Source organism: Arachis hypogaea, chromosome 2 (assembly GCF_003086295.3).
Source record: "Arachis hypogaea cultivar Tifrunner chromosome 2, arahy.Tifrunner.gnm2.J5K5, whole genome shotgun sequence".
In the NCBI taxonomy this organism is placed as follows: domain Eukaryota; kingdom Viridiplantae; phylum Streptophyta; class Magnoliopsida; order Fabales; family Fabaceae; genus Arachis; species Arachis hypogaea.
The window spans coordinates 11687999-11760087 of record NC_092037.1 but is presented as its reverse complement, the minus strand read 5'-3'; the positions used below and the strand labels follow the sequence as shown (position 1 = coordinate 11760087).

Sequence of the window (72089 nt, the reverse complement as noted above, 5' to 3'; positions counted from 1 at the left end):
ATCCTCTTCTATTCTTGGTAAGTTTTTATGTAGAACACCATAATATATATGTAAAAACTAATTTTCTCATAAACTTAAATTTTGTGTGAACATATTGATGGTCTTATATTACCCAAAGACAACAGACGATAAAAGGAGGGAGGGAGGGGGAGAGAACTATTAATATGAGTTGTGATAAAGTGGATCAATTATGACTTTCTTAAGAATTTGAAGGAACTTTGAGATTTTGTCCTTCAATTGTGGGACATAGATACATGTCACAATTGATTATGGAAAAATTAATTTCAAAAAGTTTGTCTAACTTATACTTACTTCCATTCTAGTTTATTTTTCAAACATGAAATAAGGTTATGCTATTTAAATTTGTTGAATAACTATATTATTATTATTATTATTATTATTATTATTACTATTATTTTTATTATTAAAAATTTAAAGAGGAGCTGGGCCAGAGTAATTTACTCATTGAATGTTATTGTTGGGCTTTTAGCCTTTAGGTGATGTTAGTTGATAAATTAACCTTAGCTTTTTCCTTAAATTCCTTTAAGACTACTCAATTTTTGTATATATTTTTTAGCGTTGCCTACAGTGTCAAAGTTGGGAGGAAGAATAAGGTGCTCAATGGAAGGAAAGCCTTCTATTGAGGAAGAAAGTAAGTCAAAGATGGGAATGGGAGCCTCATCATCCATGTTAGGTGTCGCCATTGCTACAACCATGTCAAGCCCAGCAGCCATTGCTTTGGTTGATGAGAGAATGAGCACTGAGGGAACTGGGCTTCCATTTGGGCTTAGCAACAATATTCTTGGGTGGATCCTTTTTGGTGTATTTGCTCTTATTTGGTCTCTCTACCATTTTAAATTAACGTTACACATTCTAGTACTGGCCCAAATTTTATAAATCACGCAAGAATTTTAGGAGAAGACCTATTTCAATATATATATATATATATATATATATATATATATATATATATATATATATTGAGTAAGAGATATGTTCTACATAAAATTCGATTCGTACATTTGGAATATGTACAATAATACGAATATGTTTTACCAAGGAATTTATTCTAGATGTAATCTCTCACCTGCTTTAGTAAATCAAATTGATCAAATTTAATTTAGTTAGATACGTTACTTTGTTGATAAATCAAATTGGATTAATTCGATTTACTTGTATTTATTTAAATCGGGTATGTTTGACTTAATTTATGTAGATTTTGATGTGTAAAAAACGGTCTAACACAAAATTTATTTTCAAGTATAGCGGGTCGCATCAAGTAATAATAACTCACATGAGTGAGGTCGATTCCACAGGAATTGAAGGATTGAGCAATTTTAGTTAGGTGGTTGATTTAGTCAAGTAAACAAGTGTTGATTTGAGTAATTTGTATCCAACAGAAGCTAAATTGCATGAAATTAAAAAGGAGAGGGGTAATTGACAAGAATTTAAAGTGCAGAAAAATTAAAGAGCCGAATCTTAAAGAACAAGTAAAATAAATGACAGTGACTTAGATCGCAAAAAATGTAAAAAGCTGAAACTTAGAGTGCAAGAAATGTAAATGGCTGAAACTTAAAGTGCAAGAAATGTAAAATTGCAGGAAGAGTAAAAGGAATTGGAGGTGGGGATTTCAAATTAAACAAGAGAACTCAAAGTGTAATCAATCAGAGAACTAGAATGTGAATCAGAACATCAAGAAGATGAAATTGCAAAATCTAAAAGAACAAGTGAGGATCTCAGGGGATCAATGAGACTAGAAAACAAGTCTAGATCTCAATTCCTTCCTTGATCCAATAGAAAATGAACTTGCAGAAGAAGTGTAAATGAAAGCAGTAAAGGAGATTTAGATCCAAATCACAATTCCTTGAAAATCATGCAGAAAATAAACAAAAGAGATTTCAGATCAAGAATGAAACAGAATTCCTTCAATTCTCAATCCAAGATTCAAAACAAACCATAAGAGTGCAGAAGTAAGAACAAAGAAAAAGAAAACCCAGATCTACTCCCAATTCCCCAAATTCAAAAATGAAAACTAAAAAGAACTAAAAATAAAACAAAAAAATGAAAAAGTCGTACCTCCTAAATCAAACTAACTCCTATTTATACCCTTTCTATTTTTGATCTTCAAGCCTTGAATTGGTCTTTTGGCCTTGATGGAATTGGGTTGAAGATGGCTCCAATTGATTGCTCTTGGTCTTGAGAAGAGATCTGTGTGAGAATTGGATGTTGGTGCTTCAAGTTTGAGTCAACGTTTGAGGGTCAACGTTGACTCAAACGCCTCCTTGAATCAGATTAGCAAAAATCAGAAAGGCTTGTTGTCATTGGCATTTGACTCAACGTTGGAGGGCCAACGTCATCGAATCCACGCGTACGCGTGCTTTGCGCGTTCGCGTATTTTGCTAAAAAATGCTTATCCACGCGTTCGCGTGGATAAAAAAAAATCCTTTTTCCCGCTTTAAGGACGTTGGCCTCAGCGTTGGACCCTAAACGTTCCCTCTAACATTGGCGTTTTCATGCATACGCGTGCTTCACGCGTTCGCGTGCTTTGCTTTTTTTCCCATCCACGCGGACGCGTCACCGACGCGTTTGCGTCGATGCATGTTTTTCAAATCTCAATTCTGGGCCGAGCATCGCGGACGTTGGAGGCTACGTTTGAGCTAACGTTGGACCCCAACGTCAAAATTTAGTGACGCGTATGCGTGACCCACGCGTACGCGTGGATATCCAATGCTTCCTCAAACGAGAACATCAGCAAATTTATGTTCTATTTCTCTTCTCCAAGTCTCTTTTCTTCAACCTTCCTCCATGCTTTTCTTCACCTATCATCAACCAATAAATGCATCAAAGCCTTGCTAAATTTCTGAGACTTCTTATCACTCTTAGCATACAGGAAATTTTAGCATAATTCTCATGAAATTGCACCAAATTACTCATGGTTGAATGAATATAGGCATACATGAAATTCTACCCAAATGGCTTACTTATGACTCAAGAAAGTGCATAAAACCTATTGAAACAAGTGAAAAATGCTTGAAAAGCTAGCATAAGATGACTCGTCATCACAACACCAAACTTAAACTTTGCTTGTCCCCAAGCAAGCACTAAACATAAGAGAAAATGAAATGAAACAGAGAAGTATGCATGTCCTTATTTAGCAGATAATTGAACTTGGTTCATGGGATTTTATGCAGATCAATGGTAGCTCTTTTATTCGTTGCTGATAAAAAAATGTTTCTTCAAAGGTTCATTAGACTTGCTACTATACTACCTTACTTTTGCTTGATCCCTTGCTAGCTTTTCCTTCTTTATTTTGCTTTGAAAGCTTATTTATTAATGAAAGCTTGGTGGCAAATGTTGCAGCAGCCTTTGACTCAATTTTGCTCAACATTTCTTCACCATAGACACATGACTCACATTTTCTTTCTAGGAGCATTGATGCCCAGCATCTCTTTGGATCACTAAGTGTTTTGTAGCTAGGTTGCTCTTGATAGTGGACTTTCAGTTGGCAATCCCAGATCAGTTGATCCAAGTGGCCAAGTTTTGAAATACTCCTCAGAACTCTTGTCCAAGCATACCCTAGTACAAAAACACCACAGGCATATGTCCTAGGGTCCAAGCTATTGGTGTCTAGCCTTATTGTTTGTTTCTTTGCCAATTCTTGGCTTTTCTTTTTCTCCTTTATTTCCTTTTTTTTTTCTTTTTGTTTTGCTTCATTCTCAAAGGAATTTCATTAATTAATAGACTTTATAGCAGCAAACTAATTTACACTTCCAAGAATATGTTATTATGCAGCACTTATTATTTGAACAAACCATTGAATCAAACAAATACCACAACTGAATTTCATTCTAACTTCTACAACATTGAACATTCACTTTCTATTTCAAACATTTTTCTTTTATTCATGCAGCAAGGGAAACAAAACAAAATTCAAGCTAATGAGGAATGACAAACATAATGCAGGCTAGCACTTTTCGCAAACATCTCCACTTACACCTAATTGAATACTTTAGCAAGATATATAGAGATTCCCAATTTAAAACACTTCACAGCAACAAGGATTAAGTGTCAATACAACCTGTTGGGACTGTCTCTTCATCTTTTCCTTCTGTCATCATTATTTATCTCTGTTGTTCCTTCTTTGGATGATGATGCAGATCCCCTTTATAGATTGGATGTTTTCCTGCATAATCCTTAGAAGTTGCTTGTCTCTCAATCCCTTAGGCAACTGGTTAGTATGCAAAAATTGTTTGTGGGCTTTTGAACTTACTTTGGTGTGTAAACACCAAACTTAGTTCCTTGCCACTATTTCTTATGCACACACACACACACACACACACACACATGAAACCTTTTGCTTTTGCTGAAGGTCATAAAGCTAAAAAAACTAGAAAACAGACAATGGTTAAATGGTTTATCTGATTGCTTGGAGCTAGCAACCCTTTATGCAGAAGGTGAGAATGTGTTTTTAAATGAGATTTTGGTGGAATACCAAACTTAGCATCCTTCATTCTTCCTTAAATTGTTTTGGTGTGCAACACCAAACTTAGCTCCTTGCAATACAGATAAAACTACTCAACCTTTTTATTGAAATAGCTATGAAAAGAAAACTACCTCAAGTTGGGTTGCTTCCCAACAAGCGCTTCTTTATTGTCACTAGCTTGACATCAATTTCTTTGATCATGGAGGCTGAAAATCATAGTGCCTCAGCTTTTCTCCTCTTACTGTGAACATCCTTCCGGTCTCCTCTTTGATGATCTCTAGGTGTTCAAGTGAAAGGACCCGGTTCACAGTGTAGTATTTAGATAATTGTGGAAACACCTTCATTGATTGGGTGTTTAACACCACTTTATCCCCTGGTGAAAAGCCTTCAGTAGGGATCTTCTTGTTTCTCCATTCTCTTGGCCTCTTCTTCTTTTCTTTCTCAGAAGATAATCCATGCCTTGGTGGTTCTTTATTTGGGGTGTTGAGTTTTTCATCTGGGGGTTTTGGATCTAGTTCCTCCTTGATTTCTTTAGTCTGTTGCACCATCTCTATTCCTTTCAAGCATGATTTTAGAAGTCTAGGAGTTAACTCATTGAATGCCTCCTTCAAGCTCTGATCTCTGGCCTTATCCTTCATAGAGTCTTCTTCTTGAGTGGGCTCATGCAGGGTTTTAGAATGCTAGATGCTCTTCATGCACTCTCAGCAACAATTCCCCTTTTTCAACATCTATCAATGCTCTGCCTGTAGCTAGGAAAAGCCTCCCCAGGATGATGGGATTGTTAAGGTCCTCTTCTATATCTGAGATAACAAAGTCAGCAAGGAGAAAGAATTTTCCCACTTTTACCAACACATTCTCCACCACTCCTAGTGGTTGCTTAATGGATTTCTCAGCCATTTGGAGAACTATTTGTGTAGACTTTAGCTCAGAAATTTGAAGTTTCCTTATTAGAGACAAAGGCATCAAGTTTATGCTTACACCCAGGTCACATAATGACTTCTCAATTGTTATGTTTCCTATGGTGCAAGGTATGTAAAAACGCCCAGGATCATCTTTCTTCTCTGGCAACTCTCTTTGGAGGATAGCACTACATTCCTTTGTCATCTCAACAATCTGTCCTTCCTTCAGGGATATTTTCTTTGTTAGCACTTCTTTCATAAATTTGGCATACAATGACATCTGTTCAAGTGCTTCTAAGAAAGAAATATTGATGCTGAGTGTCTTGAATATGTCCAGGAATTTCAAGTATTGCTTATCCTCGTTTTCTTTTTTGAACCTCTGAGGGTATGGAAGGTTGGGGAGATATGGCCTCACCCCTTCCTTCTTCTCTTGTAGATGTGGTTCAAGGATGTTCTTGTCTCCCTTTGAGATTTGTGCCTTCTTGGTTGTCTGATCCTTTTCACTTTTCCCCTCTATCTCTTCTTGTGGAACTTCTCTGTTGTATTTTTCCTGATTGATGGCTTCCTTCTTCATAGTCTTCTCACTTCTCACTGTGATTGCCTTTCACTCCTCCCACTTTGTAGCTTTTCCTTTGTCCCTTGGGTGTTCTTCAGTGACATTGGGGAAGGTATTTGCTCTCTTCTCACCCATTTCTAAAATTTGCTTAGCCATTTGCCCCATGTGTCTCTCAAGGTTTCTGATTGAGGCCTCTTGGTTTTTGAATGCTAGGGTCTGATCTTTTCTTGCAGCTTCCTGATCTTGTCTTGCCATCTCTTAATTTTTCATGAGTTTCTCCATCATTATTTCTAGACTTGAGATCCTTTGAGAGCTCATGAATGGCAGAAGGAGATTTAATGGAATCTCTATGGTCTCTATATGAGCCTCAGATTCTTTTGGATCCTTATTAGGAAACTCCTTCTTGCTTGAGAGACGTCCCAGGAGGTCTTCCTCACTAGGATTTTCGTCCTCCTCCTCCCTTGTGCATTCGGCCACATTGATCACATCAATGGCCTTGCACTCTCCTTTTGGATTCTCTTCTGTATTGCTTGGGAGAATACTGGGAGGAGTTTCAATGACTTTCTTACTCAGCTGGCCCACTTGTGCCTCCAGATTTCTAATGGAGGACCTTGTTTCACTCATGAAACTGAAAGTGGCCTTTGACAGATTAGAGACTAGATTGGCTAAATTAGAAGTGTTTTGTTCAGAATTCTCTGTCTGTTGCTGAGAAGATGATGGAAAAGGCTTGCTATTGCTCAGCCTATTACGTCCACCATTGTTAAAGCCTTGTTGAGGCTTATGTTGATCCTTCCATGAGAAATTTGGATGATTTCTCCATGATGAGTTATAGGTGTTTCCATAAGGTTCACCCATGTAATTAACCTCTGCCATGGCAGGGTTCTCAGGATCATAAGCTTCTTCAGAAGTTGCCTCTTTAGTACTGTTGGATGCATGTTGCCATCCATTCAGATTTTGAGAGATCATGTTGACCTGTTGAGTCAACACTTTGTTCTGAGCCAATATGGCATTCAGAGCATCAATTTCAAGAACTCCTTTCTTCTGAGGTATCTCATTATTCACGAAATTCCTCTCAGAAGTGTACATGAATTGGTTGTTTGCAACCATGTTAATGAGTTCTTGAGCCTCTTCAGGCGTTTTCTTTAGGTGAATAGATCCACCTGCAGAATGGTCCAATGACATTTTCGAAAATTCAGACAGGCCATAATATAATATATCTAATATGGTCCATTCTGAAAACATGTCAGATGGACATCTTTTGGTCAGCTGCTTGTATCTTTCCCAAGCTTCATAGAGGGATTCACCATCTTTTTGTTTGAAGGTTTGAACATCCACTCTCAGCTTGCTCAGCTTTTGAGGAGGAAAGAATTTATCCAAGAAGGCCGTGACCAGCTTATCCCAGGAGTCCAGGCTATCATTGGGTTGTGAATCTAACCATATTCTAGCTCTGTCTCTTACAGCAAAAGGGAAAAGCATGAGTCTGTAGACTTCAGGATCAACTCCATTCGTCTTTACAGTCTCACAGATCTGCAAGAACTCAGTTAAAAACTGATAAGGATCTTCAGATGGAAGTCCATAAAACTTGCAGTTTTGTTGCATTAAGGCAACTAGCTGAGGTTTCAGCTCAAAGTTGTTGGCTCCAATGGCAGGAATGGAGATGCTTCTTCCATCAAATTTGGATGTTGGCTTTGTGAAGTCACCAAGCATTCTCCTTGCATTATTATTATTTTCGGCTGCCATCTCCTTCTCTTGTTCTAATGTTTCTGAAATGTTACCTTTAGATTGTTGTAACTTAGCTTCTCTTAATTTTCTCTTTAGAGTCTTTTCAGGTTCTGGATCAATTTCAACAAGAGTGCCTTTATCCTTGTTCCTGCTCATATGAAAGAGAAGAAAACAAGAAAAGAAAGAGGAATCCTCTATGTCACAGTATAGAGATTCCTTTATGTTAGTAGAAGAAGAAAGAGTGAAGAATCCAAACACAAGGGATAGATTATGTTCGGATTTTTAGATGAAAAGAGGTGAAGAGAAGTGTTAGTAAATAAATAATTAAATAGAATAAGAGAGAAGAGATAGAGAATTCGAAAATAATTTAAAAAAAGGGTTAGTAATTTTCGAAAATTAGAGATAAGATAAGATTAAAATTAAAATTTAAAACAAAAGAATTTTTGAAAAAGAGATGAGATATTTTCGAAAATTAGAGAGGGAAAAGTAGTTAGGTAGTTTTGAAAAAGATAAGAAAAAAACAAAAAGTCAAAGGGTTAGTTGGAAAAGATATTAAAATCAAATTTGAAAAGATAAGAAGATAAGAGGTTAGATAAGATATTTTGAAATTAACTTTTGAAAAAGATAAAATTTTTGAAAAAGATAAGATAAAAGATAAAAAGATTTAATTCAAAAATTTTAAAATTACTTACTTCACTAACAAGAAACTACAAGATAAGATTCTAGAACTTAAAGATTGAACCTTTCTTAACAAGCAAGTAACAAACTTCAAATTTTTGAATCAATCACATTAATTGTTAGCTAATTTTCGAAAATTTGATATAAAGATGAGAAAAAGATTTTGAAAATAATTTAAAAAAGATTTTTGAAAATTTTCGAAAAACAAAGATAAAATTGAAAAGATATGATTTTTGAAAAAGATTTTAAAAAGATAAGATTTTTTTTAAATTGAAAATTTGACTTGACTTATGAGAAACAACTAATTTTAAAAAAATTTTTGACCAAGTCAACCCAAAATTTCGAAAATTTGGAGGGAAATAAGGAAAAGATATTTTTTTTATTTTTGAATTTTTAATGATGAGAGAGAAAAATACAAAAATGACCCAAAACATGAAAATTTTGGATCAAAACACAAGATGCATGCAAGAACACTATGAATGTCAAGATGAACACCAAGAACACTTTGAAGATCATGATGAACATCAAGAACATATTTTTAAAAAATTTTTGATACAAAGAAAACATGCAAGACACCAAACTTAGAAATATTTAATGCATGGATTCTAACAAACGAAAAATGCATATGAAAAACAACAAACAACACAAAACAAGAAATCATCAAGATCAAACAAGAAGACTTGTCAAGAACAACTTGAAGATCATGAAGAACACTATGAATGCATGGAATTTTCGAAAAATGCAAGAATTTTTTTTTTTAAAACATGCAATTGACACCAAACTTAAAAATTGACTCAAGACTCAAACAAGAAACACAAAATATTTTTTATTTTTATGATTTTATTAATTTTTTTTATTTTTATTAATTTTTTTCGAAAATATTTTTGGAAAAAACGAAAAAGAAAAGAAAAATTTTGAAAAAGATTTTTGAAAAGTTAATTACCTAATCTGAGCAACAAGATGAACCGTCAGTTGTTCAAACTCAACAATCCCCGGCAACGGCGCCAAAAACTTGGTGGACGAAATTGTGATTCCTTTGTTATTGTATTTTGTAAAATTCATTGCTTTTTCAACTATGTGTGGACACAACTCCGTTCAACTTAACCAGCAAGTGTACTGGGTCATCCAAGTAATACCTTACGTGAGTAAGGGTCGATCCCACAGAGATTTTTGGTATGAAGCAAGCTATGGTCACCTTGTAAATCTCAGTTAAGTGGATTCATAGGGTCAAATGTAATTGGATTAGATAATTAAAAGATAAATAAAATAAAAAAGGATAGAAATACTTATGTAGATCAATAGTGGGAATTTCAGATAGGCGTGTGGAGATGCTAGAATCCTCTCGAATCTCTACTTTCCTATTGCTTTCATCCAATCCTTCTTACTCCTTTCCATGGCAAGCTGTATGTAGGGCATCACCATCATCAATGGCTACTTTTAATCCTCTCGGGAAAATGGTCTTATGCGTTGTCACTGCACGGCTAATCGTCTGGAGGCATCACCCTTGTTGATAGCTACATCCCATCCTCTCAGTGAAAATGGTCCAAATGCTCTGTCACAGCACGGCTAATCATCTGTCGGTTCTCAATCAGGTTGGAGTAGAATCCCTTGATTCTTTTGCGTTTGTCATCACGCCCAGCCTTCAGGAGTTTGAAGCTCGTCACAGTCATTCAATACCGGAATCCTACTCGGAATACCACAGACAAGGTTAGAATTTCCAGATTCCCAGGATCCTACTCGGAATACCACAGACAAGGTTAGACTTTCCGGATCCCCATGAATGCCGCCATCTATCTAGCTTATACCACGAAGATTCTGTTGGGGAATCTAAGAGATATGCGCCGGGCCTAAAGTAGAACGGAAGTGGTTGTCAGTCACGCGCGTTCATAGGTGAGAATGATGATGAGTGTCACGGATCATCACATTCATCGAAGTGTTGTGCAACGTATATCTTGGAATAAGAATAAAAGAGAATTGAATAAAAAGTAATAGTAATTGTATTGAAACTTGAGGTACAGCAGAGCTCCACACCCTTAATCTATGGTGTGCAGAGACTCCACTGTTGAAAATACATAAGTGAAAGGTTCAGGCATGGCCGAATGGCCAGCCCCCTGAATGATCAAAAGACCGAATGATCAAAGACTAAAACAGTCAAAGATTAAACTGTCAAAAGATTAAACTGTCAATAGATGTCTAATACAATAGTAACTTATCCTACTTATACTAGACTAGCTACTAGGGTTTACATGAGTAAGTAATTGATGCATAAATCCACTTCTGGGGCCCACTTGGTGTATGTTTGGGTTGAGCTTGATCTATCCACGAGCTGAGGCTTTTATTGGAGTTGAACTCCACGTTATAGCGTGTTTTGGGCGTTCAACTCCGGATCATGACGTGTTTCTGGCGTTTAACTCTAGACAGCAGCATGTACTTGGCGTTCAACGCCAAGTTACGTCGTCAATTTCCGAATAAAGTATGAACTATTATATATTGCTGGAAAGCTCTGGATGTCTACTTTCCAACGCCGTTGAGATCGCGCCAATTGGAGTTCTGTAGCTCCAGAAAATTCATTTCGAGTGTAGGGAGATCAGATTCCAACAGCATCAGCAGTCCTTTTGTCATCCTTTTTCAGAGTTTTGCTCAAGTCCCTCAATTTCAGCCAGAAATTACTGGAAATAACAAAAAAACACACAAACTCATAGTAAAGTCCAGAAATGTGAATTTAACATAAAAACTAATGAAAACATCCCTAAAAGTAGCTTGAACTTACTAAAAACTACCTAAATACAATGCCAAAAAGCGTATAAATTATCCGCTCATCAGTTATTCATGCATTGCACCTGCTCAGGGCTTTGTTGCTCATAATTGAATGACCCAAAACTTTCTTCAGATTGATTCCACCCATGTGAGGTTTGAGATTGGCGTTGTGTGTTTATTGCAGCACCTTGCAGTCCATCAATTTTCTTGGCCATCATTTCTATTTGTTGCTGAAGCTGTTGATGCATCTGTTTGTTTTGTGCCAAGAGAACGTCAACACCTTCAAGCTCCAGCACACCCCTTCTCTGGGCTGGTTGGCGTTGTCTTTGATGAGCAAAGAAGTATTGATTATTTGCCACCATCTCTATGAGGTTTTGGGCTTCCTTTGCTGTCTTCATTAGCTATAATGAGCCTCCTGCTGAATGATCTAATGCTTCCTGAGCTTTCTGGGTCAACCCTTCATAGAAGTTTTGGAGTCTATCCCACTCACTAAACATTTCTGGGGGACACTTCCTGATTAAGGCCTTGTATCTCTCCCAGGCATCATACAGAGACTCTTCATCCATTTGAATGAATGTTTGCACCTCTATTTTCAGCTTGATGACGCTCTGAGGTGGGTAGAACTTAGCTAGGAATTTGCTCACCAATTCATCCCAATTGTTGATGCTCTCTTTGGGAAAGGTTTCCAGCCATTGAGTAGCATTGTCCCTCAAAGAAAATGGGAACAGAAGTAATTTGTAAATGTCAGGATGAAACCCATTTGTCTTGACCGTTTCACAAATCCTTAAGAAAACAGACAAATGTTGGTTGGGGTCTTTAAGAGGGCCACCTCCATAAGCACAATTATTCTGCACCAAGGTGATTAGTTGAGGCTTCAACTCAAAGTTGTTTGCCTGAACATTTGGGGTGAGGATGCTGCTCTCATAATGTCTGGGATTGGGGATAGTGTAAGAGGCCAACACCCTTCTTGCAGGCTGGGTATTGTTGTCCACTCTCTCTTCACGCACCTCAGCCTCCATGACTTGCAAAAATCACAAACAAACCAAATGAAACATGGACATTTTAATGCTAGAATGTGGTTAGAGGGTTAGGTGACACAATGTGTCAAACAGTTAATGTGCTTAGTAAGAATAAAGAAAAACAAAGAAAAAGTGCTTACTCTAGACCACCACCTTACTTAATCATTGTCAATCTAATCAATCCCCGACAACGGCGCCAAAAACTTGATGTGTGGAAAACGGTCCAACACAAAGCTCAACGGCAAGTGTACCGGGTCGCATCAAGTAATAATAACTCACATGAGTGAGGTCGATCCCACAGGGATTGAAGGATTGAGCAATTTTAGTTAGGTGGTTGATTTAGTCAAGCAAACAAGTGTTGATTTGAGTGATTTGTATCCAACAGAAGCTAAATTGCATGAAATTAAAAAGGAGAGGGGTAATTGACAAGAATTTAAAGTGCAGAAAAATTAAAGAGGCGAATCTTAAAGAACAAGTAAAGTAAATGACAGTGACTTAGATCGCAAAAAATGTAAATAACTGAAACTTAGAGTGCAAGAAATGTAAATGGCTGAAGCTTAAAGTGCAAGGAATGTAAAATTGCAGGAAGAGTAAAAGGAATTGGAGGAGGGGATTTCAAATTAAACAAGAGAACTCAAACTGTAATCAATCAGAGAACTAGAATGTGAATCAGAACATCAAGAAGATGAATTGCAAAATCTAAAAGAACAAGTGAGGATCTCAGGGGATCAATGAGACTAGAAAATAAGTCTAGATCTCAATTCCTTCCTTGATCCAATAGAAAATGAACTTGCAGAAGAAGTGTAAATGAAAGCAGTAAAGGAGATTTTGGATCCAAATCACAATTCTTTGAAAATCATGCAGAAAGTAAACAAAGAGATCTCAGATCAAGAATGAAACAGAATTCCTTCAATTCTCAATCCAAGATTCAAAACAAACTGTAAGAGTGCAGAAGTAAGAATAAAGAAAAAGAAAACCCAGATCTACTCCCAATTCCCCAAATTCAAAAATAAAAACTAAAAAGAACTAAAAATAAAACAAACAAAAAAAGAAAAAGTCGTACCTCCTAAATCAAACTAACTCCTATTTATACACTTTCTATTTTTGATCTTCAAGCCTTGAATTGGGCTTTTGGCCTTGATGGAATTGGGCTAAAGATGGCTCCAATTGATTGCTCTTGGTCTTGAGAAGAGATCCGTGTGAGAATTGGATGCTGGTGCTTTAAGCTTGAGTCAACGTTTGAGGGTCAACGTTGACTCAAACGCCTCCTTGAATCAGATCAGCAAAAATAAAAAAGGCTTGCTGTCATTGGCGTTTGACTCAACGTTGGAGGGCCAACGTCATCGAATCCACGCGTACGCGTGCTTTGCGTGTTCGCGCATTCTGCTAAAAAATGCTTATCCACGTGCTCGCGTGGATAAAAAAATCAATTTTCCCGCTTTAAGGACGTTGGCCTCGGCGTTGGACCCCAAACGTTTCCTCCAACGTTGGCGTTTTCACGCGTACGCGTGCTTTGCTTTTTTTTCCATCCACGCGGACACGTGATCGACGCGTTCGCGTCGATGCATATTTTTCAAATCTCAATTTTGGGCCGAGCATCGCGGACGTTGGACCCCAACGTCAAAATTTAGTGACGCGTTGGGGTTAACGTTGGATATCCAACGCTTCCTCAAACGTTAACATCAGCAAATTTATGTTCTATTTCTCTTCTCCAAGTCTCTTTTCTTCAACTTTCCTCCATGCTTTTCTTCATCTATCATCAACCAATAAATACATCAAAGCCTTGCTAAATTTATGAGACTTCTTATCACTCTTAGCATACAGAAAATTTTAGCATAATTCTTATGAAATTGCACCAAATTACTCATGGTTGAATGAATATAGGCATACATGAAATTCTATCCAAATAGCTTACTTATGACTTAAGAAAGTGCATAAAACCTATTGAAACAAGTGAAAAATACTTGAAAAGTTAGCATGGCTCGTCATCAGATTTATTTAAAATAGTGTGTAATTAGTTTCTATTTAGGATATCTACATCATTTTAATTTCTGTTTAATTTATTAACATAAATTATCCTAAACAGATATATTGGAAATTATAATTCACGTACTCTTTTAAATACTAATTGGAACGATATTAACATTACGATCCTAACATATCTATTAATATATTTTTTACCTACCTTTGATAAATAAAAATGTAAAACGTATGAATTGATTTGCTTTTGTTCATAAAATTTTAAAAATTCAAAATATTTAAAATTTTGATGGAATTTAGTCCTGAATTATTAAATTAAAAAATAAATTTAAATTGATATCATATCAATTACAATACAATTTGCACCAACGAGTTTTGATTTCTATATATGGTTTGTGATGTAATAGAGGTAAAGAGATATATATTCCTAAAAGAACTATTGTATTTTTTTATCTATCTAAGAATTGTATTGCCATCTATAACTATCGAAACCTTTTCATAAAGATTTTTCTTTCTCTTTCCAAAGCAACTGTGGCCTCCAAATCCTTGGCTCCTAAGGTCTCAAAGAGATTCAACTTATCTTCCAAGTCTTTCTCTTCTAACATCTCGTTTGGATTAGGGATCATTATGCATGTTAAACTTCAGGCCTGTCACTTCTCTCCGAGAATACAAACACACATTAGGTTCTATCATCAACAACTACCTGCTAATTTCATCTCTAGTTTACAATCTTTCCATATCATTTATCTCTAGTTTGTGACGTCAAAGAGTATTTCCTAATCTTATAACCAAATCTTTAGTTATCAGTGAACCAAACCCACCATAGAGTCATCATCCGCATCCACATTTGTACCTTCAGTCCCAACCCAAGTCCAAGATTCAAAGGAGATTGCTTCAATACTAGAAATGTGGGGCAATCCGACGACGTCTCCATTTTGGAAATAGGAAGAAACAAAATTTTCATTAGTTTCAAAGACAACAAAACTGCTGGTATTAGAAGGTTTATGGAAACTAGACCATGGAATATCAAGGGCAACTTGCTGAATTCACAAGAATGGCACTATGAAGAATCTGCCCACTTTTTAAACCATGACCAAATGGATTTTTGGAATTAGCTGCACGGGGTTCCAATAAAAACCCTGAATGCAGAGACGGCAAGAGAAATAAAAAATCTGTAACGTCCTTTTCAACAAAATATTTTACTAAGACATGACATTTTTACTAGAAAGACATTATATAAACTTTCTTACTATTAACTATTTAGTATGGAGCCTTTATGTCCTTAATGCGTTTTCAGTTTTAGAAAAAAGCCAATAAATTTTATTTTTATTCTAATTTAAAAATCATTCGTCAAAAATCTCCATTGTGATTTGTTTCAATCATCAGACAAAATTATATAGACAAACAAATTTATAATCAATACAAAAAAAACGTTGAGTATTGTTGAATTTAGTGTTGCAATGTAGGTAGATTTACCAACAATAACGACATCGAATTTGTAAGGTTATGTAATTACTGACAAATTCTATTTTTCGACGGTAATCACCACCATCTGCCACTGCCGCCGAGACCACCGTCGAGACCCCTTTTTCTTCTCCTTCTTCCCCTCCCCCTCTCTCTCTCCTTCGCCGCTACCACCATCTGCCCTCGCCGCTGAGACCACTGCCGTTGCCACCCTCTATCCGTCGCCAAGATCCCTCCTTCTTCCCCTCTTTACTCTGTTCTTCATTATAGATTCTTGAACAACTCTCTTCTAATTCCTTTAATTTTAGTTTAGGTTTGAATAAAATTTTAATTTTAATTCTGAATTAGTTTTAAAATTAGTTCAGTTAGTTTTGTAATCTTAGTAGATTTAGGTTGATTAAGTTAGGTTAGATTCAATACATTAGGTTTTAAATTATTGAAATGTTTGGAATTATGTAATTGTGTTAATTGTTGTGTTGATGACTGTTTTACTAAGAAATTATTATTGAGACTGTTTGATAATTGTTTAATTTTAGTTTAATTTAGTTTAGGTTTGAATAGAATTTCAATTTTAATTTCGAGTCAGTTTCAAAGTTAGTTCATTTTAGTTTTTTAATCTTAGTGTATTTAGGTTGATTAAGTTAGTTTAGGTTTAATACATTAAGTTTTAAATTGTTGAAGCGTTTGAAATCGTCTAATTGTGTCAATTACTGAGTTGATGATTATTTTGTTGAGAAATTATCACTAAGACTATTTGATAATTGTTTAATTTAGTTTATATTTGATTAGAATTTAAATTTGAATTTCGAATCAGTATCAAAGTTAGTTCAGTTTAGTTTTCTAATCTTAGCAGATTTAGGTTGATTTGTTTAGGTTAGATTCAATGACTTAGGATTTGAATGGTCGAAGTGTTTAAAATAGTCTAATTGTGTTAATTGTTACATTGATAATTATTTGGATGAGAAATTGTTGCTGAAATTGTTTGATAATTTGACATTTGCAGACATATTAACAGGCAGAGGTACTGCGGATTAGGCTGCTGGTCGTGGTTGTAGTCGTGGCCGGGGTACAGGGAGGTATTTTTTCGATACACCCGGGACTTCTGGATCCTCTCCCTCTACTCCAACCATGTCGGTGATGCCATAAGTTTCGGGTTTAGCAGACCAACCGTTCAACATGGTCCCTAACCCCAACTACGTGCCTCCGTCTACGGTGCCGCATCCTACTGCTCAGTAGCTTACATCCATGGCGATGCCTCCTCCAATAACGGATGCCTCAATTCTAGAGTCCAGCCACAAAGTGAGGCAGCAGCTGATGCCCCTCCACCACCGCCCCTCGCGGTTGACCATTTGGCCTGATGGCGGCACGGGATAAGTATCACGTCCAGTCTCATATATTTCCTGTCTATAGTAATCACTAAAAGTGCATAGTTATGATTTTTGTTTAGTGAATTTAGGTTAATTTGGTGGTTGTTTTAAGTTTCAATGATTATAATTTCTGTTTAGTGGATTTAGGTTGATTTGTTTATTGTTTTAATCAATTCTGAAAATCAAATCGGACCGACTGGTTCAACTGAGTTAACCAGGAACCGGTCATCTAACCGGTTCGGTTGAAGTACAAAACTGTCTGGCAAAAAATTGACAAAACACCGGTCGAATTGGCGGTTAACCGGTGAATCGTTTGAACCGAACGGTTTTTTTAGATTTTTTATTTAGAAAAATGAAAAAAATAAAAGAATATATAAACCCTCCCCCATTTTCTCTCTCTTTCACTCACGCAGAACCCAGCCCCCCTCTCTTTCTGATCTCCACGGAACCCTAGCCCCTTTTTTTTCTCTTTCATAGCCAACAGCAGTAGGAAGCCTAGAGCCACTGCCCAATTCCCAATGCCGTCGTCGCCGACAAACTCGTCTCCTCAGCCAATGTCCAGCCTCGTCGTCGCCGATCCTCTTCTCATGGATCCCATCTCCTCGCGTCGCTAGGTCTCAACGGTGAACGGGTGGACGGTGCTGTCGCCGTCGGGTGGAACTGACCGTGGTGGCATCAAGAATCATCGCCTGTGGAAGGTGAAGGTATACTCGTTGCCTGTCATCGTTTCTCTTTCCCTCGCTGTCATCTCTTTCTATTGCAGTCGAGCCTTCTCTCTGTGTCACCATTGAGCTCTCGATCTCTGTGTGTCACCGTTAAGCTCTCGATCTCTCTGTGTTTCCGTCGAGCAAACGACCCTTCTCCAGTAAATAAAGCCGCTTGAATTTTTTTACTTGTTTTTGTACTTTTGTTAATAGGTGTTGATTGAGTTGCTGGTTTTACTATTTTAGTAATCTTGATTTGCTGAGTTAATAGTACTGCATTACTGATTTTGATCATTTTTTATTATCCTAAGTTGTTGAGTTGTTGATTTTTTGAAATGATGTTGCTTGTTTTCTGGAATAATACTGTTGCTGGTTTTCTGGTTTTCTAATTTGGGTATGGCTGATATTGTGAGTGAGTGGCAAGTTCATGCGGAGGTTCAGGTTCCGTGAAAACGCCAAGATGGATCAGGTGAAGACATCCATAGAGAATGGTGTTCTTACCGTCACTGTTCCCAAGGCTGAAGTTAAGAAACCTGATGTTAATCCCATTCAAATCACTGGTTAAACAAGATAATTTTTCTTATCCCCCCTTCTGGTTTTCAAGCCTGTGTTTACGTTTTGTTGTGAATTGTGATTACCTAATATCTATGATGTTCATGTCCTAGAAATATAAATCATGTAGTAGTGGTAAGTAAGAAAGGAAGATTATTATGATATGAGATGTCATCAAGTATGTAGTGCACGAATGGAATTTTTTCTGTGGTTGTGCTTTGAAAATCCTATCTATGATGGAAATCCTGAAACTAACAATGATGATTATGATTTTTGATGATTAGAGTTTTGTTTAGTTAAAAAGGTGAAATTTTAAATTTTATTAGGTTAGAAATTATTGAATTTAAATATTTAAAATTATATATTTAATTTTTAATAATTTTGTTTAAAATTTATTTAAACCGGTTGAACCCCGGTCAAACTATGAAACCAGTGCACCAGTTATTTTACCGGTTCTCGCAACCTTGGTTTTAAGTTTCAATGATTATGATTTCTGTTTAGTGAATTTAGATTAATTATTGTTTGTGGGTTGTTGTTAGGTTTGCACCGAACAACAACGCGTGTACTCAGAAGATGACCAATGTCATCAAGCTAATGTATGACCATACCTGGGCCAACTACACAAAGATCCTCGCTGAGGACAGGGAGCGATGGTTTCAGAAATGGGCGGTAATTATTATTTTTTTTAGTTTCAAACATTTTTTAGCTAGTTTATACCTTCTATCTTGCTTAGCAAATTTCGAAGTTTCTTTGTTGTAGTTGCACTTTATATGGGCCCCTGAGCACGATCTGATTATCAGGAAGATATTCGACCATAGAATGGGTTGGCTCCAGCAGATGCTAGATGACGTTCGTAAGGGTGGGACCAGTGGTTGGTCTGGCTCCGACCGGACATAAAGAAGGCTCTATTTGTTTATTGGGAGATCGATGAGGGATTCAGGCATAAGCGTCTCACCAACAGAGCAAACAAGGCATCGTCTAGGTCGTCTAAATATATCGGCAACTCAGAAACCTTCATAGAGACTACGGCATGGCTGGTATGTAGCGACTTTATTTTTGTTAATAACTTAGTTATAGTATTCCGCATATCATTAACAAACATCCTAATCATATTGTTTCAATGCAACATGTGTAGTCGAAGTCGTTAGATCGCGAGGTGACATTGGCGGAGACGTTCAAGTACACCCACATGCTGAAGGAGAACAAAGAGACATTTGTTGATCAGTAGTCTCAAGACCATTATGTGAGCAAACTTACATCTGATCATCTTCTCCTATAAAATTATTAGAGATTAATTGTATATTTGTCATACTAATCACAATAACTTGTGTTAATACGTAGGAGTCCTACACACAGAGACTAGAAGCCATGACTCAGCAGTCTTAGTAGAGTGAAGAGGACGCCGTCGATGTCTTTACTGCTTCAACTGTCGATCCCGATGCAGTTTGACATAAGACAGCCTCAGCGTCGTACAAGAACCGCGTATACGGGATGGGGTCATTTTTCGCTAGCAGCCTCTGCAGCTCCATTTTGAGGCCGTCATCAGGCTCCGCCACCAGTCGAGCCGTCGAGCCTAAGGAATGCGTGGATTTGAGGCTGAAGGTGGAGGAGCTCTAGCACAGTCTTCAGCAGCAGGCTCAGGAGCTCAATGTTTATCGAAAAAGGTATCAGGAATTCCTCACCCACGTATAGTCTACGGATGAGATCAGGCTGGAGTGGAGGGAGTTGCTGAAGTGGATTAGCATATGGAGGCTCAGATGGAGGTGTACTAGGCCTAGATGCGTGTCGCTGACATCGACGTTGCTGGTGGTAGCATGGCTGCTGGTGATAGCAGTCCTACTAGCTAGTGGCAGACAAACATCACTGCCTTCTGCACCGCCGACTCAGGGCCACGGGACCGATGACGATGACTACTTAAGTGTAGTTATTAGTTTTTCATTTTATTGTTTCATTCTATTTATTTGGTATACTTGACTATTAATTTTCTTGAACATTGTATTATTTATTTTAAATAAAAGTTTTTCATTATGAAGTGAAAAATAATTGTGTAAAAAACACATTTAAATCAAAATTAACCATTTATTTTAAATTTTCTAAAAAAATTGACACAACCATCAGATTTAACGTAGGAATAATCCGATAGTAAAAGTGCGCAAAAGAACATTTTTTGGCACTAACAATACCATCAGAATAATTCGCTGCTAACGAAAAAATTTCGACAGTAAACATTTACCAACGAGGTTTATACCGTATGATTATTTCTGACTGTAAATTTGATGGTAATTATCTTACCGTAGGATTTTAATAATTTTTTGACGGTACTCAATGTTTTTCTTGTAGTGAATCATATAATTACTAGTAATACATTATAGTTATTCAAATGAACAACAAATATAAGCCTAACCATCTGAAGGAAAACAAAAACTTTAAATAAAAAGAGCGAGGAAAAAATAAATTCTAACAATAATAACTTAACCTGCAGTTAAACTCTCCTATGCATCTGCAGCTTCGTTAATAGGTCTTCGCAATCGTAGCTGAAAAGGTAAAAAATTTTGGGGTGAGAACTAATCCACAAGTTTTTAGTAGAGAATGAGAATGTCGTGAAAGTAAGGAATAAAATGCAAATAGTTAACTTATCTCAGAAATATCCACTTTCATTAATTCTATAAAATTCCTTGAAGTTACATTAGAAAAATTGGCTATCTGCTTTAAGGTATATTTCTTAAAATTAATTCTGATTAATAACAACCTTCAATATAAAAGCAAAACACATACACAAGCAAATCAGACAATACAGATAAACAAACCATGAACACACCAATTAAACAGCAAAAGTAAATATAAATAAAGCAACATACAATACAAGCACACTCAGACAAATCATACAAATACATACGATGAATGTCTATTCCTAAACAGGCCATGAGCTCACGTGTTGGTTCATTACCCGATACCCGACAGTTGTCCTGAGATAGGTGTTACGTATTATCGTCCCTACCTCAGCCAACGTCCCTCCATGAGCATTACGTATCGCCGTCCTCATGGAAAATGTTCCTTTCGGTCTCAAGTGGGCGTGACGTATCACCATCCCCACTGAGCCTTATCCTTCGAGTCTCAAGTGGTCGTTACATATCACCATCCCTACTAAGCTTCGTGCACAATATCTCAAGTGAACATTACATTCCGCTGTTCTCACGAGATTGTGCTTAGAATCAAATTCTTTGATTTAAATTATTCAATCTTCCTTAATCGTTTTCTCAATTTTGTTCCTTTACTTATACCCTTAACCTTTTTCTTTAACCTTTTATGTCTTGTTAACTTTTATTAAATCATATTTTCTTTCCATTACTCTTTTATATTTACCTTTATACCTTTAACTAGGAAGCAAGGAATGGAGAATAAGGGTGGCAAAAGGGAGGAAAAAAGAGAGACTAACCCACTTTAAAAAAGAAAAGGCATAGAAGGCCATGATTCAAACCTCATCAATTTTCTTGAGCCAGTCATCCACAATCAAAGAGGTCGCCCACCTATCATGAAAATACAAGAAAATACAATAAAAAGGAAAATGAAGATTGTAGAACAAGATAAGGAGGACAAGGGGTTGGGAATCCATATTGGGCTTCTAATTAGACGAAGCTCACCCCCACCCATCATGAAAATATAAGGAAGGGATAATAATATTCAGCATCAAGGCTCTAAAAGCCAATGCCCAAATAAAGAGGAGAATGAAAATAGTCCACATTACAACACTGTGAATTCTCCAAATATTAGCAAAGAGGACAATAATCAAATTAAGGATAATGCAAGGAGTGAACATCAGCCCAAAAATAAAAAAATGAACACCCTCTACTTGGTAGGGGAAGAAATTGAGATTGAAGGAACAAAGCTTCAGGGATTCTCATCATGGAGACATGAAAATAATGCTAAAGTGGGAAGTGAGGAATACTTTAAAGGAAAATGGAAAAAAATAGAAAGGAAGACAAGAGTACAGAGACATCAACAATGATGCGTACTACGTGAAATATGTTACAAATGAAGGTAAGAAAGAACAGGGATTCAACATTCTAACATATTTGGTCACCAAATCTATCATCTAACTAGAAACAATAATGAAGATCTAACATTGTCAACTTTATGCTTTTTATTTTTAATATTAGAGAAGATTGTGTGTAATACCCAGAAATGAGACTCCGAGTGTATTATGCACAGATATGAGATTCATAATTGGCGTCCTCAGAAATCGGTAATGTCGATTTCAAATAAATCATTAGTAATGTTCTCTATTAGGGGAGAGAGTGTGATGAGACGCATGAAGGAAATCGGGAGTACCGATTTGTTGTTGTGTCCACGTGAGCCCCTGTGTGGTCCGTGACTCCTCTCTCCCCACACTCCCTTACTCATCCTTCACAAAACTAAAACACAACTACTTGTTAACTCTCTGACTTTCAACTTCGGCTTCTTTCTTTCAAAAGCCATTGTTTTTTTCCCATTTGAAGGTTGCATGTTCTTTGAAGCTCCAGATTTATTTTTTACAAGATGGAGAAGAAAAAAATTTTAATAGATAAACACATTGTGAAATATCTTAATCATCCTTTATATGTAAGTAATTTTTTGTGGGCCTATAAAATTATTTTTAATGTTAACATTAATTATAAGTTACTTAAATCGAGTTATATGAGTGTTATTACACTACCAGAAATAAGGTGATTAACCACGAAAAAAATCGTAGCCAAAATTATGAAAATTTGTGGCGATTAAACGTTAACAACGAATACATATCCATGGCTAACAAGGGCACGCCTTTTCAGTTAGCTACGGTTTTGTGACCCGTGAAGACATTTGAATAGCCATGGTTTTTACATTATTACCCACACTCTAAACCGTGGCTAAATGAAAACAATATAATCAACAAGTATAATTTTGTCACAATTTTTTTCGTAACTAATATTGGCAGGCTGGGCTCTTTTGCCACCTTTTTTCTATGGCTAAACAATGTTCGGTTATTTAGCCATGATTTTTTCTGTGGCAAAAAAAAAGCATGTACAAAAAATATTTGACAGGTCGGATTTTGTTCACACTTTTTTCTGTGGCTAATATTAATGGGCTATTTACCAACACATAAATCCGTAGCTATTTCTTTTTAATTAAAAAAAATCTCAGCCATAATTACCAATTGAATGTTTTTTTAATTATTATTGTATATATTTAATTTCTATATATAGACTAACATGTTAAAAATATTTTATAATAATAAAAACCATCAAAGCAACGATAATAACTATTAAAACAAAAAAAATAGCAAACTAAGTAATAATGGCAAAGCATATGCATTGTTCATGTATATAGTAAAGAAATAACAAAAATTAAGTTCTATAATTCTGTACGACAAAAAATAAAAGGTAGGTATCTCTAATAATAGTGTAAACTAGATATAAATTAAGATTAAAATAGACATGACATAAGGTGCATCAATCCGACTGAATGTGTAGCATAGAATTAGAGAAGCTAGGTACTTCATCACCGTACTTCTGTTGTAAAAATATGTGGACAGTTGCCACTTGATCTTTAGCTTCTTGAAATTGCCTCTCCAAGTTTGCAACAAGCTGTTGGGATGCACTGCTAGAACCTCCGCATATTGCCTTTCCAAAGATGCACTTTGACTTACCGAAACCACTGGGACATGCAGCATTACAAAAACTACGTACTCGCTTACCATTCTCAGGACCACAAACTTTTTCAATTGCATAATCTGGATGAGCCAAGACTTTTGACTGAATACCTTCAGTGGCAGCCGCTCTTGATCTTCAGACAAATACTTAGCTATTTTTTCCTACAAACCAATGCACATCGCATTGGAGTAGAGTATTGACATAATTAAGGCATATAAAAAATATACAGCCATATAAAAACAAAGTCAGACACTCACAGCTAATTGTTGTCCTTCCCCACTTACATAACTCCTATCTTTCTTTAACAAAAGTTGATACAATAACCTCGTTTCGACATATAGGCGTTCCCAATTTTTTCTCCTAATTCAATAAATAGAATATTAAAGATAATCACAAATTTAATTAAAACCGCTAATCTTATAGAAATAGTATAACAGTACTAGGCTCAATAATAAAAAAAATACCATTTGAGTTGCTCTTCTAGCATTGCTTTTACTTCCACTGGCATGTGAAACTATAAGCTTCTCACAATTTCTGGCGTTTTGCAAACATTGTTTCTATGATTTTCAAGAACAAGAAACTAGTAAATAAATGTTACCAGATATCCATAATAAATATTCAATAAAAAATAAAAAAAGCATAGATTAAGTATTTATCTTTGTTTTAGAGTCTATATAATGATCCACAAAAGTAGTCCATTCAACATGCGGTATGTCCAAGGGATTCGCAGCCAGAATTTCTGCCTTTCTTTTGTTAGGAAAGAAGTATTCTCCTCGTAAATTATATTTATGGGCCTTCCATCTATCACCTAAGGTCCTCAGAACCCATTTAATGCAAGCTGCATAATCAAACTCAAAATTTTTCTTGAAATATTTCATAGAGGAGATCAATTATTAAATGACAATAAATCAATAAAAATGCACATCAAAGTGAAATAAACTTACTTCAATAAGTTCCTACTGTCTTTTTGTGTTATCTTTTGGCATCTTACTCTTCTTTTGATTGATATGGGACAAAATATAATTCGACGAGCTACTTGACCAAGAAAGTTCACAAACAGGTTCGAGCCGTTATCTCGACCTTGTTCATCTGCATCCAACTCCATCATAACTTTTTCACTTTTTTTCAAGGCCCAAACTTGAATTGCTGATCTTGCGAGTGATGATTTCTCTAGTAGAGGTGTCTGAATTAATGGAAAAAGGTCAAGTCAAACTAAACCAAAATTAAAAAAAGAAAAACAAAACGACATGGATGACAAACTTAAATTTATCAAATTAATTTCACACATATATATCACTAATTAATCTAAATTGCATGGTAATATAATAATAAATTGCATACACATATCGGTACCAAACTAAATATAGTATTCGTCAATCAAAGCACGGTGGGTTAGTAAGAAATTGTCTCTAGAATCCTGAACTTATCAATAAAACAAGTGCGGCTTTAATGAAACGGGAAATTAGATTATATGATTCAAGGTTTCCTTACACTAAAAGTGGTTACCAACAAAGTAAACAATTATATTGCTAGTTTGTCCATGCATGCTTAATCAAGATAAAAATAACATTATTAAAGCAAAGTGTATAACAACAAGAACCAATTCAAGGCCAATAATTTCAACCACAACCAGTTACATTATTATCCCACATATGACTTTTTCTTGATCATGTATAAAATGTATACATACTACAAGCAAAAACACTATATCACAGTATCCAATAATTTTAAAATATATTTATAGTTACACAAATCCAAGAGAAGATAGAAAAAACACAAATATGCTTTGTGCAGAGCAAACAGAAAAGGAACTAAAACTAAAGGGAACAAAAATTGAGTTGTGTAAATTAAAAAACAGGATGAGAAAAAAAAAATCAGCCAACACAAAGTTAATAGATTAGACTCAACGAGAAGTTAAAGTTTGAATCGACCTACCTTTGACCTTCACAAGCACTGGCTCAGTTTCATCTCTTTTATTTTTAGGTGCAGTAGGTTCTTGTAGATCAACACCACTTTGATTTAACATTTTTGTCTCTGAAAATTCATCCCCATCATCATTGAGACTTATTTGTTCCAACCCATCTTCTGAATTCAAGTTTATGTCTTCACTTTGTCTTCGTAGCTCTTCAAGGATTGATTGTCTGAAAATATTACGTTTATGCATCATAGTATACTAAATGATTGCGACACAAAGTCATAGACAGCGTAAAAAGAATTCAGAAAAAAATCAAATAAAATAGTGAGATGAAATAGTTCATATAATTGAAACACAAGAAGTCAAATAACATAAAAAGAGTTTCATAAATGTCTCTACATTTAACTAAATTAAACATTACTAAGCATAATACCAATATAGCATATTCAGTGAGTCAATCATAGAGCATATTTAACAAGTCAAACTTAAATTCAGATTTAGAATATTTTCAAAGTTTCATCATTAATAATTGAAAGAAATCACTCATGTCCACCATACTAAATCAATGATTTTCTGCTTAGAAACTGGTAAATATATATTTGGTTTGGTTGGATAATGTTCCTCTAACCTTCTATAATCTCTTAAGTTTTAAACCAAAACATGAATATTAAGAGTAACAAATTATATAACTAGATTCAAGAATTTATGATCCATGAGGAATGCCATAAGATAATGCCTATGAACAATGCGAATAAAGTTAACGACGTAAGTGCTACTAAAAATTACAATTTGTGCCCCATGAATGATAAATTATTTAAGGTCTTCTTGGTCAAGGTTTGAGTAGTTTGCCGTGATCATGCAAGAGAAGATAACAACAATATATAATAAAACCAAAGCTTAAATCAATAATTCGAGGGATGAAAGGAAATTTCTGCAGTAAATAAAAAATTCTAAAAATATGAACAACTATATCCACTTTCATAGTAACTAGTTTAATAGCAGTAATATTTATGTCACTAAATAGGATTATCATTCATTTTATATAAGTAAATTGAAAAATCCAACATGAAAAAAATACCCGTCAATGTAATAATGAGGACTATGATTCCATTATGTGTTAGTGATATCAAACTATTTGATCAAAATATCCCACATAAAATGCATCATGTTAGAGAGAAAATTACCGTATTAGGGATTCAAGTGCTAGGTTGCTGCTGGTCTTCTGCCGACTTTGGAGTTGCAATTGATGCTCTGTATGATGCAGGCAATAGAAGGATAATTCCTTACAACATCAAACCAAATAATACAGACACATGCCCATTTTTAAATCCTCATCTAATTCCTTCTTTTTTTCTAAAATAGAGACATACCAAATAAAATAAAAATTTACAAATGATCAAATTTGGAAAAAAACCTGGAGAAGTTGATGTTGTTGACGAAAACGACATTGAGCAGTATGACCGAGTATTTTTTGTTGAATAATTTTTTTTGTACAAATAAATTATGGAAAAAGATACTTTTATTTTATTTTTGGCCAAAAGACTAACAATAATCTTGGTTGAACATGTATAATTTCCTTTTATTTACGTCATAACTGTGACAACATTCACTGGTGGATAATAAAGTTTATGAATTTATTGATGTTATATACGATGTTGGTTTATGGAATTAACAATATTACTATTAATACCAAGTATAAATAAAAATGTTCACATGAAAAATAAAACAAAGCAGAAAACAAAACATAAAACAACATCATCAATTGAATTAGAAATTTCAGTACATCAACAGTGATGATCATATAGCATGTTCAGCTAAAAACTAAATGTAACATTAAACAGAAAGACTATGCATAGATAAAATTGGAATAAACGAAAATATTAAGCCTAGATAAAACTGGAATAGGAAACTAAGAGAGCTAATAATATAGTGGGGTTATGTTCAACAAAACTAAACTAGACATAATATTCTCCTGGATACCGAATTTCACAAAATTGTCTAGCTTTCTCATGAGCAACAGGATCCAAATCCTCCTTCCAAAATGGCTTCTTGTTGAGATCAAAGTCCTTTACCGCAGCCTGGATTTCTGGTGATTCAGTTGTAGAGCAAATATATCATTTCTTTTGAAAAAAATTTGCAATGTGTTGCTCTATGATGATTAATTGTTTTCGACGTGCCCACCAAACTCATATGCTGGCTTGGTGTTAACGCTTGTCTACATATATAAAAATGCAATCATTTATATTCAATTTACAGTGTTATATACAGGTGCTAGCAACACAATTTATTTTTAAAAGTTACTTTCAGATCCATTAATATGACATCCGCATCCCAGTCAGAAGAAATAGTAAAATATGGAAACCCATTCCTTTGCAGATACTACACGCTAAGTGCATATATTTCTTACAAGTTTTCAACCAAACCAAATAACTATAGAGAATTATTAAATGGTAACATCATGTTAAATTTGATAACAGCGCAAATAGAATATTAAAGACAACAAATCCCTATACTAGAATCCATAGCAGAAGATGGGGCACTAGTGTAGAATGCATGTGAGAAGAGCGACTTTTCACAGATATTGGTGTGAGCATGGAGTGCTATAAGCCAAGAATGCACATTAATCTTGTTACACCAAATAACAGAGGCCGCATCGTGTGCGTGTTGCAACGAGGAGAATGGAGAAGCAGAAACCATTTCCGTAGCAAACTTGATGCTTCCACAACATTCAAGCAAGTCACACTCTTCCATAGTAATCTAGGTTGAATCTTTTCTGCAAAGTCGTGCGATTGTCATTTTGTGTGACCTAAATAGTAACAAATACATCAATATTAAAAAGTATAATTAGTCATATTTTTTAAAATTAAGACAATTAATCAGATTCATATAAACAAATAAAAGATTGAAAAATCACTAGAATATACTAACAAAAAATTAGTTCTCATTCACTTCACACCCCAATTCAAATCATGCTCTTTATCAGGAGTTAAACTATACCAACATACTATCATTGTATATAGAAGTAGCCATGAAAACTAAGAGCTAAACTATACTGACCATGAACTTTTGCTGCTCAACGAATTAGTTTATAAATTAGTTTCTCAAGGCTTATGAAACGTAATTTAAATACGTACAATATATAGTTTTTTCTTTCTTCAACATCAAAATGAATTTAATTAATACTTACTAATTAACTTAGTTAGTATTCCAATTAATCAAAGTTAGTTATTTCTAAAATAAATTAAAGCAACTCTGTTAAACATAAACATGAGAATTCTAAAAGATAATATACTCCCTCTCTATCTCCCCTATCTAAAAAATCTTCACCTTATTAACATTATTATGCATCATAGCTTTAATTTCATTCAGTCAAATAATAATTTTAATCTATATTATTATTAAATTCACTTACTTCCTTCATCCTCAATTTAATTTCAAATCAACTTATACTCCATCTGTAAGTTAATTATAAACATATATTTATTTTTGAACAGTGGGTCGTCGGAATAAAATAAATTTTGCATGTTTTTATTATTTGTTTATTTATAGTGGAGTTAAATTTTGATTCTATTTGAGATGCATACTTAAGAATATAAACACGAATCACAACAATCATCGTCAAACTATTAAAAAGAATTCAATGCTACAATAATGATTCATCATATATATGAAAAAATATAACTGATATAAAAAGTGATTTTTAGTCGATAAGTAGTTTATAAAATTAGTTTCTTTTTGTACTCTTTTGTACTCTTCTTATAATTTTAACATATATAACATAGATCATTATTATTGTAGCAAATTCTCTTCTAATAATTTGACAATGATTGTAATGACTCTTGTATCTGTGCTCTCAAGTATGCATCCCAAATAGAATCAAAATTTAACTTCACCATAAATAAATAGTAAAAAATAAAAAGGTAAGAAATACAAACATAAAAATAAATAAGAAAGAATAAATTGCATTCGGCCAGAAAGAACATCGACATGAAAAATGTGCATAGTAAAAATGAAAGAAAAAGTGAAATTGCAAATCATGATCCACATCTAATTTTTATACTGCTAATGAACAACATAACCACACTAAGAAATTACTATTTAATCAAACAAGTGAAAATTAATAACTTTAACAGAAAGTGTAAAAATTGATTCTGAGGAGGGAGAAGAAACCAACTTTCGGGAAACTGACAAGATATTTATCTGAGGTTAAGTTTTAAATTTGAGAAAAATATGAACTGCATAAAAATATTTTGAAAGGGTTGGAGGGAAATGCTAAATTAAGCGCGGAATTAGAAGTGGACATCGTTCCATTTTGTCACGGTGATCATTGAGTCTGTAGCAAATGAGAAAACACATCTCAAGTTGGTCACGAACAAACAGGAACATCGAAAAATTTTGCAAAATTTGGCCATATAAATGCAATATGTTACAATTGGTTACCACGATCGTTGAGCTTTGTCATTGTCCGTTGGTAACTCCCGTGTTTCGTGTAGTGTTATAAGTTAGTTATAATAATATATTTGAGTGTATTAAGTTAATATGAACATAGTAATTAGTCTATTTAAACATGTGAGTATCCTGTTTTTAAGAGTTTAGTGACTATTTTCTTATTATTATTATTATTGTTGTTGTTGTTGTTGTTGTTGTTGTTGTTGACATAGTTATATGTTTACTGTTATTAATTTTTAATAGTTATTGTGATTATTGATGTTATAATTTATTTTTTGTAATCTTAAAAATGTTAATAATGTTGGTATTGTTGTCATTATTACACATGTTATTGCTGGATGTTGTTATCATTCTTTTATAATTTAATAAAATATTATTATTAGAAAACTGTTTTTGTAATTGTTATTGATCAAAATTTGACATAATTATTGTTATTATTATTTAATTGTTGTTAAAATTTCTTTATTTTATTGTTGTTAATAATAAAAAAAAATTATCGAAGGATATTGTAAAAAAAAGTAATAATTTAGTTTTATTATTATTGTTATTATTATTATTATTATTTGTATTTTTCTATAAAATCAATAAAATGTTATTGGAGTTAATATTTGATTAATGTTACTATTATTATGTGCATGTTTATGTTTACAATATTATTATTATTATTATTTTATCCTTGTTATTATTGCATTGTGACAGGTTGTTACCAGTATGTATATATTCAAATTGTTAATTGAAAATAAAGATATTCCATCTACGAGTGCATTTTTATACTTATTATTATTATTATTATTATTATTATTATTATTATTATTATTATTATTATTATTTTAACAGTTATCACTATGTGTTGATTATCTCTATCAAGTTCTAGAGTAATTGGACTGAGACATTTATATGCTCCAAAACCATATAATCAGATAATAGAACCATATTTAACAGTTGCTGGTTTTTACGTGTTTCATATTCGAAAAATTCTAAGACAAACGGCCCTGATCAATGCCTTAGTAGAACGGTGAAATCTAATGACTCATACATTCCATCTCCCTATAGGTGAATGTACTATCACTTTAGAAGATGTAGCTTTGATCCTCAGAGTTCAAGAATCAAAGATGTAGCTTCGAGGTATTGGTCACGAGTACAACTCTGGCACTAGTGCATATATACCAAGAATTGATCTTAACCTCATTGATTCATCAATCTAGTTTGCATAACGCATATACGGTCCATACCATGATAAGATAGATTCAAGTGACGAGGATGATGAGGAAAACGATTCGGATGAAGATGATGATGATGATGACGGCGACGATAAAAATAAGCAACCTAGGCCGAACGGAGGTAATATAATTGTAATTATTATAGTGTGATGGTATTGTAGTGTCTGTCTATAGCATTATAACCCTTATATAATTGTGATTAATGTTACATTTGTTACGTACAAGTACATTGAGATATGATGTATTCGTTGGAAGGTGTGACTAGAACAGCAGCAAAAGAAGAATGGGACAAAGGCTACAATTTGATGGTAGATCGACCTCGTCAAAGCCAAAAGAGATATACCCCAATCAGCGATAAAGAAAGCTATGTCGAACAAGTACAAAAAAGTGGTGAACACAGTAAAAAAAATTTACAAAGTACGTGTAGCAAATTGGTTTGTTGTTTCATGATGTATTTTGTGATTCGGACGATTCTAGTTTGATGTACTATTTAATGGCTATGTCCATGATGTTAATTTTATTTATATCCATGCTATGAGAAACTACTAGATTCACTAGAAATATCAATGCTTAACCTAGATGCATACTTTTTCTTCATTACTAGTACATGGTAATTGTCATTAATAGACTCGACGTCCTTTTAAACTCTTTAACGTATGCCCTCAGCCTTTCCTATAATATACTATGACGGTGGGTCTGACTTGTGTGCACTAGGTCCGGCGTGCTGGGGGCACCTACTACGACTGTGACCTTCTACACCACTTAGCCTACAACGTCTTGGACGTCGCATTGATCGTGTGTCCATCTCATTCAAAAAGCGAGTTTGTTTGGGACGACATTTGGTAACTCTCTTAAGTGACGGATTAGGTATCATCCGTAGCCCTCCATACACGGGCTAGGTTGTTGGGTTGCCCAACGGCCTAAATCTAGCTCTGTACACTTTTCGGATCTCATTCATTCGATACACCTCGTGTACGTAAACTTGCCACTCAAGACGTTGGTTTTGCACAACATGCAAAGACATGACGACATGAAAAGCGATGTACTTGAAAATAACCACAGTCACAGTGCCTACGTCGTAGGTCTACAGCATACTCGACACCACTGGGCATCTTCCACACCTCGAAAACCTCATTCTGCTTATCGTAGCAACTAACCATGATGTTTCTAGCCATAATAAAATTTTCCTGAATATTTTCGGTCACTGTTTCGGAGAATAAATGTCTAACTCGAATACGAGTCTCAGTGTCATCCCTTTTCCTTGTGAACAAATCATTCAGTCTGTAAAAATTTACCTTTACAAGTGTTGTGACGGGAAGATTGCGCGCACCCTTCAACGCCCCATTGATGCACTCCACTAGGTTTGTCATCATATGACCCCATCGATGGCCACCATCATATGCCAAAGAGTTGCTCACGGGAATCCGATCTAGCCAACGAGTGTATGCCTCACCCCGCCTATGCAACCTCTGGTAACGAATTTTGTATTCACCCACCGTCCTAGAATAGCCTGGAAAATAAGATACAATGAAAACAAACAATGATAACCACCCTTGGAAACATTACCACAAGATGTATAAGAGTTTAAATAGAACACGTTAATTACCTACGTTCACCACAAGGTTTTGCATGAATGGTGCCTTGAACTTTCTCAAGAAGTTGGATGCTATGTGCCTAATGAAAAACATGTGTGTAGCCCTTGGTGGCTCCCATGCTCCATCACAACGAAAAACTGCTGACCTAATAGACTCGTGTCGATTAGAGATAAGTCCCACTCCATCCTTCGTCACCACATGGGTTCACAAATGATGAAGGAAAAAGAACCATACATCTGATGTCTCACCCTCTACAAGCGCAAAGGCAATTGGCGCAATATTGTTGTTTCCATCTTGAGAAACTGCAACTAACAACGCTCCTTTATATTTTTCATACAAGTATGTGCCATCTACCTGTACAATCAGCTTGCATTGCCTGAATGCTTTAATACATGGGTAGAAACTCCAGAAAACTCGGTTTTGAATCCTGACATCCGCAGCCAATTTATCCCCACGGTAGCAAGGTAACATTTCATATTCAATGACTGTTGATGGCTTTTTCTTCACTATTGCTTCAAACCATGTGGGCAACGCTTCATAAGAAGCTTTCCACCCTCCAAAATTTTTTTCAACTACCTTCTGCTTAACCAACCATGCTTTGCGATAGCTAATCGTATAGTTAAACTTCGATTGGACATTTGCAATCACTGATCGCGCCTTTATAGATGGATCGGCATCTACCAATGGCTTAATCGCTTCTGCAATAGTGTCTGAGTCCAACTTTGAATGATCCTGAAAAATGATGGCTCTAATACAAGTATGGCTGTCATTGTATCGTCTAATCTCTCAACAATACTTTCTTCGCATCATGCTAAGCCTGATAAGCCAATGACAGCTTTGCCCATATTGCACACATTTTGCGTAAAATGTCGTCAACTTAGACTCAAAAACCTGATAATCAACACCTCTATGAATGGTATAATCTTTAACTGTCTTTATCACGGTCTCTCTAGAATTAAATTCCATCCCTATGACAAATTCACCATCTATGACCATAGGTGGATCTGCAGTAACACCGCAACACCATATTTACATAGTGCATAATATTAATATACAAACATAATATTTAAATTATTAATCCAAATACGGTGTGATGCAACTACAAACCTGCATTGGCATACTCTGGAAATTCTGGAGCATTCATGGCATCGAGATCCAAAGAGCACATGAAAGACGGTTCTTCGAATGGATGCTCACTTGCTAGTGCATTTGCGATGTCTTCCACGTCTGACTCAACGGTGCTGTCCTCTTGTTCCTTGTCTGCATTCGGATCAACAAAATCGTAATTGCCTTCATATTCCTCTTCGCTGTCACCGTTATAACTTTTTCAATCGAAATCATGATCATATTCTTCGACCGTATTCGGTAATTGTTCGTACTCCACATACAACTCAATAATAGACACTTGTGATTGGGCTTGATAGTAAATTAAGAACATCTCTTGTAGACTTGTGTCATCATTGATGCACATCGCCTGAAATTGAATGAATCCACCGAACACTAATATAGGTTGTCTGTATAAAATATTTGTCACCCTCTTTGGCATATGATCAGTATTTTGACAAATATAACTCTTAAATTTTTCGAACGACACCATAAAAAAAAGAATACATATACAAGGATTATTACATATAAATATCACATCTTCAGTTGTTTCAGATAAAATTTGACCATTACAATAAATTTTAAAACTAATATTATTATTCATTTTTGTGATTACGAAAATTAAATTTCTATTATAATAAATAGAACGAATTAACTAAATATCATAGTCTTAAAAGGAAATAATTGTATAACTATAATGAATAAAAAAAATTTACCCAAAAATATGAATAAAAAAAATAATTTACACACAACAAAGAAGAGAAATAAGAGGAATACGAAGTAAAAAAAGAGCATTAAAAAGAGCAAATATCAATAATTGCAAGACATTATATTCACGCGCTCTATATATAGAGAAGTTAATAAACAAATCGTTACTCACGTTTATAAATCAAATAATTTCAAAATTTTTATACAAGGAAATTGGCACTAACGATTTTATGATGACATAGATTTCGGAAGCATTTTTGTCCTACTTAAAATCATTAGTTTCATTTTCTATATTTTTTATCCTATTCACAAATGTTAATCTTATTTTTATAGCATTTTGTCTATACCTAAAATCATTAATAACAATTTTTATTGTATTCTCAATCTCCCATATCGATACATATACCAAATTAGTATAATATCTCCATATTATCTTTTGATAATATCTGAAAAAATTAACCGTCAACTTTGCCTTTCATTAATTATAAGTTTCTGCATGGAACAACCTTGCAAAAGATCCGTTTAAATTCTCTGAACATTCATTAAAAGAAATTAAAAAATTCTCTTGGCATTGTTTATGTGATAGAAAAAGAGAATATACAAAAATAAACATATATGGAGATTCATATATGCTATGAACTTAAGATCTCAACACCCAAAAAATCATGTGCATATATCATATGATCCTTTTATTTGTGAAGACAGCTGGAATGGTACAATATTTTACACTTTCAAATGAAATAATATCTCCAAGAGAGATTTTTTGTGCTTTGAGATCACCAACACGTAGCTCTTGCTACTTTTTTCTACTATTTTTCTTCTATGTCAATAATGTTCTTGCCTAACTATTATTAAATATAACCAAGTTGGGTTGGTCTAGTGGTTAGCTCACTAGTCCGCTTAAGCAAGTGTCGGGGGTTCGAATCCCGCCTTGTGCATGCAGCAACCCATTGGCCAGCGGCAAACCCTTAAATGGAGCTCAGTACCGCGGCGGATTAGTCCTTGGCCTGCCGGGCTGGGGGATACTGTGGGAAACCAAAAAAAAAAAAAACTATTATTAAATATGTTATTGCCTAACTATTATTTGAGACCGTACAATCAGGATCACCTTTTGTGTTTTGATTATTAAAGCCACAAATTAAAAAAAATGAAATAGATATCTTCCGATCGAATGTTATAAAAATGTATTATGTGTAATATTGTCTCATTATTTATTTAAAAAATAAGATGCAAGTAAGACATTGACCTGTAAAAGGAATTATTTATAAAATAAAAATATTTATACACTAAAATTAAGTATCAAAATTAGTATATATATATATATATATAATATTTTATATTTTAATATATTTTATGTTAATAATTAATTATAGTATACACTTAGCATATTTATTTATAAAAATTACAGATTTTTTACTAAAATAAAATAAAATAAAAATTATTATTTTTTAAAATCTCATTCTTTAAAATTGTTGGTGACAATGATAACTATTATCATCGTCTCCAAATTACATAGATGCACGAGAATAAGTCATATTTAAAAAAATAATTATTATAAAAAAACATTATTTTCCCAATTAAAATAGGATTTATTCTTATGTATTCTTGTGTATTTTTATGTATTTTGGAGACGATGATAATGGTTGTCATTATCCATTGTGAAGTTTAAAAATTTGAATTAGTCATTTTTTTAAATTTGAACTGAAATTCGTCGGAGTTAGGCGAACTCTATAAAAAATTAAAGAATAAATGGTCATTTATACCCATGAAAGATGAAAACGCTACCACACTAAATCGAAACTAAACTTGTACCATACAAGATGTTTTCTGTGTGACAAAAGTATCTTGTCTTTAGAGAGTTGGAGTGCCACGTAGAGTACTTTTATCACACAGACTTGTATGAGTACAAGTTTAGTTTCGATCTAATATAAGTATATATGTTAGTGTTTTTATCTTTTATGGATACAAATTGTCATTTATTCAAAAATTAAAAATTATAAGATTTTCCGGTGCGGCGAACTTGCTTTGAACAAAAAAAAATCATATTTAAAAAATTTAAAAATATATTTAAAAAATAAATAATTTTTATTTTATTTTTTAAAAAAATCCTGAAAACCACATATAATGAAATCATCCGTGCAACTTTTTTTTTGGGGTTGTACAATCATGCACAAATTTAATGAGAGTATCTATTCCACCATCAGAGTATATATAATAAGAACAACCACGCTACGTTACCAAAAAGGAGTCTGCCAACTTTTGCCAATTTCTATTGGGCTGGATCTAAAGCCCATAAATCATAAATTAACACACCCCTTATTACACATGGTTAACCCAATTTACCAAATAGTAAACCTAATTTACATTGATTTTCACCGTGCAGAACACCTTCCTCCATAATTTACATTCCTCCATAATTTACATTGCCTTTTGGTAAATGTGATTTCAGAGGATATGTCTTTACATGTGTCTTTTTAATGGACATGTCTTCTCAGAATGTGTCTTTTTATGGAGATGTCTTTTGTGAATGTGTAATCAAAAAATATATCTTTTTAAATGAGATGTCTTTTTAATGGATATGTCTTCTATTGGAAGTGTCTTCAGGTGGTAAGTTTTATCAATGGAAGTGTCTTTTTATGCATGTTTTATTAAAAGGATGTGTCTTTTTTATACATGTGTCTTTTAATAGACTTGTCTTCTAAAAATGTGTCTTCTTTAACGGAAGTGTTTTTTGTGTATATATCTTGAGAAGATATATCTTTTTAAATGATATATCTTTTTAATAGGGGTGTCTTCTATTAGAAGTGTGTTCAAAGGATATATCTTTTTAATGGAAGTGTCTTTGTTATACATCTATTTATGGAAGTGTCTTTTGTAGATGTGTCTTAATAGGTAGTGTCTTGAGAGGATATAATTTTTGTGCATTGTCTTCCTAATAATTCCTTTTAGTAAACCAAAAAAAAATATATTTCTTTAAAAACTTGCCAATATAAACTTGGAAAATTGACTTTTACTAACCAGAAGCTCCCAAGTTGTTTCCTCCACAAATAGAACTTATATAACTAGTGTTGATTCAAAATTCTCTAAAAGTGTAGAGTGAATCAAATAAAAAATACCAATTATTGCTTTTTGATCCAACATAATAAATAAAAAAACTTCCACTGGTTTATATAAAAAAAGCTACTACTATACTGCGGAAGATCAAATAATGCTCACCATTAAATAATAAAAAAATGAGAAAATATTAAAGAACTCATTAGATTGTTTATTTAAGTTAAAATGCAAATATTTAATCTTCAATTATTAATCGCAATTGTGAGAATTTATTCCCAAATTAACAATTAAAATGTGCGCCCAAAGGATAAGAAATAGTATACAAATAGCAATATTTAATTTGGAAGCATTTACCCCACACATTCAAAATTTGCGTGCCTTTTTTTATTAGGTGAAACTCTTCCATAGTATATACATTTGAACAAAAAGAAAGCAAGCAAATTAAAGAGAGTAGTAATATCCAATTTGAAAAGAATAATGTGCATCAATGCATGCGCCGCGATGAATTGAAGCATAAATAATGCAAAATTATTAATTAAGCACACAAGTTTAATGTGAATCATATTGTTGTGGAGCCATATATGCATATTTCATCAAGCTAATTAAGCAACTAGCAAAACTCAAGTTAATAATCATCAACTGATTTACATAAAAATTTCACTACTAATTTGCAAAAGATAAAAAAAAATGCACAAAATTATCATTGTTGCTACCTACCAAGACAAAAATTAGAACAAATTTAAAAGGAAACATACAACTTGCATAAAAGAATTCCACCAAAAACAAATCATATATCATAGTTGGAACATCCGATTTGCATTAAAAAATAATCCACACCAAATCATATATCTTTCCTCTCTTGAAGCTTCTTCAGAGCCTTGGTTGCCAAACAACATGTAGTCATTGAAAAATAAGAGATCGGATTCAGAGTAGGATATATAAGATATGCTTGTTTTATTTGTAATAAGAGTCACTTGTATAAACACGCACCAGCAACAAGAAATTGTAACTATTCTAAAATAGAAAAGAAAAGGAAAGAAAACATCATCCCTTATTATATTAATAATTGGACCCTAATAATATCAACAAACCATAGCAATGATATGATGAGTAAAAGAAACAGTTACTAATTACCTTGGTAAGAGCATTTCTTGAGCATCTTTTCAAGGATCTTGAGCCATGTTGGATCATCATCAACAACCAGAACTCTCATGTAAAGACTATTTTCGGATGTCGTCATCTTCTTCTTGTATGTTTTTTACTTTGCAAATATACAATAACAAAAATAATTCAAAACCTTTAACAAAAAAAAATTCAAATCATAAAAAAAAAAATTGAAACTTACGAAATAGAAACATTCAGAATATATAAAAAAGAAACATGTAAAATAATAGAAGAAGACACATCTGAAACCTCAAAAAATGAAAAATCCACAGCTTAAGGGAGTAAGATTACAAACATATTCAGTGTATTATAGAATGAAGTTTAAGTTAGAAATATTCCTGTTGAAGCAACAACACTCACAGGCTTTCCTTAGACAAATTTTGTTCTTTAGTAGGTGATACAAGTTGAAATCTTTACTGACTAGTCAAGATTTTAATTTATCCACAAAATAATTCATGACTTTCAACGAGTCAAATAAATGGCTCTACTTATTATTCCATGAACACACACAACAGAACAAAATTCCTAAATTGCAAAATCAGAATCCTACTTATGGGATACACAATCATTGGAAATTTGGAATTGCCCATATATTGGATTAGAACACCCTCTTCTCCCTTTCCTCAAATATTTAATATCAAATCAAATAACAAGAAAAGCAATTCTTCAATGCCATTGAGATGAAATTTACCTGAAAAAACACAGCTTCTCCATGATTGCATTTATTGCAGCGAGCCACCTTGGTGCGTCGAAGAGTTGGGACTACAGCCAGTAAAAATAATTTCAAAATTCAAACACCATACACTTGTGGATTCACATATAACACCAACAAAAATTCCAAAAACAGTGAATAACATACTTGATCCTCTAAAATTCAAACACCATACACATGCAGTTGGACAAATCAGAAATTTGGAGAGGGAGATTGAACCATTGAGTGACTGTACCTGATTCAAATTCAAAAACAATCCGCCTGCGTTGCTCTCTCGGGAGGCCTGCAGCAGCGACCAAATAGAACGGACTGGCAGCAAGAGGAGATTGACGTGGAAGGACAGGCAGTGCTGGCTCAGAAGGCCTACAGTGGCGAAAACTCAGACGCGTGTAGCGCAAGGCGTGCTGCATCAATGGCTGTACCTAGCGGCGACGGGAGCTCGCGAACTCTAGACGGTGCACCGGCAAGGCGGGGATGCGTCACAGTTGCGATGGAGGACGTGCGGCGGCGAGGCGACGAGTGGGAGCTCGGCTGCACGCGAGGAAGGGTGGTCGAAGGGATGCGATGACGGTGAAGCAGACGCGTGATACTGACTGTCTTTCCTGCGCGAACGGTGGATGAGGGGGCGGCAACGGATGCAAGGAAACTAGGGTGGAGAGAGGGCGGCGTGGGGCTTGGGAGAGAGATTAGGGTTTCTGAGTGAAAATGAAAATGAAAGGATATATTTTGATTAAATCTTAATTATTCAAATTTTATTTTTTTAAAATATAAAAAAAAATTAATTATTGTTGTCAAAGGCTGGCAGATAGTTTCTTGGTAATGAATACTTTTCTAATAAGAATCACGCAAAGATCGAGAAAAATGTATGACGATACAAAAATGTAAAAATATACAATACAAATAAGTTTTAGTCAATAGATGTTATAATAGATTATCAAATAAATTCAGTATAAAATCTACTAAAAATAAGTTTTTGTTAAATTTAAATTTTAAAATTTGTTCAATTAAGTTTTAAATATTCTTATTTTAAAAGTTTTGAGTTTTTGTTTTGTTTAAATATTAACTGGACACTATTAGTTTCAAGATTTTTTTAATACAAATTAAATAGCTTCTTTTTATAATAAAAATATAGAGTAAATAGCCTTTTTTTAATCATAAAAGATTTAGACGATCAAATTGATTACGAAAAAACTAAACAAATTTTATACCCATATAAAAAATAAATTATATTCGACAAAAATATTCGATCATTAAATTTTTGTTGACTTTATTTAAAATACACATTAAATTCTAAAATTAATCATGTCAACAATCATCCTACTGTGCCTGATTTTGAGTCAACAAAATTTTATTAGTACCAGTTATACTGCCAAACATAAACAACTCATCCCAATTAGTAGTGCCTATCAAGTCTTCAACAAGAAATTAAAATTCATATCAATACCAGTGACAAATTTCGTGTGATCTGGTGATCATATCGACTCACAAACGCATTTTCTACCATAAAATTCTAAACACAAACCATCATATATCATAAGAGTAAGATATCATCAAATTCTGTATGTACAGTAAAAACCTTGATACTTTTATCCACCAAAGTAGTTGCAATTATGTAATCGTCGTATTTGTTCTAATCACAAGTTAACACCTCAAATAATTCCTGAGAAGAAAACACCATGGTGGACGAAGGTTCACAAACATCCCACGTGCAAAGGGTGTTGTCGCCGGAGGCAGACGCAAAAACATTGGCGTGGCAGGGGTTCATACGCCGAAGTAGACGTAGTAGGAGTGTTCCTTGAGGGAGGAGGAGGGCTGAGGATCTAGAGCTTGGCGCTGTCGTCCCAAGAGAAGATGAAAAAGGAGACATAGCAGGAGGATTAAAGGTTGAAAATGATTAGTGATAGAGTTAATTTTAAAATTTAACGTGTTCTTTAAATAAAGTCAATGAAAATTTAATGATTGGATATTTTTTGGGAACATAATTTCTCTTTTATGGATATAAACTTTATTTAGTTTTTCTGTAATCAATTTTTTAGCGCCTAAATTTTTCATAATCAGATTTACTAAAAAAATATAAAAGTTAAATCACTTTATATATAATTCACAAGGCCAACTAATTAGTAAAATTAATCAATCACATATGTCCTTGAATTTCATCACATTTTCAAATTTTATATATGCACATTATTTACTTAGGACCCAACTAATAGGCTATTCAATGTGTTCATTAACTATACATACATACATAACACGTGACATGTACATATATTTAACTTAATTCAATTTAGTTTAATTCAAATATCATATGAAGTAGCTAGACCTAATTGCTTGAGGTGGTGATGCATATCTTCAGGGTGATCATCAAGTTTGGGCCTTTCAGGCTGAACCCATCTACCATCATGGCTCAAGACCATGCCTTTATTCTCATTTTGCCTCCAATTTGGTGGAACCAAGTAATGGTCTTTCAAGAAATCACATGCCTTGTTCACCAAAGCAGGGTCCCTACCAGTTGCTAGAACAAATCTTTCACCCTTTCCATGGTACCTACATCATCATCATCATCAAACTACAATTTAACTAGGTTTAATTTATTTAACCAAGCAAAATATTAATTAAAATCAACCCATCACTTCATGAGTGATGGAAATATTTTTCTTTTCGTTTCAAAATAACTAGTATTCTGAATTCTGATTAAATTAGCATATTAAAAAATAATATATTTATAGTCAATTTATTTTAAATATATCGTTTCAAAATAAATATTAGGTGATATATTAATTTTTCAATGACATGTAATAATTTATTCAAAATGACATTAAATGTAAAAAAGGAGCTGCTATAAAAAAATTAATAAGCATGTATAGGTTATCATAGGGTGTTCACAGGTCGGGTGAAACTAGGTTTGTTGTGACCCAAACTCGACTCGAAATATATACTGGACTTATTTGTTAGACTCGAACCCGGCCTTAGACCCGATAAAACCTACACACTTTCGGACCACAATTATACCAGATAAAAACCGAGTGAAAATCGGGCCATTAATATTACCTTCTTGTAAGTTAGCATGTGAAAATATCCAAATTTTCAAGACTCCAACCATTATTTGACATGGTAAAATTCACTTAGAAAAATGTAACAAGAACCAACACTTTCCTAAAATTAAAGCATAACCACAATTAATACTAATATTGTCTAATAACACCAAATATTTAAATCAATACAAATAACACAATATTATGCATTAGTCTAAAGTCTTATGCAATTTAAATATAAAACATGAATTTATAGTCTGATAATGACTAATAACACAAAATATTAAAGTTTACAATACTTAAATTCCACATAAGAATAGCCATCATCCATCACTAATAACACAAAATATTAATTGTGTATGATGACCGGACCACCGGACCGAATTCGGGTGACCCAAACTATGGTCCATACCCAACCCAAAATAATGATCGGGTCTATTTTTGAAACCCTTATCCAACCCAAAATCCAATAAAATTACACCAAATTAACCTCTAAAAAATTCAAAATCGAACCAAATTTTCAGACCGAACCAAACCATAAACACCCCTAAGTCATCAATATCATCAACACAATTTAATTTCTAAAGCTTTTGTCTGAGGTTTATTTGGTGTGTCTTGGTTATTGGATTTTACGATGCATCTAGTGTTATTTTTGTACAATTTATAATATGTGATCAAGAAGAGAAAATTCACTTTGTTTTATCCTTTTAACAAATTCTCTCTCTCTTCCTTTTTGATATAGTATCAAGCTCTCTTATTGGTTAGACAGCCATTTTCATTGTGCATTGCCATCATCATCATTAAATTATAAGTATTCAAATATGAAAGAGATAGTGACTATATATATATATATATATATATATATATATATATATATATATACACCTTTTCATCCTCAAATTGATTATTCAAATGTTTTTGTGTATATGAAACTAGCATTATATTATAGGTAACCCAACTCATGAGTTTCATGCCATTATAGTTCTATCCTTATCTCATCTAATAGAGACAAAGAAGCTTATATGACTAATCAATAGCGGTAGGAACATCATTTTGAGGTCTTCTTAAAAAATTATGTTGCCTAATTAACTTTATAAGGTTCAAATATTTTAAGCATATGATATGATGATGAGTTATTCTAAGTTGTACACTCTGTCTTTTCGTCCTTTAATTTTCCGCAATATGACAACCCACCTAATTATTTGCATGTGGACTTGTAAAATGAAAATTTTGTCCTTTTATTTCCAAATTTTATTATGAAAAATTTATAAAAATCAGTAATTTTTAATATATTTTTACTATTATTTGATCATTATAAACTTAAATTATTTTTAACAAATAAATTTTATTAATTCATGTATATAAATTTTAAAAAATATAAATATAAATTATATTAATTTGTGTGTCTAAATTCTAATAAATATTTTATTGTTCATATAATATTGGTCCACTGTTAATTTATACATGACTCACATGATCCCATATAGATTAGGTTTAGAAAAATGGATGTTAAATATAAAATAAGACTAACCCATCAATCAAATGCAAGAGAGCCTCCAAGTTATGTGCACAAATAGCATCACCATTTGGGTTCAAGAATGGCGAGTTCTTATGATCCAAAGGCAGCTCTACCCCAACATGTGAGTAACTCCATGGCAACCCCTCCGCCAACTTCATCACCGCCGCCGGCAGATGCTCGTTGAACACCAATCCCGGTGACTTCGGCACCATATCATGAACGTTCAGCACTCTCAATACCTAATAAAATAAACAAATCAATAATAGATAGATGATTTTGTCATATTCATCTTATTATGTGGATGTTAAATATAAAATTACTGTATATTTTCACCAACAATTTAAACTTTTTTAGAAAATAAAATTTAGAATATGATACAAATCTTAAGGCTAAATGAATAGATAAAAGTCAAATGCTATATTTTATTTTTAAATAAAAATTAAGTTTTACTACAAAATAGAATGGACATATATCACAAGGCAACAATCAAAATGCATGATCGATCTGTTAGTTTTAATTCGATGATAAAAAAAACAAGAGTAATGCTAGGGGCAGTAATTTTTGTGATTAGTAGCCATTAAATAGCCATCAATAATGAGTTAATGGTGTGAGATTGATATGAAATTTCATTCAATGACTCACGTTTTTCTGCTGGTTACATGCTAGCTAAAATTCCATAAAGTTGCTGGCCCCTGGACTTTTCCAAAAAACAATTCTTCTTCTGTTTTAAATCCGATCGAAACGATTTTTCAATTTTTTTATTGTAAATCAAATTAGTACCTCTACAAATAACTTTAATATCGTAAATTTATCGATCCCTATAATTTTATTAAATTTTCAATTAGATTCTTATATATTTTTTTTAATTTAATTTCTATATCATATTAGATTTTATAACTAAGTTTCTACGTATTGTGACAAAATATATAGTTGAAATTAATAGAATATAATTATATAAAGGAATATAATTATATAAACATAAATTTTAACTAGACGTAATTTTTTACATAAAACTATCCTATTTTTCAAGAAAAAAAGAGCTTGAACCTAACAGCAAAGAAATTAGAAAAGATAATATCAATATAATTTTAAATTGATTTAATTATTCTATTGGTCCTTATAATTTTACTAAATTTATAATTAAGTCTTTATATTTTTTTTCTTTTCAATTGAGTCTCTATATTACTTTTAATTTTTTAATAGATCATTTTCATATCAAAAATATTAAAATTAACGGAATATTTTTCTCAAAAAATATATAGTTAAATATTTAATTAGGTTCTTAACTTTTAATTTGCAGATAAATATTTAGTTAATTCTAATAATTTTATATTAGAAATTAAAGAACTTAATTATAAATTTAAAAATATTATATAGACTCAATTAAAAAGAAAAAAATATAAAAATCTAATTATAAATTTAATAAAATTACAGAAAACAATAGAATAATTAAATTTTTTAAATTTCAATTAAAAAAAAAAGTTAAGAATATAATGGTGTTTAATTTCTATTGGGACATACCTTCAGTCCTAAGGTTTCTAGCCTCTCCTTGAACCTCGCATTTCCGACTCTGGGACCAGAGAAGGAGAACACCGAGACCGGCACAGCACGGCTGTCGGCCACGACATTCAAGCCGGTTTCGACAATGTCATAAGCACTCAGAATGGCCAAGGCAGCACCCAAACTGTGACCAGTTATGGTGATGCTGAGTTCTTCATTAGGGTACATTTCTAAGAGTCTCTTTATCTCCGTAAGAATTTGTTCTCTCGCTGAGTATTTACAGTAACCACAACTTTCATCTTTTTCAGTGTAAAGGTCTAAAAACCCTGATTCAACCTGTGATAATAGATTGGAGAAACATTGTGAAAAGTGAGATTATTAGAAGAGACTAGAGAGTAAAAAAAAGAAAAACCTGATATAGTGATGAAAATATTTTTACAATAACAATTCTTCATCTAATTTAATATCAATTATAAAACAAAAAATACTTTGAATTATTAAAATATTGACAAAAGTCTCTTTTAAATTTGTTAACAACTAAAATATTTTTAAAATATTTTAAAATATGATAAAAATAACAAAAATTAAAGTATAATTCTTTATTTATGACAAATAAACATTTATATTTAACAAATTATTTGTGTATTTAATACAAAAATTTACATACAATTAATTAATCAAACAAAAATAATTTGATCTCGAGATTTTTTTATTTTTTAAAAATACTTTTGGCACTTAAAAAAAATAATCACAAAAATATTCATTCTCTAAATTTTTTTTGAAAATATATATTTAATAGTTAGATATTTTTATCGTATTTTAAAAGTATTTTTGTTATTAACAAATTTAGAATTATTTATTCTGTAGTTTAATAATTAAAGAATCATTTTAGTGATTTACCCATGATCAAATACATACATAAGCATAAATGTGTGAATTGTTGCTCATATTTACCGTTTACATTTTGAAACTAAGAGAAGATAAAAATTTAATAATCAATCATACTAAGTAATCAATTAAAGTATCAGTCAACAATAGCCAATTATTAATTGGACTACAAAATAAGTCCAAAAGATTCAAAATTAAATAAAACAAAATATCCAAAATTTAACTAAAAAAAATTCAAAGTCAAACAAAAAAGATATTTAAAATTATTATAAAAAATTCAATACCTAAAAAATCTAAAATTATTGTAAAAAAACATCTAAAACCTAACCATAAAAATTCAAAATCTGAATTTCACATATTTCTTGTACCTGAATTTTGGATATTTACATTTTAGATGTTTCGAATATTTTTTCTGGGAAATTACAATAAAAAATAAATAAAACAAACTATTAAAAAAGAAGGCATTATTTTATATATTTCTTATCCTTAGATTTTAGATATTTAAATTTTACAGGTTTCAGATTTTTTTTGGGAATGTACAATTAAAAGTAAATGAAACCAAACTATTAAAAATAAAGGCATTATTTTGAATATTTTTCATACTTAGGTTTTAGATCTTTAAATTTAAGAGGTTTCAGGTTTTTTTTTTAAGAATGTACATTAAAAAGTAAATAAAAACAAACAATACTTTTAGATTTCATATGAAATTTTAGAAATTTCAGATTTTTTTTTATAATTTTAGATTTTTTTTGGTTAGATTTTGAATATTTTTTTAATAATTTTAGATATTTTTTATTAGATTTTAGAGGTTCATTTTTAATGAATTTAAATATTTTTTTGTTAAAAGTTTTAGATTTTGCTTTTCAACAATTTTAAATATTTCTTTTTATTTAACATTTTGTTAGAAAATCGGCTAATTTGTTAAAATATTAGGTGAAAAAGATATTGGCTACCTAGTTTTGTTAACACCTTTCTGATAAAATTGGGTAGTACACTAATTAATAAATTTTCTTAATACATAAATATATATTTCTCATATATTTTTGGAGTACCAACAAATTCTTGAAAGTGTACGTAGTTTTTTTGTAATCCATATATACACATCAAAATTTTTCATAAATTTATTATTATTATATTATATATACATAAAAAAATAATTAATCATATAAAATATATATTAAAATAAAAATTATATATAAAAAATATATAATACAATATATAAATATATAATAATTAAGTTTTTGATTGACTTTTTATTACTATAATCTAAATATTAATAAGAGTTCGGTCTAGTTTAGGTAAATAATTTAATTAAATTTTTTTAAAAAAATTAGTTTAAACAATAAATACTTATATAAAAAATAATTTATAAATAAAATATTTAGTATTTAATTTTTTAATTCGAAAAATATTTATATTTCTTTGAAATATGATAAAAAAAATTTATTATGAGAGATATTATTTTTTTAACTTTTTATAAATATTTAAATAATTTTAAAAAAATTATAATTTAATTTTAAAATTATATTAAACAGTAATATTATTATTTTTAATAAATCAAAAATTCAAAAAAATAAATTTTGATTCTTAAACAGACAGTAACTTTTAGTCTCAACTCTCAAATTGTTAATTAGTTATTGCATGTGTTTACACAAAAGTCAAAAGTCAAAGCAAACCTTAACATATGGATCAGGGCAAGGTATGCTATTAGCAGAGAAAGGCTTAAGAAAATCCATGAGATCCGCCACCCACTCCAAGTGCGTCACCGTCCCCCGCCACGCTACTGCCACGTCCCTCCGCCCTATCCTCTTACTCATTTCGTCGTCTGAAACCGCCACGTACCCCACCCAGTTCGCATTCTTGCTCCACATCTTTGGCCACCGCGATTGCCGGAAGAAATTCGGCAGGTTTATGTTCGTGGTGGCATAAAGATACCGCGTCACACTGTAACCATGGCGCGTGTGAGGCATCCCAAGGGATGAAAAGAAATTACGGCGCGTGAACCTACAACTCCCGCAGTACTTGGAAAACGGGTCAAAGTCAAAGGCGTCGTAGCAGGCCTGGGCCATCTCGCCGTAGCGTATGAGTTCCAAGCGGAGAATTGGGTCAATTGGATCCAAAAGCCCGGCCCAATCGTTCTCGCCTTGGATCTCACGCCACACGTGGCGGAGTCTCCGCTTGTTGTGGTGTTCTTTTGGGTGTTTGGGCTTTTTTCTAAATATATGTTGCATTGCTTCTTGTTCTTGTTCCAAAGTTTGTTGCCTTGTGGTTGTGGTTGTGGCTGTTGGTGACATAGCGGTTTTGTTGGCTTCTTGGAAAGTCATGCATAGAGTGATGGGTTTTGTTTTTGTGGATTGGGTTATTGTTGATTTAGGGTTAGATTCTTTGTGAGTTTTGTGGAAAGGGATGAGTGTGTATGAGATTGAAGTTGCTGATGCCATTGGAGTGAAAGAACCGAAGATGGAGATGAGAATAATATAATTATGGTGGAGCTATAACTAACTCCAAGCTTCCAAAGAAATGGCCAACTTAGAAAAAGTGGTGGAAAAGTATTTTACATATACATAGGTGGAGATATATAATATAGTATTAAGTATTGACATACACTATACACGTAATTCACATGTTACATTTTAAATTCATATGATCACATACATCTATTCAACCATGGATGTCTTAACTTTATTTACACTCAATCTTGATTTTTCTAAAATGAAAAAGGATTTCTTTTTTTTTTTTAAAGTAAAAGCCTATTAGTATGCATCATTTAGTGTTAATTAATTTGACTTTGCGAGTCAATTTTCTTTTGAGTAAATTAATGTTGAAATTAATCTTCTAGAGATTTATATGTGATGTAAGGGTTTTGAGCTTTTGAGTTTTAATTGGCCGACACCGCGTATTTAAAATAAAAAATAAAACTAAACTTTTTCTAGGTTATATTTCTGTATCAAGTTGGTGTTTATAATGATTTTTTATACTTTTATATATATATATATATATATATATATATATATATATATATATATATATATATATATATATATATATATATATATTTGAAAAGTTTTTAGGTGTTTTTTGGTGCAGATTATAATTCTTGCACTAATTTATTTGTTAAATGATAAATTATTAATAAATATTTGTAATAAAGTCATTATATATATATGACATAATTAAATTGATTGGAGAGGTTAAATCTTTAGTTAATCTAAAAACAAATATATATATATATATATATATATATATATATATATATATAAAATTTTAATTTGTTGTCTTATATTTAATTTTCTTGGGCATTAATTTGAGATTTTTTGCAAAAAAAAAATTATACTTCAATATATTTCTAAAGTAATAAAGTAATGATATTTGATATTATACAAAATACAAAATGATTCATTTTTCTTATTTTCATGGCATTTACAAATTTCCCCAACAGTGTATATATGAAGCAGATTGAATTTTGATGACCTAACGCCCTGTCTAGCATTTATTATTCGGAATAGGCTAATACAAATTGATTTTTTGTTTTGTTTTTCGGGTAAACATTACACTAGTCTTTCTGATACATGTAATCTTGTTTTCTCGTTTTCATCTTTAAGAATTGTAGTCAATCAACATTATATCTCTTATTAGGTATGGTGTAGGAAGAATTTAATTTGGATCCGATTGATATTTTTGTTATTATTTCATGTTTTTATTCTTAATATTTTTTGTTTTTAAAATTTAATGAAATAATAATAATAATAATAATAATAATAATAATAATAATATTTTTATTATGTTCAAAAGAAATAAAGTGTGACAAAATAGTCTAAAAAAAATAGAATCCCACAAAATTTTTAGGTTTTTTTATTTAAATAAATATATAAAAACTATTAATTTTTAAAATATGCATAGATGAAATAATTGATGAAAATGCGCAGGGCCAATCCCGGAGTTGCTCGCAAAGTGGAATTCGCCGTCCACTAAATAGAGTAGATACAGGTCAGGACCAAGTCAAAAGTATCGGACGCGAAGTGGGTGTGAGTATCCAACTCAGCTGCGTCGCCTGCAGGTTAAGAATCCATGCTGCTTCTGGCACATGCGAAATGGCTACATCAGCTACGCCATCTATGACACAAAGCCTCCAACTCTGGTGTAATACATACCAAATGGGCAAAAACGTATATTTCTCTACTCACTTTTCTTTCACCCTTAATATTTTTTTTAGGGGTTAACAAGATTAAATAATAATAATAATAATAATAATAATAATAATAATAATAATAATAATAATAATAATAAAGCATATAAAAAATAATAAACGATAAAAATAACACATATAAAAAATATTAATATAAAATAATAATAACAAAAAAAAATAATAACGTAAATAATAATCAAAATAATACTAACAATTATTTTTTCATATTCCATAACTAATAAAATGAAACTGGTAAACTAAAAGAATTAATAAAATATTATAGTAAATTTGATTTTGCATGAAATATTGAGGGAAATTTGTATAAAATTGATTTTGTAAAATTGATTTTGATCAAAAGTGAGTTAGTATTAACGTAGTTTATGTTTGGTAATTTTTATTTAAAATAAATTATAATAAACTAAATATTGTTTGAATACATTATTCAAAATCACTTTTAGATGAAAAATTACAAAAAAAAACATGAATTTAAATAAATTTTAATATTTTATTAGTACTCTCAGTATTCTTTATTTAATATTCTAACAGGATTAATAAAATCTTAATATAAAATAAGATCGATTTGACCATCAATTTTAACAGTATTTTTTGTAATGTATTTTATATTAATATTTTTATATGTGTTATTTTTACCGCTTATTATTTATTTATTTATATTATTATTATTATTATTATTATTATTATTATTTAATTTTGTTAACATGAAAAAGAAGGTTAGGGGTGGAAGAAAAGTGAGTGAAAAAGTATACATTTTTGCCTATTTTGCATGTATTAACCAGAGTTGGAAGTTTCATGTCATGAGCTGACCTAGCTGATGTGACCATTTTTATGTGCCAGAAGCAGCATGGATCATCAAATTACAACTCCTCCTCTTTTGATATGTCGCTTTTAGACGTAGCTGTTATTACAGGAATTACAATTAGTTTTCGAGATTTCACTTCTGATATGCAACCCAGGCAACAATACAATATTGCTCCCATGACCTCCTACAATGATTTTATTGTTCATTATATGGATGCAGACAGTAACCCTGTTATAGATGATGAGCACATAGCTTTCCTATTCTACTGGCTAAATGCCATTGTCTTCTACTCTCGAAGTGTACAGATACAAAAGTTTTTCTTTTCTCTTGCTTCCTTATTTCATGAAGGAAACAATCTCAATTTGGCCAAACTTCTTCTAAGGCATATTTTCGAAAAACTTGGTCAGTTTGTTAATTGCTTTCGAAACAATTATTTAATCAGTACAGATGGTCCTCTCTGGCTTCTCCAACTATGGCTTAATGTCATTTTTGAAAAGTATATGATAAAGCCTGGAGGTAGTGTTACAGATAAACAACACATCAAAGGCTTCCGATTGGCTGATTTCAAGCTAAATTTCCTAGAAGCACAATCGGATGAAGATCGATTTTGGGCTGTCTTTTCTCTTTTCCATTCTTGCAAAGACTTCTACAATGAGGACCTCAATTTCACTCCCTTTTTGCGTCGAAATTGTGGTCCTGCTTGGCTCGAACGCCTCATCTTTCCCAATGATGCTGAAGAAAATGAGCTTGCTAACAGGAATTGGGCAAATTTGCTGACTGTACAAGTGATTCCTACAGAGTTATCTCAACACAAAAAAGAACGTTTCAAAATAACTCTGTATGCTCCTTATTACACAGCCAAGCAGCTTGGATTCTCACAAGCTATCCCAACTCCACTCCCCCAAAACAGCAGAGCATTTTGCCATATCACTTTGACTTTTAAGAAAGAGCTTGATCTCTGCCTCTTAAAAAACCAACAACAAAAAGAGGTCTATAATTACTTGGTTTACGATCGAAGCTCGTACATCACAAAATCTTACTTCGATTGGTGGACTACTTATTACTCTAGGTACAGTCGTACCCTAGAGGAAATCAAGCGTTCTGTTGTCCAAGTAGTCCCTGCTATTGAGGGTTCTCCAAGGAGAACTCAAAAAAGAAAAGCTGAAGCTACAGCCTCTTCACATCAGCCACAAAGGAAGAGTCGACGAACACCTTCAAAAACTTCTAGGAAGGTAATTATATACGTAGATACACTCATTCTTTAACTATCACTCTTCGATATCCACATTTACTTGTAACTCTTTTAATTTCAATCCTTCCTTAGTTATAGTTACAATCGTCGAGTAAAAGTTCTGAGGAAAGAGAGCCATCTATCTAGAATATTCTTACTGTGTCCTCACAATCAGAGGATACAATCGATTCAGATTTAGGCTATCAATTGATTCGAAGAGCAAGACCCATTCCGGTATATTATATCATTTTCACATAAACTTCGATTTAGTCAAAATAAATCTCAACTTATTATGTCTTACATTTCAACTTGTCACCGCCACTCAATTGATCACCTCTTCTCTTATACCTGACCAGCCACATCAAAAATAACAACAAGACTTGGAACAACCTACATCTCACTCATCAATCCCAGCCACAGAATCGGTTCATCCTCTCCAAGTCGCTTTTCCAATTCCGACTGGAACGCAGGTAGTGGACTTAACAAAGGAGCATATCAATCACTCACCAACATAAATTTTGATCATTGGACATGTCTCCCTCATCAACCAGGCTGCACTTTCTACTGAATTTCAAGTGGCCCCTGATTCTGACTCTCCTTCTCGAGTCGCTGAGATTACTACTTCAGATTCTCCATCTAGAGTTTTGGAAACCCTTCCTTCTTCTCAAAGAACCTCCAGTCCTCCCCAACAAGCTGAAATTCAAACATTTCTCGGTCAATGATATAGAGATTTGGGTGTTTCTACCGGATTAACAAATGTCATCCTAGCTAACCTGGTCACCATCTTAAATTAAGCTATTCAGGAAGACGAAGTGCCTATTTCTACCCCTGTACTCATCGGTCCTTCTACATCCGATCCTTCATCCGAGCTAAATGTTAATGCTCGAGAACAACTTCTATCACTTCTCAAGTTTCTGGACCATCCACCTATCGAATAGACCAATAATGCAGTTCTGAATAAGCTTTTGTCTAATCTCTTAAGTTCATCTTTTGAATTTCAGGTTCCGATCCCACACTCTGCCATAATCAAACATTTCAAGCAAATTGCCAACAGGGACATAATTACCCAGGAAAAACTTTAAGAAATCAAAGATGAAGAGGCTAAAGTCAGAACTGAGGCAAAAACCTATCATGTGGCCCTTCAACCAATCAGAGCTTCCGAGAAGAATTCGATTTAAGAATCTCTCAAGCTATTTCCGTTCAAGCTCACTATAACAAGGAAGAGAGAAAACTTGAAGTAGAATTGGTTCAGATTAATAAAAAGCTTGCCAAAAATCGGAAGAGAAGAGCTATATAGTTACACCTTTAGCCACTGCCCAGCAAAAGCAACAACAATTTGTCTAAGAAATCGTTTTTATTGAGGCCAAACAAAAAAAATGTGAGAAACAACTTGACAAGGTCCAATATGAAAAATTCAGGCATACTAAAACACTTTTAGTTTTGGACAATGAAAAAATAAAGCTACCTTCAAACTTAGCAAAACTTATGGCTCCTTACATTTCTTCACGTTAAATTTCAGTACTTGTTATGGTTTTATTTATTTTTAAACTTATGCATTTTAACTCTAATTCAGCAAAGAACGGAAAAAAAACTAGAATAAACTATATCAAAATAGATATAATAGATTAGGTAAATATTAATTTTGTCTTAAGCAGTAGTATTATGATAATGGTAGCACACATGATGAAGGCACTATCCCTTTGTAGAGTAAATTTTTGAGAGCGAAATGAGATTATAGTTATGTTAGAGAATGTGATTGCTCATAGTGGACAATGTGTTATTTTTGTTGTTAACTATGTTTGTGTAGAATTGATATTTTGTCAGTTTTAATCTTACATATGGATTGATTTCTGTATGCATATATTTAGTTTTATATGTGGTTTAGCAAGATTTTTTTTCATTTCTTTTTTAAAAAAATAATAATACTTTTCTATCCCATTTGATTTGTTTTTTTTATAGAATTTGTCTGGAATCAAGCTTGAATTTTTAATCTAAATGCATATAAAACCATATTTTATCGATTTTGTAAATATTTTAAATTGAATTATTTTTTGTAAGAAAGCTTAAATTTACTTATAATCATATATATCTAAATGTCATTGTTCAAAATTTAAATTTTGTTGTCAGATATAATCACTAATATTTATAAAAATTATCATTTTTTTTTATAAAAATTTAGGACCTTTCCAGATTAAATACATGCTTTGTAAGAAAGAATAATTTGAATTCAAATAATAATATTTGTCATATTTTTCTTAGTAAAAAGTTATTAGTCTAATATGTATTTTTTATTCGAAACTAAAAGTAATAACAAATAAATTTGTTTTAGTGAATTAATTATAAAATATTTATAAATATTATTATTCATGCTCATGCCTAAAACAAAAATGTCTTATTAATGTTTTGAAACAAACTATAACTAAATTATATTATCACTTAAGTATGATAAAGTGGATGTAGTTTTCGATTAGAGTATTTTTTAAATCTTTAAAAAAATCACTTAATCTACTTATATATTAAGTAAATTAACTCTTTCAATATATATATATTTATTAATTTTTACATATAAAGCTTTAATCTTTTTTTTTTGGTGACCCTAAAGCTTTCATTTTTGAGTCATATAGATTTATTTTTTTGTCACCAAATAAAATATAAATTTCTTTTAAACAAACAGTTTTTACGCATAGACAATTTGATATTATAATTTTATGAGTTATTAATAAATATAAATTAAAAATTATTATATTACATGATAAGTCAACCAATTTTATTAAAACAAAATATGTCTAAAAATTGAAATAAATAATAATTATACACCTATACCGATGCAATTACATCAAAATAAAACCTATATAGTAAAAAAAATAAAACCTATAAAAAAAAATCTATTCAAAATTACATCATCAAACAATTGAACAACTATATAAAATTAAATTCCTTAAGATAAAAATTATGAGCAATAATAGGGACCAGCAACTTTTGTGATTAGTAGTCATCAAATAGCCATCAATAATAATTTAATGGTATGAGATTGGTATAAGATTTTATCCAATGGCTCACATTTTTCTACTGATTACATACTGGTCAAAATTCAATAAAATTGCTGGTCCTAGACTTTTCCAAAAATTATTATTACATTTTACAATTTACATCATCAGATACTTGGAAAATTCACTCTCTCTTTCAGCGAATATATATATAGAATAAGTTGATATTCGAAACCCTAGTGCCAACAGCCCCATCTTTCTTTCTCCGTTTAACCTTCCAGTGCTTTAGCCTAATCGTAGATTTTTGCTGCCGCAACACCACCGATCTCGTTCGAGCGGAGAGAGTGATGGCGGAATTGGATGCTGCTGAGTCAAAAAAACGAAAAACGGCACAGTTTGAAATGGCGAAGGAAGTGTGCCTTTGCCTTGTGTCGTATGAAAGGTTGTTCGTGATCAAACTAAGCAATTTAAATAAACAAGAAGTTGATGTCAAAGATTGGACTTGTTTGCCTCCACCAAAGTTCGATTTGGATTTGGAACTTCCAGAGCATGAGCTGTGTCCTTTCGTGTTCGACTCCAAGATCTATTTGGCGACCAGCGAGCTGCCTCTAATTATCAAGCATGAGGAACCCGTTTCCATGGAGGATCTGAAACCCTGGTCTGGCTGGCCAGTCTATGAATTCAAATTTGAGGAGGGTCGTTTTGGGCGTGCGGAATCACTGGATGATGCACCCCTCCCTCTTCACAAATCAAGCATCGCAAACACGCCAGGCTCGGGCGATGTTTACTTCCATATGAATCTGAAAAGATGGGTCAAAGATTCATCTGGATTTTACGTTCTTTCTCCTGGTTCTAGAGTTTGGAGACCGTTAATGGCTGCTCAGGCCATATGTGACACACATCTCTCAAATTGCTTGTTCGTTCTGGATAACAACCTCTTTTTTTCATCCTTCAAGGGCACAGACTCCTGGTTGTCCCGCTTCGACCCCATAAAAGAGTCTTGGACGGTTGAGCCCTCCTCTCCTAACAATCTTTCCAACTTCATAATTGGTAGGGTCATTGAGGACCCCCTTCGTCTTACTTTTCCCCCACACATTTCTGTGTCCCTTCCCGGTCTTGGCAGCCGCAACTACACCGTTTGCCTTACGCATGAGTTTGTGGAGTTACCTCCTGATATGACACCTTTGGACAAGGTCCTTGCCATTCTCGTTAACCAACAGAGTGGCCGTGTCGCATTATATCAATACCTTGATGTGTGTTTTAAGGGTATTCAACCGATGTTGGTACAATGTGGCAGATTTATTTTTGTTGACCTGGGCAACGGGAAGCTGTGTGCAATACTCACTGGGGATTCTTACTTGTCCGATTCAGTGACGCTCTGCATCTCAGTTTTCACATTGTCCGTGGGCTTTACAGCATTGCAACTTGACAGTGGGGCTCCTCCCATGGAGCGAGAATTCTTACAAGTGACTGTCCATAGTAAGAGTGTCTACAACATGAACAGAACGAGGCTTGCTAATGATATACGCCACGCCTTTGTTTGGCCACCTACTAAGGGAGGAAGATTTAATGATAGGACAACTCGACCATTCTAACATTTCTTGTTATTTCTTGTGGCTTGTTATCATCCTTTGTTGTCATGAATGAACAATGAATCACATATTAATGTCTCTCAGAACTACTATCTTGCTCTATATTCTGTTTAGCTCATCGTACAAAATTCTGTGCTTTTTGAAATATTTGCATTATTGTTCCTGATGATATTAAATGATCAACTCAAAATTCTGTGCTTTTTGGGATATTAAAATTTAGTTTAAAAGTTTGATTTGAGTCATATTTATAATATTACCGATTGATTACATTATTGATTAGAAAATAAGAAAATAATAAGAATGATGATGGAGGGAAAATAATTCAGTCCAGGTTACAAAAAATCAAATCAAGTTTTTAAATGATTGAAAGAAAATAATGATATTATTTTTAATGTCATTCCCGATATGATTTTTTTTTTATTCTATGTTATGAATTTAGGGAGAAAAGTAACATTATCAGAATAGGTTATGTTTAACTGAAGTGCTATAAAGGGGTTCAATGAGTCTATTCTTTCAAAGACGATCATTTCTACAAAATATGGAGTAAAGAAATTTACAAGTCTCATTCATATATGATAATGTAGTACTCTGTACAGAGCCCCAAACTAAAACAAAACATAGGGGAGCAAAAAGTTAAGAACAAGAAGTGGAAAGCTAAAATCTAATGGGTGACTTTATCAACATTTTCTTCCAATACATATTTCACATAACCAAACCATTATCTCCAGCACAAGCAACATAGTTTAGTGTAGTGAAATCTATTATTTATTGTACAATGGATTTCAGCTTTGAAAGGCATTTGTGTCATCAAAGGTGTAATTCCCCATGTAAGCACATGTAGTTAATACTATAGGGAAACTTCTGCATGTAAACTTATCTCCACCCGTATCATTTGCCAACAATTAGTATATATTTACTGATGAGAGTTAACAGGAACTAACCAGTCAAAAAAATAGAAAAGCACGTGTTGTCTTTGCTACTCAAAAAATTAGATATGAGGGTTCTTTTCATTTGAGATTATGTTTTCTTGTCATGCAACTAGTAGCAACTCTCTCCTTTCTACTTAACGAGAGTGAGAATACCTGGTCAATTCTATGAGCATGATCTTCGACCTGAATTAGGTCACCTGGAGTCCAGAATTGTTCTACAAAATTAACTGTGCTGCAGCAGTTAAAGTTAATCCTTTTCCTGGAAATCTATAACCAATTGTTGCCTTGATGTACCGGGTGTACCTCCATCAATCCGGATGCAACCCACTTTTTTCTTCTGGAAATTTTCAACGGTTTTTGTAAGTGTTTATAATTTCCAATATAAAAAAAAAATGAGTAAGGTTTCGGTACCTTTAAATTAACTTTGGACTTTTGCAATGAGTCAAATGAATTAAATTTCTCAGCGAGTGAAATCCTTTATCTTGCTAATGTGTGGATTCAGCATAAAAATCAGTTATGTAGTTCCTTTTTAGGATCTTTGGACTGTCATGTAATTTGCGGTATTAAGATAAAGATCAGATTCCTATTTTCTTTTTTGACATTTTTAGGGTATTTAAAAAGTCATTGTCGTATGTGAAGCGCTTTAGCCACAACAAAGATCCGGCTGTTGTTAGATAAATACTAAAGTATCCTCCAAAATTGAGTTGAAAAACTTGCTTGCTGTTTCTTCCTTAATATATACGTTCAATCACATTATGTTATTTATCATGTGTTTGTTAATAATGATGGTTGACCTAATTTTGTTTCATATATTAAGTGAACTTTTCAACTATCTTTATTTTAGTTTTTTCTTGGAGTAGTATCATTTTATTTCTTTTCACCTTTAGTTTTTCTAACAATAAAAATTATTTTATTATGATTTTTGAAAGAGGAATTGTGTTTATTGTTGGATAAATTAAGGATTATTTATATTTCAGTTCGTACACTTTACAGAAGAGTTTAGTGTACAATTCATTATTATGTGGAGTTGAAAGTTAAAAAGCTTGAAACTTTAAAACCATTAGAATTGAGGATTGTGAATTTGTGACGTGTTGTGTGTGTGGATTGTGGTATTGTGACATCTCTCATGAAAATTGTGAATTTGTGATCCTAAAAAACGTGCAAAATTCTTACATGATATCAATTGGCTGAGTTTGAGGTAATATCTCTGTTTCCTTAATGAATCATGTTTAGGAACCATGTTTCACATTTTGGACATTATGATATATATATGAAACATTACTTGAATTTGTTGCAGCGGAGTGTCCTTGGTAATCTTTGCCCAAGGACTGCGAAGGAGGCTATTGCTATGGTTCCATTTATAAAGGGTAGTAGTCATTTGTTCCATCTATAGTCTTTTCATAAATATATCATTTATTTTTATTTTATTTTTTTCTAAGTTTTTTTATTTTTTATTTTTAATTTGTTTTTAGATTCACTTTGTGCAGTGCTTCTCATAAATGGACAAAAAAAAGTGAGACTCACAAATGATACTCCCCATATTCTGAAAACCCAAGATCCAAGATAAATACTTGCTTTATTGCCTCATTGCTTAACATCTTCAGTCTGGTTCTTTCGAGGTGATATTATATATAGGCCACGACTCTGGTGGCTGAGGTAGTGGTGACTAGTGGTGACTATTGGTTGACTAACCAATAAGATGGTGACAGATGGAATATGTAGTGATGTCTTTAACTTGTATTAAAATGTTTAAGTACAGTAATTATATTTTCTTTACTGGAAGAATATTTTTGTAAATAAGTAATGTTCCAAAGGATAAGAATGTCAATTTGTGAAATAACTTTGGAGAAGAAATGGCGTGGTCTGCATCGGCCAAAAATTGATGACGAGATGCCCAGCCGACATCGTTGGACAAAATTAGCTTTAAGTGGAGGAAGGATACGCTGGTTATGTGTCGAATGTTGTGACTTTATTCACAGTAGCCATGGCCGAAAGTGAAAGTTGATTTTATACTCAGTGTGTGTTAATGGTTGAAGAAGTGGAAGAAGGTGGCACTGGTCCTTCTGTGAAAGGCGTTTGATAGTTCTCTGTGTTGTAGGATCGGCGTCATCGAGTTTTTCCTGTCTGTTTGAATATCCGAAGCAAAGGGTATAACTGTTGAAAGTGACCGTGGTTGGAGTTCTGAAGTTGTTTTCAGGTTGAACAAGAGTGTCTCCTTTTTTTCTCTGGGACATGAAAGATGGATCTTTGTTGGTTCAAATGGGTTAAGTTTTTTTCTGTCAAAATAAATTTGGGTTTTGGCTTATAATTTGTGATCGATGAGGTATTTGTTTAAACTATTCGAAACAAAGTTGCCTACGCCGGACACGATCGGAAACGGAAAGTGCTATTCAAGACTTCAAGGGGATATCTCTGTGTTGCTTAATTTTTATTGATGATATTTTTTTAATTTTAATTTTCTCATTTTCTTTTTTCATCTAGTTTTTTAATTATTTTTTCATCAAAATAGCCACCATAGCCACGGAACACAATTAGGTACCATAGACAACACCTTATATATATGCTAAGTCTTGGTTCAGTTTGTATTGGTTCTTGATTAATAGGCTTTGTTGAGAGTAAATAACAAAAATATCTTGGTGTAAAAAAGAAAAGAGAATTAGTTGGTAGTTAAGAAAATACTTAGTTTGATAAAAAGAATTGTTCATGAAAATAATTTAAGTAATTTAAAGTGGCTTTTTTAGGAATTTAAATGAGTTGTTGCTTTATTTAGTTTCAATATGTGTATATGTTTGCATCACACGTGTTTTGTGGTAAAAAATAAGGACTTTAAATTTTTCTATTGTAAGCTTTAAACTACATATGTGAATTAAATAGTTTTGATAATTTTAAAGTTGCAAACTCAAATTAAGACGCAAGTTTTAGAGTTTTACATATTAACGTAGGCAAATGTAGAATGAACAAATTCAACAGAGTGGTTGAGGGTAGTTAATTGAGCTGAGATGAATGGCACATAGTCAGTGTCTCTGAAGAGAAGCAGAGCTGTAAGGAGAGGTTGAGAGAATGAATACTGTTCCGGGGCTTACCTAGAACCGGACGGAGGTTGGGCTTGTTTGTGAGGCCCAAGCGTTGGAGGAGCGTGGTCTCCGACTTGATTTACGTCTGGGAGCTGCCTCCGAGTTGTGTATGTGAAAGAATGGGGGGTGGTACCTGCAAAGACACTTCGATGCCTAAGTCAGCGTGGGGTTAAGCAGGTTTAGAATGTATTGGAACTTAGAGATACCTGAGGAATGTCAGTGTATTTATAGTGGTGAACCAATAACCACAGTTAGAGTAGTGCCACCTTTTTAGGGTGTTAACCGTCCCTTTATCTTGGGGAGGTTAAGTTATGGATACTGGAAGTGGTTAGAGAGATTTTAGGGGCAGTTACCCATCTGAATGGGTGCTTATCTGCCAGCTAACCTTCGTTCTCGACTTCTTTAGAACAGGTCGTGGTGAGTGCTGACTTCGTAAGACGAAGGTCGGCGTCGGGTGAGGCTCAATCCGTGGGATTAGGCCTTTTGTCTGGACCTGGGCCTTTACTATTGGGCCAGGGTATGAACAGTGCCCCTACTCGAGCCCAATTTTCTTTTCAAGATTTGGGTTCGAGTATTCTATTCGGGGTCGTAACCGACTTGTGAGGGAACCGACGTGATTTGTTTGCAACCGACGTGAATCTTCGTGACTTTTGATTTTCACAGTTACATCTAATCAAACGTCGCGTCTGTTAGGGGTGTGCGTAGGTATTAATTACCTTCGTAACGGTGCATTCATTAATGACCGCTTCCATTTTTACCATTATGCCCCTAACGTGCTTATAAATGCTTCCCTCTTCCTTCATTGTTTCGTTTCTTCGATTTTTCAAAATTTTTCCCTTTTCATCTGTTTGTGGAACACTTTCGTATCTGTTCGTGGGATACTTTCGTTGAAGGCTTTCATCTTCCCCTACCCCTTTTCAGGCAAAGGTTGGTTCTTTCTTCCTTTTTATTAAGTGCTTCTGCATGCCTTTTATTTTCTTAGGAGAGGGAGAAGGTGACATCGTAGGTTATTAGATTTCATGCCCCTTAGGAACTCTCGTTTTTTATTCTTTTTTCTTTTTCCTTTGTAGGTTTTCATCATACCCTAGGAAAAAATGTCTTCTGTAGAAGTTCTTGCTCAGTAGGTTGATGTTACGGTCTTGGGGGAGGAACCCTTGGTCGATGCCGAGTTCATCACCAACCTTCGCACTCATCACCATATTTGTACTTCTGAGGAGGATGAGCCGAAGTATGAATTGGTGGTCCCGGGTCTGGAAGACCGGGTTTGTTTTGGGAGGGATACTGAGGAGGTCCCTCATTTTTTCTACATGTATGAAAGCATGATTACCCATTTGGGTGTTTTTCTTCCATTTTCTGATTTTGAAATAGCTGTTTTGCGTCACTGCCGAGTTGCTCCTACCCAACTTCACCCCAATTCTTGGGGTTTTCTGAAAATTTACCAGTTTATCAGCCAAGCCTTAGATTTTCCGACCTCTTTCAGAATTTTCTTCTATCTTTTCCATATGACCAAGCCCTTCAGTGGGCTAAATAATAAGCAGCAATGGGTGTCTTTCCGAGCCATACAAGGTCGGAGAGTTTTCACCCTTTTTGATGAATCCTTCCATGACTTTAAAAATTATTTTTTCAAAGTTCAAGGTGTAGAGGGTCACCACCCCTTTTTTCTGGATGAAAATTCTGTTCCTCGCTTTCCTCTGTATTGGTTGGAGGCCTCCCCCTGCGAGAAATATGGTTTGGATGACTTGGATGAGGTGGAGGCAGCCATTGTGGGGTTCCTCCGAGAAGTGTGGGGGAGGGCCCCATATCTGGATACCAAAAAATTTCTCCAGGGGTCGCTGTCCTTTGTCCAGGCACAATTAGGTAGCCTTTGTCTTTTGTACTTTGTTTCCGACTTGTATCTTGTTTTTCCGACTTGTCTCAATGTTTTTGCTAATAATTGCTTTTACAGAGATGACGAAGAAGAATTCCAGCGAATCTTACCAGAGAGTCCAGGAGGCCAGGGCAAGATCTCGCGCCAGGGCTGGCGGTGCCAGGGTAACTAGCTCCTCTCTTCCTCCTCCTCCTCCTCAAAATTTGAGGACCCCTTCTCGGCCTATTGTTATTTCCTCCTCGGCTTCTTCTCAGCCGCCCCCTCCCCCCGACCTTCTCCTAAGCCGGAGAAGAAGAAGCGTAAGACTTTAGAGTCTTCCTCTTCTTTTGAAGGTGAGGCTAAGGTGGATGCTCCTGCATTTATCCGGAAACACATCTATCCCCATACCCGTATAGGTATGGATGATGTTTCTGTCCGGAACCACCTCACTATTCTGGCTCAGGAGAGTGTCAGGGCGGCGGAAGTGTGCACCAAGTTTCTTGATGTTTTTGAGAAGACTCCTCTTAGCTCTCTGGGTTCAACTTTGAGGGTTGAAGAGTTGGAGGAAAGGCTTCTCATATATCAGAAACATGAGAAGGAGTTGAAGGAGGAGGTCGCTAAATTGAGGGAGGAGAGGGATGATCTTCGGGAGAAGGGGAACAAGTTACAAGCCCAATGCAATATGGAGGAGGGCTTGAGGAAAAAGGCGCAGGAGAGTTATTCAAGCTTGTTCAAGGATCTCGTGGAGGTGAGGAAGGACTTGTTGAATTCTCAGACTGCTTATGCCGAGTTGGAGGACTCTATTGCTGAGGGAGCCGAGGAGGCTTGGAGGATTTTTAAGGAGTAGGTCAGCGTCCTTGCTCCCGACTTGGATCTCTCTCCTTTGGACCCTGACAAAATTGTCATTAATGGGGCCATTGTGTCTCCTCCCTGACCTGTATCTGAGTCTGAGTTAAAGACTCGGGGTCAGAGAATCATAGAGTCTCCTCTCCGTCCAGACAATGCTCTGAGTTCTTCCGAGACTCCCGAGACTTCTCTTCCAGCTCCTGTAGGTGCCTCTCTCCCTGGTCCTGATGGCGCTCCGACTCCTCTTCCTGATTCTGGTGGTGATCCTACTACTCCCAGAGGTGATAGTTAAAAGTTTGTTGGCTATATGGGGCCCGGCCTGTGGGTCCCCCCTTTTTTAAACTCTTTGTTGTTTATGGTGGTGGTGACTTGACTTTTTCTCTGGCCTTTTACGGCCGTAAACAAAATATTTATAAATACCCTTTTTTGGATAAGGGTTTTATGTTTAGCAAAGAAATACCCTTTTTTGGATAAGGGTTTAAGTTACCTTTTGTGTGCATGCTTTTCTGTTTTTGTTTGATACTTTAGAAAATTTCTCCGACCTTTTTCTTGAAAAACCTTTTCTTTGGCTTGTCTGTCTTTATGAGCTTGACAGTCTTTTGGCCTTAGATTTTTTCGATCTCTCTTTTCCACTATTCCTTTATACTCAACTTTGTGGTTTATTGAGCTTTTATGTCTTAGGTTATTTTTGCGATGCGTTTTTCTTCTACTCGGTTTTTCATTTCGATTTACGGGTCGAAGTGTTTCCAAGCTTCTCTACTCGGGTTTTCATTTCGACTTATGAGTCGGAGTGTTTCCGAGTTTCTTACGATCAACTTATATAACCTCTTTACACCGACTTGTACCTCGTTGTTTTATCCTGACGACCATCTAGGTCGGTTCATGGGATTTTCACGTTTTGTCGAGCTTAAGTCGGCGCGTTTCGTAGAAAAGAAAGAGAAAACAGAAAGGAATTTATAAGAGATATTTGTAAAATGTAAAGATCTTTATTTATTGGGGAGGTATTTTATTGCTACTAAGGGTTTTTGCCAACTTATTTCCCTTAGCCCCTACTATGATGCCTCGTTAAAAACCCTTCTCCAGAAAAAACCCTTTGATTTTGGGAAAAAATCATGAAGTTGGAAAAAGAGTACACCAGGGAGTAGAGTTCGCTTTTAACTATAGTACCTTTTCATGTTACAAGCATGCCACGACCTCGGTAACTCGGTGCCGTTCAAGTCGGTCACTTTATAATACCCTTTTCCTAAGGCTTCATTGACTTTGTATGGTCCCTTCCAATTAGCAGCGAGCTTTCCTTCCCCCGATTTGTTGACTCCAATGTCGTTTCTGATCAAGATTAAGTCATTTGGGGTGAATGTTCTTCGAATGACTTTTTTGTTGTATCTTCTAGTCATCCTTTGCTTCAACGCTGCTTCTCTTATCTGGGCTTGCTCTCGAACTTTGGGGAGCAGGTCGAGCTCCTCTTTGTGCCCCTGTATATTCCCGATCTCGTCATGGAGAGTCACCCTTGGGCTTTGTTCATTGATTTCTATTGGTATCATGGCTTCTACGCCATAGACTAGTCGGAAGGGCGTTTCTCCAGTGGCGGATTGGGGGGTTGTCCTGTAGGCCCATTGCACTTGCGGGAGCTCCTCAGCCCAGGCTCCTTTTGCATCTTGTAATCTTTTCTTCAGTCCTGCCAGTATGATTTTGTTGGCTGCCTCGGCTTGTCCATTGGCTTGCGGATGTTCTACCGAGGTGAACTGGTGTTTGATTTTCATACTGGCTACTAGGCTTCTAAAGGTAGAGTCGGTGAACTGGGTTCCATTATCTGTAGTAATGGAATAAGGTATCCCATATCTTGTGATGATATTTTTGTAGAGGAACCTCCGACTTCTTTGAGCGGTAATGGTGGCTAATGGTTCTGCTTCTATCCACTTTGTGAAGTAATCTATTCCCACGATCAGGTATTTGACTTGTCTTGGCGCTTGGGGAAAAGGACCTAACAAATCCATTCCCCATTTTGCAAAGGGCCATGGAGAAGTGATACTGATTAGCTCTTCCGGGGGAGCCACATGGAAATTTGCATGCATCTGACATGGTTGACACTTTTTCACAAATTCTGTGGCATCTTTCTGCAAGGTCGGCCAGTAGAATCCAGCTCGGATCACTTTCCTGGCTAGTGATCTTGCTCCTAGATGATTTCCGCAGATCCCACTATGAACTTCCTCTAACACCTCGGTGGTTCTTGAGGTCGGTACACACTTTAACAGTGGTGTTGATATCCCCCTTCTGTAGAGAATATTTCTCACCAAAGTGTAATGTTGTGCTTCCCTCCGGATTTTCTTGGCCTCTTTTTCCTCTTTGGGAAGGATGTCGAATTTCATGTATTCGACCAAGGGGTTCATCCATCCGAGGTTTGAACCGGCTACCTCAAGGACCTCTTGTTTGTCTTCTTTTACCACAGAGGGTTCCTGGAGAGTTTCCTGGATCAGACTTCTATTGTTTCCTCCTGGCTTGGTACTTGCTAGCTTGGATAGGGCGTCTGCTCTGCTATTCAGATCCCGAGTTATGTGTTTGACCTCGGTTTCCGCAAAGCGTCCAAGGTGTTCCAGAGTTTTTTCCAAGTACCTCTTCATATTTGGGTCCTTTGCCTGATACTCTCCACTTATCTGGGAGGTCACCACTTGTGAGTCGCTGTATATCATCACCTTTGTAGCACCGACTTCCTCTGCCAGCTTCAATCCAGCAATCAGGGCTTCATACTCGGCCTGATTATTTGAAGCTGGGAATTCAAATTTGAGGAAAACCTCTATTTGGGTTCCTCTTTCATCCACCAATATTATGCCTGCACCGCTTCCTATTTTATTTGAGGATCCATCTACATAGAGTTCCCATGTAGTTGCCTTTTTCTCTTGATCTCCTGCGTATTCTGCGATGAAGTCGGTGAGGCACTGGGCTTTAATCGCCGTCCGAGTTTCATACCTCAAGTCGAACTCGGAGAGCTCTATTGCCCATTGAACCATTCTCCCTGCGACATCCGTTTTTTGGAGGATTTGCTTCATGGGTTGGTTCGTGTGGACTCTTACTGTATGAGCTTGAAAGTAAGGTCGTAGCCTTCGTGAGGCTACTACTAAGGAGTAGGCAAACTTCTCTAGTTTGTGATATCTTAGCTCGGGTCCTTGTAGAACTTTGCTGATGAAATACACTGGATGTTGGCCGACCTCGTCTTCTCTTATCAGGGCTGACGCGACAGCCTTGTCTGCTACAGATAAATATAGGACGAGGTCTTCTCCAGCTACAAGTCGGGTCAGAATCGGAGGTTGGCTCAAGAATCTTTTGAACTTCTGAAATGCCTCCTCGCATTCAGGAGTCCATTCGAATTGACATCCCTTTCTCAATAAGGAGAACAGTGGAAGGAATTTTAGTGCTGATCCTACCAAGAATCTGGAGAGGGCTGCGAGTCGGCCATTTAGCTGCTGGACCTCTCTTAAACAGGTCGGGCTTTTCATTTCCAGGATAGCTCTACATTTATCGGGATTGGCTTCAATCCCTCTTTGTGTGTCAGCATGAACCCTAGAAATTTTCTCGCCTCTACCGCGAAGGCACACTTTGCGGGATTTAGTCTCATCCCGTGTAACCTTATGGTGTCAAAGACTCGCGAAAGGTCTAACAAGAGGTCGGCCTCTTTCTTGGTTTTCACCAGCATGTCGTCGACGTATACTTCCATTAGGCTCCCAAGGTGGGGAGCAAACACTTTTTTCATCAGCCTTTGGTATGTGGCCCCTGCATTTTTTAATCCAAATGGCATGACCACATAGCAAAAATTTGCTCTAGGCGTGATGAAGGATGTCTTTTCTTGGTCTGACTCATACATCGGGATTTGGTTATACCCCGAGTAGGTGTCCATGAATGACAAGTATTGATACCCCGAGCTGGAGTCTACTAGGGTATCAATACTTGGTAGTGGATAAGGGTCCTTAGGACAGGCCTTATTTAAGTCGGTATAGTCGACACACATTCTCCATTTGCCATTTTGTTTTTTGACTAGCACGACATTGGCTAGCCATGTTGGGTACTTGACTTCTCTGATGAAGCCGGCTTCTAGGAGCGCCTGTACTTGTTCTTCTACTACTAGGGCTCGTTCTGGGCCGAGCTTACGCCTTCTTTGTTGCATGGGTCGGGACCCCGGGTAGACCGAGAGTTTGTGGGACATGAGCTCGGGGTCTATCCCGGGCATGTCGGAGGCCTTCCAGGCAAAGAGATCGGAGTTGTCTCTTAGAAGCTTAGTCAACCCTTGTTTTAGGGTTTCCCCTAGGTTGGCTCCTATGTGAGTATTTTTTCCTTCCTCTTCGCCTACCTGTATCTCCTCGGTTTTTCCTCCCGGCTGTGGTCGCAGCTCTTCTCTAGCCCTTGCACCACCGAGTTCTATTGTGTGAATCTCTCTGCCTTTTCCTCTCAGGTTTAGGCTTTCATTGTAGCATTTCCTTGCCAATTTCTGATCTCCCCTTACCGTTGCTATCCCCGTTGGGGTCGGGAATTTCATACAAAGGTGGGGAGTGGATACCACCGCTCCGAGTCGATTAAGGGTGGCTCTGCCGATTAAAGCATTATATGCTGACTCTACATCGATGACTATGAAGTCTATACTCAGAGTTTTTGATTTTTTCCCTTTTCCAAAAGTGGTGTGGAGGGGCAAAAGTCCCAGTGGCTTTATTGGCGTGTCGCCTAATCCGTATAAGGTGTCGGGGTAAGCTCTTAATTCTTTCTCCTCCAACCCTAGTTTGTCAAAAGCGGGCTTAAAAAGGATGTCCGCTGAGCTTCCTTGGTCTACTAGGGTTCTGTGGAGATGGGCATTTGCTAGGATCATAGTTATTACCACTGGATCATCGTGTCCAGGGATTATTCCTTGCCCATCTTCTTTTGTGAATGAAATGGTAGGGAGGTCGGATGATTCTCCTCTGACCTGGTAGACTCTCTTGAGATGCCTTTTACGAGAGGATTTGGTGAGTCCCCCTCCCGCAAACCCTCCTGAGATCATATGGATATGTCTCTCCAGAGTCTGCGGTGGTGGGTCTCTTCTATCCATATCGTCTCGCTTTCTCTTCCCATGACTGTCCGACCTTTCTATGAGATATCTGTCAAGCCGACCTTCTCTATCCAGCTTTTCTATCATATTTTTAAGGTCGTAGCAGTCATTTGTGGAGTGACCATATATTTTATGGTACTCGCAGTAGTCGCTGCGGCTCCCCCCTTTTTTATTTTTAATGGGTCTGGGAGGTAGCAGCCTTTCGGTATTGCAAATTTCTCTGTATACATCCACTATAGAAACCTTTAGAGGAGTATAAGAGTGATATTTCCTTGGTCTATCGAGGCCGAGTTCTTCCTTTTTCCTAGGCTCCCTCTCTCTCTGTTTTGTTGAGGGAGGGTGTCCGGGTCGCCAACTCGGATCTCTCAGCTTAGCATTCTCCTCCATGTTGATGTACCTTTAAGCTTTTTCCTGTACATCACTTAAAGAGATGTGGTGTCTTTTGGATATGGACTGTGAGAAAGGACCTTCTCTAAGCCCATTGACTAACCCCATTATGACTGCCTCGGTGGGCAGGTCTTGGATATCTAAACATGCTTTGTTGAACCTTTCCATATAGGCTCGTAAGGATTCTCCGACCTCCTGTTTTATTCCCAGGAGGCTTGGCGCATGTTTTACTTTGTCTTTCTGGATAGAGAACCTCATCAAAAACTTCCTTGAGATGTCTTCAAAACTGGTGACCGACCTCGGAGGGAGGCTGTCAAACCACTTTATCGCTGCTTTCGATAGGGTAGTCAGGAAAGCTTTGCATCGCGTAGCGTCGGAAGCATCAGCCAGGTACATCCGACTTTTGAAATTGCTTAAGTGATGCTTTGGATCCGTGGTTCCGTCATAGAGGTCCATATCGAGGCTTTTGAAGTTCCTTGGAACTTTTGCCCTCATGATGTCCTCCCTGAAAGGGTCCTCCCCTCCTATGGGCGGCTCTTCTCGTTCGTCTCGGGAGTTCCAGTCTTTGAGGGAGGATTCCAACTTCAAGAGTTTTCTTTCTAACTCTTTTCGCCATTCCATCTCCTCTTTTAGGTTCTTCTCAGTTTTCCTTTGTCTCTCCCGTTCCTGTTCTAACTGTTCCAAGCGACTTTGGTGGACGTGGACTAATCCCATGAGTTCAGTTGCGTGGGATGGTCCCTCTTTCTCTGAGTTGCGCCCTTCTGAAGAATTTACCTTCAGATTTTTTACTCCGGAGGTACCTTCTCTGTGCTGATCGTTGGTTTCCTGGTGAAGGGTCAAGTTTGCGTCATTGTTTTCGGTGTCCAGATTCTCTTGTTCAGAATCTGATTCCACATGACCCTCTTCGGGTGATCTGTCCGCCATCACTGGTTGACCTCTCGGTTCCCCGACAACGGCGCCAATGTTCCGGGGCTTACCTAGAACCGGACGGAGGTTGGGCTTGTTTGTGAGGCCCAAGCATTGGAGGAGCGTGGTCTCCGACTTGATTTACGTCTAGGAGCTGCCTCCGAGTTGTGTATGTGAAAGAATGGGGGGTGGTACCTGCAAAGACACTCCGATGCCTAAGTCAACATGGGGTTAAGCAGGTTTAGAATGTATTGGAACTTAGAGATACCTGAGGAATGTCAGTGTATTTATTGTGGTGAACCAATAACCACAGTTGGAGTAGTGCCACCTTTTTAGGGTGTTAACCGTCCCTTTATCTTGGGGAGGTTAAGATATGGATACTGGAAGTGGTTAGAGAGATTTTAGGGGCAGTTACCCATCTGAATGGGTGCTTATCTGCCAGCTAACCCTCGTTTCCGACTTCTTTAGAACAGGTCGTGGTGAGTGCCGACTTCGTAAGACGAAGGTCGGCGCCGGGTGAAGCTCAATCCGTGGGATTAGGCCTTTTGTCTGGACCTGGGCCTTTACTATTGGGTCAGGGTATGAACAAATACTATAGAGAAACTTAGAGTTGATTTACTCTCCGTTGAGTATGAGATCAGGATTAATGCCATCATTTACTTTAAAAATCGATTAGTTATATTACTTTGATTTGCACTCATCTTAAACTACTCATTATTTGATATGCTTGCTTAGCTTATTTCTACTCATATGAGATTGGCTGTTAGATGAAATAATAAAAATGCAACTTATCATCAATTCATAAATAAATTTGTTACTCTTTTAAAGATGGTGCTATTTTAGAACTCACTCTCCAAGCTGCATCATTTGAACTATTTATTTTTAAATATTTTGTATGAGAATTGGTAAGTAATCTACTTTTTCTTTTTTCAAAAAATAAAATCATAAATATTAAGGTAAACATGGCACTTAACTAAGTATATAAATGACTATTATAGTTAATTCTACTACTTTTATTAATTGAAATTTTGTCTGATCACTACTTTTAGAGGAGGACAATGTCCAATCAGCCATTAGTATTTTTTGTTGGATAAGATGAAACAATAAGAATAAAATGATATAATGTATGGAAGACAAATCTCAAAAATTTGAAAATTGAAACTAAAGTTGCGTCTGCATCATATGGTAAAGTTATGAATTTCTTGGGATTGTAGTTCAGGTATAGACATTCTCACTATGTGTTGCTATGGTTTCACTTTTTATCTAATAAGCTCTTCTATTAAACCAAATTTGAAGGCACTATGAGTGAAAGCTTTAGAAATGTTCAAAGTGGCTAGGAATCCACAAAAATAAGTATTTGCTTTTAAAATAAAAAGCTGAAAATATTAGTTTTGGATTATTTCCTATTCCTGTTTAATAATCTCTTGAATTTGAATTTTCAATTCTCATGTGTGCCTTTTAATTTATAAGATCTTTGTATTTATATATTTTGGAATAATTAAGTTTC

The 72089-nt window shown here is 34.5% G+C and overlaps 1 protein-coding gene, 1 long non-coding RNA gene and 1 other non-coding gene across 6 annotated transcripts in view; 1 reads left to right on the top strand and 2 right to left on the bottom strand.

The window, feature by feature from the left end:
• Positions 1 to 920, top strand: part of LOC112737666 (uncharacterized) — a 1110-nt gene extending 190 nt beyond the window's left edge. The window contains exons 1-2 of the transcript XR_011871469.1: positions 1 to 17; positions 578 to 920. The exon at positions 1 to 17 is cut by the window's left edge and continues 190 nt beyond it. This is a non-coding gene — a transcript (uncharacterized protein). The remainder of the gene's footprint in view (positions 18 to 577) is intronic.
• Positions 921 to 35489: 34569 nt separating this feature from the next.
• LOC140178373 (uncharacterized) lies at positions 35490 to 40488 on the bottom strand. 3 transcript variants are annotated; one of them, XR_011871467.1, is made up of 4 exons: positions 40007 to 40488; positions 39751 to 39821; positions 39030 to 39156; positions 35490 to 35866 (listed from the first exon to the last, which is right to left on the bottom strand). It is a non-coding gene; the product is annotated as an uncharacterized lncRNA (long non-coding RNA). The 3 variants fall into 3 exon arrangements; XR_011871466.1 differs by lacking the exon at positions 35490 to 35866 and adding an exon at positions 38444 to 38909; XR_011871465.1 differs by lacking the exon at positions 35490 to 35866 and adding an exon at positions 38444 to 38772.
• A 672-nt stretch (positions 40489 to 41160) lies between these two features.
• LOC112737636 (phospholipase A1-Igamma1, chloroplastic) lies at positions 41161 to 49270 on the bottom strand. 2 transcript variants are annotated; one of them, XM_072215148.1, is made up of 5 exons: positions 48387 to 49270; positions 45844 to 46158; positions 44335 to 44561; positions 42092 to 42315; positions 41161 to 41604 (listed from the first exon to the last, which is right to left on the bottom strand). In XM_072215148.1, the coding sequence occupies exons 1-5, from the start codon at positions 49149 to 49151 to the stop codon at positions 41402 to 41404; spliced, it is 1734 nt and encodes a 577-aa protein (XP_072071249.1). In that variant the 5' UTR covers positions 49152 to 49270; the 3' UTR covers positions 41161 to 41401. The 2 variants fall into 2 exon arrangements, with proteins under 2 accessions (XP_072071249.1, XP_025643407.1); XM_025787622.3 differs by lacking the exon at positions 41161 to 41604 and having other exon boundaries at positions 41898 to 42315.
• Positions 49271 to 72089: the final 22819 nt, after the last annotated feature.

Bases quoted from the DNA above. Each gene is read 5' to 3' on its own strand.
- LOC112737636 (XM_072215148.1), bottom strand. From the start codon at position 49,151: ATGGCATCAGCAACTTCAATCTCATACACACTCATCCCTTTCCACAAA. The intron at 44,562-45,843 runs GTATGTCCCAAT...TTATTTTATTAG, and splicing joins TAGAAACCTTAGGACTGAAG to GTATTGAGAGTGCTGAACGT. The intron at 41,605-42,091 runs GTCTAGCTACTT...TTGGGACGACAG, and splicing joins TCACCACCTCAAGCAATTAG to CGCCAAGCTCTAGATCCTCA.